Raw genomic sequence first — 72,089 nt, 5'->3', positions numbered from 1 at the left:
CATGTACTAAAATATTTATGGCTGTTCTTTTTGTGAAGGTAAAGAAGTGGAAATTGAGCTAATGTGCATCAATTGGGGAATAGCTAAACAAATTGTGCTATATTAATACAATGGGATACTGTTGTGCTGTAAGAAATAAGTAGGGGGCAGGTGGATGGTGCAGTGGATAAAGCATTTGCCCTGGATTCAGGAGGACCTGAATTCAAATCTGGCATCAGACACTTGACAGTTACTAGCTGTGTGACCTTTGGCAAGTCACTTAACCCTCATTGCCCCCCCCCTCCAAAAAAAAGAAAGAAAAAGAAATGGTAAGCAGGCAGATGTCAGAAAAACTTGGAAAGACTTACATGAATCAATGCTGAGTGAAAGAAGCAGAATGAAGAGAACATTGTACACAGCAACATTGTGTGATGATCAACTTTGACAGACTTAGTTCTTCTCAGCAATACAATGATCTAAAACAATGCCAAAAAACTCATGATGGAAAATGCTCTTCACATCCAGTAAAAGAACTATGGAGTCTTAATGCAGGTTGAGGTATACTATTTTCACTTTTGTTCTTGCTTTTTTGCTCTTGTTTATTATTTCTTGCATCTTTTTTTCTTTTTGTTCTGTTTATTCTCTATTTTTTAATTAATAAAGTATTGTATTTTTTTCCTGTTACATGTAAAGATAGTTCTCAACTTTTGTTTATACAAGCTTTCCAATTTCAGATTTTTCTCCCTCCCTCCCCTCCCTCCTCCCTCCCCTAGACAGCAGGTAATATGATATACGTTATATATATATATATATATATATATATATATATATATATATATATATATATATATATATATAAAAATATATAAATATATATATATATACACATAATAATATTAAACATATTTCTGCCTTAGTCATGTTATAAGAGAAAAATCAGAGCAATGACGAAAAACCTCAGCAACAAAATCAAAAGAAATAGTATGGTTCATTCAGCATCTATTCCACAGTTCTTTTTTTTTTTCTGGATTTGGAGATCCTCTTCTATCATGAGTTCCCTGGAACTCTTCTGTACCATTGCACTGGTGAGAAGAATATAGTCCATCACAGTAGATCAACACTCAATGTTGATGATACTGTGTACAGTGTTCTTCTGGTTCTGCTCATCTCACTCATCATCAGCCCACACAAGACCCTCCAGGTTTCTCTGAACTCCTCCTGCTCATCATTTCTTACAGCACAATAGTATTCCATTGTATTCATATACCACAACTTGTCCAGCCATTCCCCTATTGATGGGCATCCACTCAACTTCCAATTCCTTGCCACCACGTAAAGAGCAGCTATAAATATTTTTGTATATGTGGGTCCCTTTCCCCTTTCCATGATTTTTTGGGCAAGAGACCCAAAAGTGGTATTGCTGGGTCAAAGGATATGCAAAGCTTTAATGCCCTTTGGGCATAATTCCAAATCCAACATTTATTATTTTCCTTTTTCGTAATTTTAGCCAATCTGATAGGTGTCAGGTGGTACCTCAGAGTTGTTTTAATTTGCATCTCTCTAATCATTAGAGATTTAGAGCATTTTTTCATATGGGAATAGATAGCTTTGGTTTCTTCATCAGAAAACTGCCTGTTCATATCCTTTGACCATTTCTCAATTGGGGAATGACTTGGATTCTTATAAATTTGATTTATTTCCCTATATATTTTAGAAATGAGGCCTTTATCAGAAGTAATGGCCATAAAAATTGTGTCCCAGCTTTCTGCCTCCCTTATAATTTTGGATGCATTGTTTCTGTTTGTACAAAATTTTTTAATTTAATGTAATCAAAATCATCCACTTTACATTTTGTAATATACTATATCTCTTGTTTGGTCATAAACTGTTTTCCTTTCCAAAGATCTGATAGGTAGACTATTCCTTTCTCTCCTAATTTAACTATGGTATCACCTCTTATGTCTAAATCATGTATCCATTTTGACCTTATTTTAGTATAAGGTATAAGATGTTGGTCTATGCATAATTTCTGCCATACTATCTTCCAATTTTCCCAGCAGTTTTTGTAAAATACTGAGTTCCTATCCCAGAAGCTGGAGTCTTTGGGTTTATCAAACACTACATTACTAGTGTCATTTACTACTGCATTTCCTGTGCCTAGCCTATTCCATTGATCTACCACTCTATTTTTTAGCCAGTACCAGATAGTTTTGATGACTGCCACTTTATACTAAAGCTCCAGGTTTGGTACCACTAACCCACCTTCCTGTGTATTTTTTTTTCATCATTTCCCTGCATATTCTTGATTTTTGTTTTTCCAGATGAATTTTGTTATTATTTTTTCTAGCTCTATAAAATAATTTTTAGGTAGTCTGATTGGTATGGCACTGAATAAGTAAATTAATTTAGGCAGTATTATTATTTTTACTATATTAGCTCTGCCTATCCATGAGCAATTGATATCTTTCCAATTATTTAGATCTGATTTGATTTGTGTGAAGAGTGTTTGGTAGTTGTGTTCATAGAGTTCCTGGGTTTGTCTTGGCAAGTAGACTCCCAAGTATTTTATATTATCTACCATTACTTTAAATGGAATTTCTCTTTCTATATCTTGCTGCTAGACTTTGTTGGACATGTATAGAAATGCTGATGATTTATGTGGATTTATTTTATATCCTGCTACTTTGCTAAAGTTGTTAATTGTTTCAAGTAATTTTTGAGTTGATTCTCTAGGATTCTTTAAGTATTCCATCGTATCATCTGCAAAGAGTGAGTTTTGTTTCCTCCATGCCTATTCTAATTCCTTTTTATTCTCTGATTGCTAAAGCTAACATTTCTAGGACAATATTAAATAATAGGGGTGATAATGGACATCCCTGTTTCACCCCTGATCTTATTGGGAAGGCCTCTAATTTGTCTCCATTGCATATAATACTTGCTAATGGCTTTAGGTAGATACTGTTTATTATTTTAAGGAAAGTTCCACCTATTCCTAAACTCTCTAGTGCTTTCATTAGGAATGGGTGTTGTATTTTGTCAAAAGCTTTCTCTGCATCTATTGAGGTAATCATATGATTTTGGTTGGTTTTCTTATTGGTGTGGTTGATTATGTTAATGGTTTTCCTAATGTTGAACCAGCCCTGCATTCCTGGTATAAATCCCACCTGGTCATAGTATATTATCATGGTGATCACTTGCTGTAATCTCCTTGCTAATATCTTATTTTAGCATCAATATTCATTAGGTGAATTGGTCTATAATTTTCTTTCTCTGTTTTTGCTTTGCCTGGTTTTGGTATTACCAGCATATTTGTGTCATAAAACGAATTTGGTAGAACTCCTTCTTCACCTATTTTTCCAAATAATTTGTACAATATTGGAATTAATTATTCTTTAAATGTTTGTTAGAATTCACCCATAAACTCATCTGGCCCTGGGGATTTTTTCTCAGGGAGTTCATTAATGGCTTGTTCAATTTCTTTTTCTAATATGGGTTTATTTAAGGATTTTATTTCCTCTTCAGTTAACCTGGGCAGTTTATATTTTTGTAAGTATTCATCTATTTCATTTAGATAGTCAAATTTATTGGCATAAAATTGGGCAAAATAATTCTTAATTATTGTTTTAATTTCCACTTCATTGGTGGTAACATCACCCTTTTCATTTTTGATACAGGTAACTTGGTTTTCTTCTTTTTTTAATCAAATTAACAAATATTTTATCTATTTTATTATTTTTTCACAAAACCAGCTCTTAGTTTTATTGATTAATTCCATAGTTTTTTGCTTTCAATTTTATTAATTTCTCCTTCAATTTTCAGGATCTCTAGTTTAGTATCTAATTGGGGATTTCTAATTTGTTCTTTTTCTAGCTTTTTAAGTTGCATGCCCAATTCATTAATCTTCTCTTTCTCTTTTTTATTCATGTAAGCATTTAGAGTTATAAATTTTCCCCTAAGCACTGCTTTGGCTGCATCCCATAGATTTTGGTATGTTGTCTCATTATGTCATTCTCTTGGATATAGTTATTGATTGTTTCTATGATTTCTTGTTTGGCCCATTCATTCTTTAGTTTCCAATTGATTTTCATTCTACTTTTCCTTGGCTCTTTCTTACATGTAATTTTTATTGCATCATGATCTGAAAAGGATGCATTTACTATTTCTGCCTTTCTACATTTGACTATGATGTTTTTGTGCCCTAATACGTGGTCAATTTTTGAAAATGTGCCATGTCCTGCTGAGAAAAAGGTATATTCCTTTCTATCCCCATTCAATTTTCTCCAGACATCTATCATGTCTAACTTTTCTAGTAATCTATTCACCTCGTTCACCTCTTTCTTATTTTTTTTATTAGATTTATCTAATTCTGAGAGGGGAAGATTCATATCCCGCACTAGTATAGTATTACTGTCTAATTCCTCTTGTAACTCATTTAACTTCTCCTCTAAGAACTTGGATGCTATACCACTTGGCGCATACATATTTAAAATTGATATTACTTCATTATCTATGGTACCTTTTAGCAAGATGTAATTTCCTTCCTTATCTCTTTTTATGAGATCTATTTTTGCCTGCGCTTTGTCTGAGATAAGGATTGCTACCCCTGCTTTTTTTTACTTTAGCTGAAGCATAATATATTCTGCTCCAGCCTTTTACCTTTACTCTGTGTGTATCTCTCTGCTTCAAATGTGTTTCTTGTAAACAGCATATTGTAGGATTCTGGTTTTTAATCCACTCTGCACTTTGCTTCCATTTTATAGCAGAGTTCATCCCATTCACATTCACAGTTATTATTACTGACTGTCTATTCCCCTCCATTCTATTTACCCCCTTTGTACTATTGCCCCCTTCTTTCACCCTATTCCTCCTCACAGATGTTTTACTTCTTACCCCTGCCTCCCCCAATCTGCCCTCCCTTTTTATCACCCCCCCTCTCTTTTCTTTGCCTTTTTCTCTTTTGCTTTTGTCCTCCCTTATATCAGTCCCCCCTTTCCCTTCCCCTTTTGCTTCCCTACACAATGAGCTAAGTTTCTTTATCCCAATGAACGTATATGTTATTCCCTCTTTGAATCAAATCTAATTGAAACAATATTCACCCCTCCTTTCTTTCCCTCTATTGTAATATTTTTTCACCTTTTCATATGATATAATTCATTCCATTCCACCTCCCCTTTCCTCTCCTCCCCATAGACTCTCTTTTTAACCCCTTAATTTTTTTTTGTATCATCACATCAAAGACAATTTATATTTATACCCTCTGTGTAAAGTCCTTCTCTCTGCCCAAATACATTTATAGTTCTTAAGAGTTATGAGTATTATCTTCCCGTGTAGGGATATAAACAGTTTAACCTAATTGAGTAACCTTTTTTTCCCCTCTGTTTACCTTTTTAAACTTCTCTTGAGTCTTGTATGTTAAGATCAAATTTTCTATTCAGTTCTGGTCTTTTTATAAGGAAAGATTGAAAGTCTCCAATGTCATTAAATGTCCGTCTTTTCCCCTGAAAGAGAATGCTCAGTTTTGCTGGGTAATAGATTCTTGGCTACAATCCAAGCTCCTTTGCCTTCCAGAATATCATATTCCAAGCCTTGTGATCCTTGAATGTTGAAGCTGCCAGATCCTGAGCAATCCTGACTGTGGCTCCATGATATTTAAATTGCTTCTTTCTGGCTGCTTGGAGTATTTTCTCCTTCACCTGATAATTCTGGAATTTGGCTACAATATTCCTTGGAGTTTTCTTTTGGGGTCTCTTTCAGGAGCTGATCCGTGGATTCTTTCAATGATGATTTTATCCTCTGATTCTATGATATCAGGGCAGTTCTCCTTAATAATTTCCTGGAATATGGTGTCTAGATTCTTTTTCTGGTCATGGCTTTCATGCAGTCCAATGATTCTCAAATTGTCTCTTCTGGATCTGTTTTCCAGATGAGTTGTCTTTACACTGAGGTATTTCACATTTTCTTCTATTTTTTCATTCTTTTGATTCTGCTTGACTGATTCTTGGTGTCTCATGGATTCCTTATCTTCCAACTGTCCAAGTTTAATTTTTAAGGCATTGTTTCCTTCAGTGAGATTATGCACCTTTTTTTCCATTTGGCCAGTCAATCTCTGTGCTTCCTTTTCCAAGCTGCTGATTCTTTTTTCATAGTTTTCTTGTTTTGCTTTCATTTCTCTCCCCATTTTTCTTCTACCTCTCTCAATTAGTTTTTTAAATCCTTTTTGAGCTCTTCCAGGAAGGCTTTTTGTTCTTGAGACCAATTCACCTTCACTTGTGAGGCTTCACATGTAGGCAATTTGAGGGTATTGTCCTCTTCTGAGTTTGCATTGGCTTCTTCCCTATTGATACAGAAGCTCTCAATGGAGAGGGCTCTTTTTTGCTTCTTACTCATTATTGCAGCTTATTTATTTATTTTTAAAGTTGAGGTCTGCTCTGGGGGCCCCAGGGTCCATGTTTTGGGCTTCTTGTGCAGGGTTATAGGTGCTGTGTGACCGGCTTTTTACTCTGAGGCCTTTATAGTGTATGCAGTTTGCCCCCCTGCACTTCCTGTCTGGGCGTGCTCGACCAGGCACCCCATCCCACCTGTCCTGTTCGTGGCCCTACAGCTGGCTACCTGCCCTCCTGGCTGGTGCAGGTAGGTTTTTCCACTGTCCTTCTTGGCCATCAGATTTTTAAGCCAGGTTCCAGGGGCCTCAGTTGTTCGGCTGTGGCCCGCAGCTTCTGCTGACTTGTCCTGACCCCCTTGGTGCTGGGCTACTGCTCTGTGCTGGACCTCCCTTTTGCCTGAGTCAGACCGACCTTTTCCTGAAGTCTTCTAAATTATCTCTGGTTGGAAGACTGTGTCTCTCTGTCTCTTTGCAGGTTCTGTAGTTTCAGAATCTGTCCAGAAGCTTGATTTAATGTTCCTTTTGAGGGAACAGAAGGAGAGCTCAGGCAGCTTGCTGCTTCCTCTCCGCCATCTTGGTTCCGCCCCTGTTTATTCTCTTAAAACATGATTAATTTGGAAATATGTTTAACATGGTTATAATGTATATCCTATATTGGATTGCTTGCTGGCTTTGGGAAGGGGAGAAAAGCAAGGTTAGGAGAAAAAATAGAACTCAAAATCTTATAAAGTGAATTTTGAAAACTATCTTTCCATATAATTGGAAAAAATAAAGGTATTCAAATATTTTAAAAATTAAGCATGAAAGATAAAGAATGAAAAATTAAGAAAATAAAATTATTATGCTTCAGTCTGTAATCAATATTAGTTCTTTCTCTGAGGTGGATAGTATAATTCATCTCTTTAGTTCTTTGATATTGTCATGGATCATTATATTGCTGAGAAAAGTTGTCATTCACACTTCTGCATTGAAAAACATTGTTGCTACTGTGTGCAACATTCTCCTGGTTTTCTTCACTTTACTCTGCATCAATTCATATATTTGTCCAGATTTTTCTGAAATTATTCTGTTTGTCATTTCTTATGGCACAATAATATTCCATTACAATTATATAACACAGCTTGTTTAGCCATTCCCTAGTTAATGGGCTTGTTGGGATGCTTGGACAATTAACATTTCATTAGCCTTAGTCTCTGCCCCTAGTGACTTCTGAGGAAGACAGAACTGGCCACAGAGAAATGTCTGTTTCCTTTGCTTCAGTCATGGTAGAGTAACATACATGTTGGCATTGTCTCATAGTTCCTTCTGTTTCTCAGTTCTCTGGCTATGGTTTGTTGGTATGTAGAGTTTTGCCATATTATAGTCCTAGCCAAAGCAATCTCTTGCTTTTGGTTTTACATGGTATGGAGCAAGATAGTAGGTGTGGAGGGGGAAAGTTGAGTTATGTTTCAAGCATGCTAATTTTGAATTAGGAATTAGACTTTTCTTCTGATAGCCATCAGATTGTTACCTTGTTTGGATTCTTGATGTCTCATACCATGAAAATACATGAAATTGCTTAATATTATGTACACAACTCCTATTTTGGAGAGGCTTGAAAGCCTGTGAAGATTGGAGAAAGTTTCTAGTCTTCCATCTTATTGGTCACAAGACCACTAAGCCACTCTTCCAAATGGGAAGATATTTACTTTCTTTTCTTTTCTTTTCTTTTTCTTTTTTTCAGGGCAATTGGGGTTAAGTGACTTGCCCAGGTTCACACAGCTAGTAAGTGTTAAATGTCTGATGTCGGATTTGAACTCAGGTGCTCCTGAATCTAGGGCCGGTGCTCTATCCACTGCACCATCTAGCTGCCCTGATATTTACTTTCTAAAGCAGAAAGCTTGTATGGGTGGTTTGGTGGTCTCACAAACTTGCAGAATTCTTTTTTTTTTTTAATTTATTTTTTACATTTAAATTTTATTTTTCCAAATACACATCAAACAATTTTAACCTTCTCATTCTTAATCTTCTTCTTTTTACAATTTTAAGTTCCAAATTCTTTCACCCTCCCACTCCTCATCCTTCATTGAGAAAACAAGCAATACACTTACAGAATTCTTGACATGTTATTGTTTACATATTACTTAACTATTCACTTTATTGAGTCTAAATCATGCCAATTTATTTATAGCTGCTCTTTTTGTGGTGGAAAAGAATTGGAAATTGAGAGCATGCCCATCAATTGGGGCTAGTGGTTTTTACTTTTCCAAGTACCTCAAATATTTAATTCATTTTAATTTGCATAAAGAAAAAAGTCGCGTAGTGGATAAAGAGGAAGCCATAAAGCTAGCAAGACATTGGTTCCAATTCTGATGTGTGACTCTGAGCTAGTCATTTAACCTTTCAGTGACCAAGTTAAATAAAAGTATGAGTTGTAGACAAGGTGATATCCTGCATTGGTAACAGAAGCGTCCTCCTCCTTGAAGTCCCTCTAATATTAGAATCTCAGGTCCATTCCTCATTCCTTAATTTAGATAACTTTAGGAGATAGGTAGTTTGTTTTCATAGGTATAAATACAATATAAATGACCTTTTCATTGCAATGGTGCCTCAAAACAAGTGACCTCAGTATGCTAGAAAGCTGTTAACCTCATAGTTGGCAAATGTGAAGGGAAGTAGTTGGGATTTACAAATATAGCCCTATTTTTTTTTATAAGGTGAAAAATGTAGCAACTTAAAAAAACAAAACCTCTTCAATATACCTCATCCCAACCAACAAAAAAAAGCAACCCCCTTTAAATCACAGATTTTGACAGATATATGTAACTGTCCAAGAAGCCCTGGCAGTACTTAAAGAGTCATAAAAGAAGTTCCTTTGGGGAAGAAAGAGTGAATCTGAGCTGATGAAGGGACAACTTCAAAAATTTGGCATGAAGCACCGAGCATTTCATCTTATATGAATTTGTACCGAAGTAGCATCAGGTAGTAATTGCTATTGAATTATATGCTAGTAAATAACAGACTGGCTATGTAGTCCTTTGAGGTGCATTGTGATGCACATTTATTTAATGAAGGCTTGATATCTTATTAAGGAGTTTGGCTACCATATACAACTGTTTCTTTTCAAAAGGTCAAAGAATTGCAGCATTAGAAGGGAATTCAGGATGTTGTTTTGGGGTCTACATTCATTAAGATTAGCATTTTATTGAGCACCCATTAGAAATATTGTATTAGGTTTTATAGTAGATACAAGGATATTTAAGACAGGTTCTTTCCTTAAACAGCTTAAACCCTAATTTTATTTTAATTGTATTTTTTTTTGAGGCAATGAGGTTTAAGTGACTTGCCCAGCTAGTAATGTCAAATGTCTGAGGCTGGATTTGAACTCAGGTCCTCCTGAATCCAGGGTTGGTGCTTTATCCACTGCACCACCTCTCTGCTCCCCTAAAAGAGCTTAAACCCTAATTATAGGGTGTAACAGAAATAACTATACTTCAAATTGTTGTTGTTGTTGTTGTTGTTGGTCCTTCCTTCTTGTAGACATCAAATGGTGATGTTATGACTGGCAGGGAATTGGATTTAAGTGAGGGAGGGCTGATACTGTAAATTAGGATTTGATAAATTCTATATAAGAGATAGAAGGCAAATGTGATGCAGGTACAGAGGTCAACAGTGATTGGCAGAAATAGGAAACATATCCTGGAACTGAGGACATGTAAATTAATTGATTGTTTTTCTGGTAAGCTTTGGTCAGAGCTTCAACCAATACAGGGTAAATGGGGATTTATTTCAAGGAATCAATCCAGAAATTATGTTGTATGTCCTCCCTGCAGTAATATTGCCCTCATCTCTACAGTTGTCACATGGAACAAATGTCCCTAAGCTCCATCCCTACCCTTAGTTGTCTTTCATGGGACATCCTTTACCTTTTGCCATTGTTTTTCGAGGCAAAGGTGAGAGTTCCCTCTCTCTTTGTACTTGTGATAGGACTCTCTTCCAAGCAACTACCACCCACTGCCTTTTCCCCCTATTCCAATTGGTATTTTTTGTTTTTGAAAATAATCCTAGGGGCAGCTAGGTGGAGCAGTGTATAAAACACTGGTCCTGGCATCAGAAGGACATGAGTTCAAATCCGACATCAGACACTTGACATTTACCAGCTGTGTGACCCTGGGCAAGTCACGTAACCCCAATTGCCTCACCAAAAATAATAATCCTAATTAGGACTTTGATTTTGATAGTAATATAAGGTATTTTAAATGCTGTCATTTTATTCTAGAAGCTGAGAGGAAGTGATTCTTATGATATCTTCTTTTGCTGTTTCCTGAGAGAGCTATCTTCCATTTCTGCTTCCTAATACTAGGAACATAATTTTAATTTTATTCAATAAAAATAAAATTTTGTATATTCTTTAAAACCAAATAACTTAAAAATGGGCAATACATTTTGGGTAGAAATAGTGTTATAGATTACTAATTTTTTAAATGACAATATTTTGTTCTGTTCCAAAATTTTTCTACCAATTTGATGTTTTACTTTACTAGAGCAGATTGTATCAGAGGAGCTGATATACCCCAAGAGCGAAACCAAAGAAAAACATTGTCAAAGAGAAATGGGTACACTGTACTTTCTGCATCAGGGAAAGAAGATTATTCCAGGAGAAAGTATACAAAGTCTAATCCCCTCCCATTGGGAATTTAAAATTTGATGGTGAAGTAAATTGATTTTTTATTAGCTTCCATATTATAACAGCATACTTTCTAAAGAATTTAATTCTGAAAATTATCTCTGGGTCCTACTTTTAAAAGAAAAAGAAAGAACAGATATAATTTGTGGTAAATTGGGAATTTCCATTGTGCAAGTATTCTTTCTTACCATAAATATGGGATTGCTCAGTTCTTAGAAATTAATATTTAAATGTTTCTATTTCTATATTATCTTACTCCTAGACATATGCTAAATCTTCCCTGGCCTGAATAAAATTATTGTCCTTTTATTTTTATAGCAACTCTTTCCCTCCCCCCCCTCCCTTTATGTTTTCCCCACAGAGGCATCCTTTGAAATAGGATATTCATTCTCAGCTTCTAGGTAAAATATGGATATAGGTTCTCTTAAGGACCTGCCCACCCATTTGATGGCAGGCTAAGTGAATGCCTATGAAATCAACAGTATATAAGTGCTACAAGTCCCAAGGCTCCAAAGTGTTAAGCTAGTTTTGCAGTCATTCCTGAAAACAGTAGGCAAATACAAAGATTAAGGTTAAATCTGCAACCTTGTACACTTGAAGGAAAAAAAAGGATCAAAAAAGTAAAATGAATAATTGCCCTTTGGGGTAATGGAATTTAGATGGGGCAGGTCCTTTAAGTTTACCCCAAAAATCTATTTTACAGATTGACTGATATTATTAAAATGGGGGATGTGAGAGTGTAGAAATTGGTTGAATGATTTTGAAAGGAGGCTAGCATAAGATTTTGTGGTTTCTACTAATTTTTTCCCTGGTGTGAGCCATCACAGTAGTTTAACTGGCAGGGTTGTAGATCCCACTTCACTTAAAAGACTATGGTTTGATTCTGATTGGGTTAGGAATGACAAAGAAAAATTGTAGGCACATTTCCAGAAAGCAGGGGGGGGGCATAGGATTTAAGTGACTTTGCATGATACATGCTCTCTGGTGGATGTCTACTGAGAGGGGGTACTGAAAAAATTTCATAGTTTTTTTTTTCCATTCTCTGTAATTGAAAATGCTATGCAAAAAGTAAAATATGTCAACAGTTCTCGCTGCCTGCCTAGCATCATGAAAGGGCATGTATCATTATAGGTTATCCCTGCAACTTTAAAGAATTACTACCACAGTGCTTGTTGGAAGAGCAGCTGGTTTGCAAAGCTGCTCTGGGTAAACCTGTCAGAGCTCATGAGTAAACAGACTATGAGCACAGACGTTGTACTGTGGGGGAAACCAATTGCTTTTTCTCCAAAATAAAAGGAAGAGTTTTGCTCAGGGCAATGTAGAATATAACTTGCAACTGTTCTGCATTAGCTGCAACATTCTTCTTCCTTACCACCCAATTTTCCTTTATTCTGCAATGAGCAGTTGAGGCTCCATGTTGCACATTGGGAATATCCAAACTGGAAATAATTAAAATATATATTTCATTTATAGTAGACCTTATGTGAGTCGAAGTAAAGATTGCCACAGCTTCCTGAGTATATGATTTAATGATGTGTTCTGCATTTTCTTAATTTTCCACATTTTAACTGCCTCTGTTCCTTATTTGGAGAGAGGGAACTCAGTGAGGCACAGAGTGGAGATTGGACTCAGCAGGAATTTAAAGTCCCAAATATATGTGGAACTATAGTTAGAATTTTTGGTTAAGTATGTGGTCCCTTGATTCTACTTTTCTCAGGTTGCTTCCTGAGATGCTCAGTGCCAATAGAGCAAGAAGGATCCTTGAAATTTGTCCAAATCAGCATTTGGACAGAAATAGATTTCAGATTATGGTAAACTAAAATGTTCTAAAATACCATAAAGGACTTAAAAATTAAAAATCAGCCTATGCTTGCTAGAGTGAAATCTATGTTGTGTTTTGTGTCTGTTACACATCTATTAAATGGATATCCATGGAAGAATGAAATCATCACTAAAGTAAAGGCAAATGGCCATTCTTCAGATTTAATTAAGACATCATTTTGATGGAGACTAAGCTAACATAAACAAACCCAGAAAGGGGATAGAAAGGATGAATTGATTATAAATCCTGGAGCTCATTTGTATGCCTGTGTTGCATGACTGAAGGTTTTTTTAAAGTGTCTTACACTGAGCTACAAGTGTGTTTTTGGTCATGGTTAAATATAAAGGGGAAGAAATATGAATGTTGTTCTTTATGATATTTAGTAATATAAACTCCACAGTTAAAAGGCCAGAAGGGTGGAAATGTATCTTTCTTTCTTGTCACATTTTTTAAAGGGAGAAAAGTAGCACACACACAAAAATTTCAGACTAGAGAACATGATTAAATATAGAGAGCTAAAAATGAAGTGTGAGGAAGGTAAGCCATTTTATCTAACATAATTTATATAAAAGATAAGGAAAGACTAAAAAATAAAGTATTTCATAGCAATCAATAAGAAGTCATCCTATTTTTTCATGGAGTATGAGTCTAGGTATCAAAAAATGACTTGCATTTCTCACTCTTTTTCTTGAGGTCTAGGAATTCTGTGAACCCCTCTCTTTGTAACTAAAAAGGGAGAATAACTGTGTTGGATTGTCTTTTCAGATGTTGCATAGATTTACTAGTGATCTAAGAGAGTCCAGAAATATTTGAATGTCATTTCTATACTGGGAAATACAAGAAAGATAAGCAACCTACTACTTTTTCCTACTTTCACATGATTTATTTTGTACAATAGTATGATATAGATTTTTTATTTAGTTCATTAAATAGTTCATGGTTTATTTACATATTTTAATTTAGTTTATTAAATATTTTTGATTTAAATGTAAAAATTTTAATATTAATTTAAAATTACACATTACACATTTTCTTCTTCCCCCACCCTGCCACTCTCCTTGAGAAGACAAGCAATTTGAAAGCAATTATACTTGTGAAAGCATGCAAAACATTTCCATATGAGCTACATTAAAAGAAAAAAACACAACCCCCCCAAGAAAATAACATTTAAAAAATGTATATTTCAATCTTTACTCAGTGTTCATCAGTTCTCTCTCTGGAGGTATGTAGAAATTTTCATCATGAGTACTTTGGAAGTGTCCTGGATCATTGCCTTGATAAGACTATAAGTCTTTCAAAGGTTATCATGCTTATAATATTGCTGATTCTGTCTACAATATTCTCCTGGTTCTTTGCATTTCAGTTTGCATTAGTTCACATAACTCTTCCCAAGTTTTTCTGAAACGAACCTGCTCATCATTCTTAGAGCACAATAGTATTACATCACAACCATGTAATATAACTTTTCTAGCCTTTCTCTAATTAGTAGACATCCCCTTGTTTTCCATCCTTAGCCATCACAAAAAGAAATGCTACAAATATTTATGTGCAAATAGGTACTTTTCCCTTTTCTTTGACCTCTTTGGAATACAGACCTAGTAGTAGTATTGCTGAGAATACATGGTTTTATAGCATTTTAGATGTAATTCAAATTAATCTCCAGAATAGTTAGACTAGTTCATAACTCCATGAACAGTGCTTGAGTGTTTCTTTTTTCCCACATACATTCCAGTATTTTTCATTTTCTTTTTCTATCATGTTAGCCATATTTTCTTCAGTAACAGTAAGTGTGTGAAGTCAGTTTTGAACTTGGGTCTTCCTGATTACAGATTCAGTGCTCTGTCCACTACTTCACCTAGCTGTCCCTTTAACATGAACATTCTTTTCTTTTCTTTTCCATATATATTTATATATGTGTGTGTGTATGTATATATATGCATATACCTATATACACACACCTATATATATACATATACATTTATTTATTTGTGCAGTCATTCATTTATTTGTTTAGATAAGCATTTTTATTTAAGATTTTGAGTTTCAAATTATATCTTTCCCTCCTTCCTTCCCCTCCCCACTCCCTCAGAAGGTAAGCAATCAGATATAGGCTACACATGTGCCACCATGACATCAGTCATATTGTATAAGAACACTGAAATAAAAGGAAAATAAGAAAGTGAAAAAAACAGCATGCTTCAGTCAATATTACTTTTTTTTCTGGTGGTAGATAGTATGCTTCATCATTAGTCTCTTGGGATTATCTTGGATAATTGTATTGCTAAGAATAGCTAAGTTATTCATAATTCTCCATCAAACAATAAACATTTTCTAATGTAAAATATTGGTCTATGCCCAGTTTCTTCCAAAATGTTTTCCACTTTCCCCAGAAATTTTTGTCAAATTGTTAGTTCTAGGTGGCTTTCAGACAAAGAAATCAAAGCTATTTCTAATCATATGAAAAAAAAAATGCTCCAGATCACTATTGATCAGAGAAATGCAAATTAAAGCAACTCTGAGGTATCACCTCACACCTATCAGAGTTCCAAATATAACAAAAAGGGAAAATATTGGATGTTGGAGGCGATATGGGAAAACTGTTATGCTAATCTACTGTTTATGGAGTCATGAAAAGTTCCAGCCATTCTGGAGAACAACTTGGAACTGTGCTCAAAGTGCTATACAAGTGTATATATCCTTTAATCCAGAAATACCACTCTAGGTCTATATCCAAAAGACATACCCCAAAGAGAAAAATACCTATTTATACAAAAATATAGCAGTTCTTTTTGTGGTGACTAAGACTTGGAAAACAAAGAAAGGTCCATCAATTGGGGAATAGCTAAACAAATTGTGGTGTATAATGTTGATGAAATACCATTGTGCTATAAGAAATGACAACAGGATGATTTCAGAAAGATCTAGAAAGACTTGTGTGAACTGATGTATAGTGAAGTGAGCAAAAGGAAGAGAATGTTGCAACCAGAGACTGCAGTATTGTTTGATGAAGAACTGTGAATTACTTAACTTTTCTCAGCAATACGATGATCCAAGACAATTCCAAAGGACTAATGATGAAGCATAGAACCCACCTCCAAAGAAAGAACTGATATTGATGGAACACAGAGTGAGGCATGCTATTTTTCAATTTATTTCATTTTTTCTTTTATTCAAGTTTTCTTATACAAAATGATTAATATGGTAATGTTTTACATAATAATACATATATAACCTATATCTGATTGCTTACAATCTCAGGGAGGGGACAGGAAGAGAGGGAAGGAAAGATAAAATTCGAGAGTGTAAAGTATAAATAAAAATTTTATTATTACAAAACCCAGTGATTTCTAGTCCCCAAAGTTTTGATCTTTGGGTTTAACAAACATGACAATAGAAACATCATTTATTACTGTGTGTTTTGTATCTAATCTCTTCCAATGATCTATCACTCTTAGCCATTACTACATTGTGTTCATGTTTAATACTTGGTGATATAGTTTGAAATCTGGTACTGCCAGGCTACCATATTTCATATTTTTTTCAATGATTCCCTTGTAATCTTAAACTTTTATTTTTCCAGGTGACTTTTATAATATTTTCTTTTTTTCCCCCAACAAACATTTATTTTATTTTCCATTTACATGTAAGGGTAGTTTTCAGCATTCATTTTCATAAGATTTAGAGTTCCAAATTTTTCTCTCTCCCTTTCCTACCCCCTCCACAAGATCGCAATCAGGTTATATATGTACAATCCACAAATGTTCTTTTTATATCAGTTCTTTCTATAGGGGTGCATAGTATGCTTCCTCATTAGTTCCTTGGGATTGTCTTGGATCATTGTACTGCTGAGAGTAGTTAAGTCATTCACAATTACTCATTGAACAATACTGCTGAACTCTCAGCTCTGCTCACTCCACTATACATCGATGTTCATTAGTCTTTCAAGGTTTTTTGGAGATCATCCTGTTTGTCATTTCCTGTAGCACAAGTCCATTCCACTACAATCATATAACACAGCTTTTTTCCATCATTCTTCAATTCATGAACATTCCCTTGATTCTCAATTCTTAGCCTCCACCAAGAGTTGCTATAAATATTTTTTGTACAATTTTTCCCCCTTTTCTCTTTTTCATGATTACTGTTGTTAACTGTTTCCCTTCCATCCTATTCCCTTCCACATGATATCTATTCTATTATCCGTCTTCTTTCATCCTATCACACTTCAAAAGGGATTTGCTTCTGTCTGTCCCCTCCCCGACTCTGTCCTTCCTTCTTTTGCCCCTCTCTCTTTATCCCTTTCCCCTCCTATTTTCCTGCAAGGTTATAGAGATTACTCTACCCAATTGAGTGTGTACATTATTCCCTCCTTGAGCCAATTCTAATGAGATTGAGGTCTTTGAGCCAATTTTGATGAGTGTTAGGCTCATTTACTGCCCAGATTAAATAGATTACTCCACCCAGTTAGGTGTGTCTATTAGTCCCTCCTTGAGGCAGCTCTGGTGAGTTTAAGATCTTTGAGACTTTTCTGATAAGTATAAAATTAATTTACTGCCCTGCTCCTCTCCCATCTCTTCCCCCACTCCATAAGCCTTTTCCTCTTACTTTCATGTAGGATTTCACTTCTGCCCTTCCCCCTCCCCCAATATTTTCTAATTCTATAAAAATACTTTGGTAATTTGATTGGTATGTCAACGAATAAGTAGATTAATTGAGGTAGAATTTTTTTTTATAGATTGGCTTATCCTACCCATGAGCAATTAATATTTCTGCAGTTGTTTAGATCTGACTTTATTTATGTAAAAGGTACTTTTAATTGTGTTCATATAGAAACTGGGTTCATCTTTACAGATATGTATTTTAGATTGTCTATGGTTATATTGAATGGAAGTTCCCTTTCTATCTCTTCCTACTGAATTTTGCTTATAATATATAGAAATGCTAATGATTTATGTGAGTTTATTTTACATTCTGAAACTTTACTAACATTGTTAATTGTTTCAAGTATTTTAAATTAATTCTCTAGGGTATTCTATGTATACCATCATATTATTTTCTTTTTTCCCCCATATAAATATTTTATTATTTTCCAGTTACATTTAGAGATAATTTTCAACATTTGTTTTCATAAGGTTTCTAGTTTCAAATTTTTCTCCATCCCTCCCCTTTCTCTCCTCCCCAAGGCAGCAAGTAATCTGATATAGGTTATATATGTACAATCTCATTAAACATGCTTCTGCATGTAATGAGAGAAGAATCAGAGCAAAAAGGAAAAAGCTCAAAAAAGGAAAACAACAACAAAAACAATAGAAATAGTATGGTTCTATCTGCATCCAAATTCTTTTTTTTTTCTTTTCTTTCTTTCTTTCTTTTTTTTTTTAGTGAGGCAATTGGGGGTTAAGTGACTTGCCCAGGGTCACACAGCTAGTAAGTGTTAAGTGTCTGAGGCCGGATTTGAACTCAGGTACTCCTGACTCCAGGGCCGGTGCTCTATCCACTGTGCCACCTAGCTGCCCCCTGCATCCAAATTCAACAGTTCTTTTTTTTTTTTTTAATTTGGAGAGCTTTTTCCACCATGAGTCCTTTGGAACTATCTTGGACCATTGTATTGCTGAGAAGAATCATGTCTATCACAGTTGATCAACATATAATGTTCTTGATATGGTGTATAATGTTTCCCTGGTTCTGCTCATCTCACTCATCATCAGTTCATGCAAATCCTTCCAGGTTTCTCTGAAATCCACCTGCTCATCATTTCTTACAGCACAATAGTATTCCATTACATTGATATACCACAACTTATTTAGCCATTCCCAAATTGATGGGCATCCCCTCAATTTGCAATTCCTTGCCACCACAAAAAGAGCAGCTATAAATATTTTTTGTGAGTGTGGGTCCTTTACCCTTTTTTATGATCTCTTTGGGAAAAAGTCCTAATAGTGGTATTGTTGGGCCAAAGGGTATGCAAAGATTTATAGCCCTTTGAGCGTAGTTCCAAACTGCTCTCCAGAATGGTTGGATCAGTTCACAGCTCCACCAACAATATATTTGTGTTACAATTTTTCCACAGCTTCTCCAACATTTATTTTTTTCCTGTTTTGTCATATTATACAATCTGATAGGTGTGAGGTGGTACCTCAGCATTGTTTTAATTTGCATCTCTCTAAGCAATAGTGATTTAGAGCATTTTTTCATATGACAATAGATAGCTTTGACTTCATCAGAAAACTGCCTGTTCATATGCTTTGACCATTTCTCAATTGGGGAATGACTTGGATTCTCATAAATTTGATTTAGTTTCTGATATATTTTAGAAATGAAACCTTTATCAGAAGTACTGGCTATAAAAATTGTTTCCCAGTTTTCTGTCTCCCTTCTAATTTTGGATGTATTGCTTTTGTTTGCACAAAACCTTTTTAATTTAATGTAATCAAAATCATCCATTTTGCATTTCATAATATTCTCTCATCATATTATTTTCAGAGTGGTAGTTCTGTTCCCTTACTAATTTTATACCTCCAATTTATTTTTATTAACTTTCTGTTATATTTATAATTTCTAATACACTACTGAATAACAGTATTGATAATGAACATGCTTACTTCATCCCTAATCCTATTGGTAAGACTTCAAGACTACCCCATTACAGAGTACATGCTTTATACATAAAAGGTGATACCATAGGTAAATTAGGAGAGGAAGGAATAGTTTAACTCTCAGATTTATGGAAAGGAGAACAGTTTATGACCAAATAAGAGAGAGAGAATATTATGAAATACAAAATGGAAGATTTTGATTACATTATATTAAAAAGTTTTTGTACAAAGAGAAGCCATGCATCCAAGATTAGAAGGGAGGCAGAAATCTGGGAAGCAATTTTTATAGCCAATATTTCTGATGAAGGCCTCATTTCTAAAATATATCAGGAACTAAATCAAATTTATAAGAATCCAAGTCATTCCCCAATTTAGAAATGGCCAAAGGATATGAACAGGCAGTTTTCTGATGAAGAAGAAAAAGCTATCTATTGTCATATAAAAAATGCTGCTCTTTTTTGTGGTGGCAAGGAATTGGAAATTGAGGGGTTGCCCATCAATTGTGGAATGACTGAACAAGTTGTGGTATATGACTGTAATGCAATACTATAGTGCTTTAAGAAATGATCACCAACCCCTCTTAACTTTATGTATGACAAGTATTTGTGTGTGTATGTATGTATATTTCCCCCTCTTTGAACCAATTTAGATGAGAGTAAGGATTGTGTTGCCTATTGTCTCCAACATTTGCCTTCCACTCTAAGAGCTTTGCCTTGTGCATCTCTTTATGTGTAAAAATTTCCCCATTCTTCCTATTCCTGCCCCTTTCTCCCAAGGCATCCCTTGTTCTTACTCATATTTTTTTACATTATACCAGAATTTTTGTCTCATTTCCACATCATCCGTCTATGTAGAATCCTTCTATTTGACCGAACAATGATAAAGTTCTTATAAGTTATATGCATCATATTCTTGTATAGGAATGTAAGCAGTTTAAACTTTTTGAGTCTTCTTCAAGTTTACCTTTCTATGCTTTTCTTGGGTCTTTTTTTCCCTTGAAAGACTATGCTCATTTTTTTTTTTTTTTGCAAGATAAGTTATTCTGGTTTTTGATTTTAGCCCTGTTGTCTTCTGGAATATGATATTCCAAGCCCTCTGCTTTTTTAACATGGTAGCTGCTAATTCTTTCATACTGCAGATGGTGACTTTACAATATATGAATGGTTTCTTTCTGACTGCTGTATTTTATCTTTGACTAGGGAGCTGTTAGTATTGTCTGCCACATTTCTGGTAGTTTTCATTTTGGGATCTCTTTCAGGTGGTGATTGGTGTATTCTTTCAATTTCTATTTTACCAACTGGTTTTAGGATACTGGGGTAGTTTTCCCTTACAACCACTGAAAATATAATATCTAAGCTCTTTCTTTGATTGTGGGTTTTGTGTAGTCCATAATTATTAAATCATCCCTCCTAAATCTACTTTCCAGGTTAGTTTCCCCAATTAGATATTTTAAATTTCTTTCTTTTTTTCATTCTGTTGATTTTGTTTTATTATTTCTTGATGTCTCATAGAGTTATTATTACCTTTTACTTGTCCCACTCTAGTTTTTAAATTATTATTTTATTCAGTGAGCTTTTGTACCTTTTTCATCATTTGGCCAATTCTGCTTTTTAAGAATTTAGTCATATGATCAGTGCTAGCACAGGCATTCCCTGTAATCTCTTTCTGACTGTTACCAATCCTCTTTTCATCTCTGGTTTGACAGCTCCCAAAGCTGCTGCTGTTTCTATTTTCATCACCACAGGTATTTTATCCATGTCAGCTCTGGGCCAGCCTCTGCACCTGTGTCATAAATATCTCCTTTTGACCTCCTAAGTTGTGTTGGACTGGGTAAATATATCACTCTGACCATTGGCTCTGTCACCCCAAAATTTGACTTGAGTTGTTATTTTAAAGTTGCTTGGAGGGGAATGTTGAAAGAGCTTGGGGGCAGCTAGGTGGCACAGTGGATAGAGCACTGGCCCTGGAGTCAGGAGTACCTGAGTTCAAATCCGGCCTCAGACACATAACACACACTTACTGGCTGTGTGACCCTGGGCAAGTCACTTAACCCCAATTGCCTCACTAAAAAAAACAAAAACAAAAGAAAGAGCTTGGTTGAGTACTTCCTCTCCTCCACAATCTTAGAACCACACTATTTTTGTTTTTTAAGTAAAATTTTATTGCTATTTTCTTTTTTATATCACCAAAGTTTTCACTCTTACTCCCTTTCCTCCCCATCCCCAACATCCACTCCAGATTTTAAATAATATTTTTTAAAAGACAAAAAACAACAAAAATGATGCTTTGTCTAATGGATAAAAGTTTTACAGTGTAGATATTGTCCATTTTATCTATTTATATTAAATTGTTGTTTTAATTTTATACCATATCTTTTCTCGTTATTCCTTTTCTCTATCCACTGCGCCACCTAGCTGCCCCATTATTCTTTCTTAATTCTTATAATACTCAATGATCTGACTATAAACAGCTCACTCAGACATAACTACCACATCAATTATTTTTTCTTTTTTTTGTATGTTAAAATTCAAACTATTTTGTTCCTCAGTGAGCAAACATTCCTTAGGCACTTAAGACTAAATAACAAACAATATGGTATACAATTGGAACAATTTAACTCTAAACTGATTAATACTTAATATAAAAGTACAAATAAACAATGCTAACACTACACAATTTTTATGCATAAAATTAACAAATGTCAATTAACTATTATAACATTGTGAGCAAAAGAGCCCTAAAAGCACAAGTTAACAAATCATGACTTTTTTAAACTGAAAGAAGTGGCTGCTAAAGGAAACACTGGGTAAGAATATCCATGTGTCTAAAATATTACAAGGGTTGAAGGGCAATTATGAACAATATCATCTATGGGATAGAAGCATCACTTCTTTTATATGACCTGGGTTGATCTTTGAAAAGACCAAGGAAGTAATTTCCTTCCTGCCTCCCTGAGCTATAAAAGCCCCATTTCAAAGTTGCTTAGTGTTAGAAGATTTAATTTTGTAGCTTTCTATAGAATGCTTTCTTAGCTATGCTATTTTTGTAAAAGTGAATTAATATTGTTTTAACCTTATATCCTTTTAAGATAATTGTTTTAATCTCTTAGGAAAGAGTAATTAATTTTTGTGTTAATATTTTGTGAGGACTGATTATATTATTAACCCTTTAGTCTTCTTAAGGCTTGGCTTCTAACTGGCTCATAAAGCAGAGAAAATCAATGAAGTATAACAAATATATATTTTTTAAATCTTGAAATGATATCTATGTAAGTAAAATGATCCCGGGAGCATTCAGGGATGAAACTGGAAAAATACCTGAGAGAAGAAAAAAATTAAAAAAAGATTTGGCAAAATCACTTTAACAAGTGATTTTTCTTCTTCAAGAAAAGGAAAATTGTCTCATTTGGACTTTGCTATCACAGTCCCAGATGTGTTTATTTAAGAGGAAAAATATCACTAAAGATAATAAAGATGGGGAAAAGTAACCACATTCAATTAGAAAGATATAGTAGAGACCATAATGAAGGCAACAAAATTTTGAGATCATTGATGTTTCTTAATGAAATAAAAATATGAAAGATGCAGAAGACAATCTAGGACCTTTAATACAAAAAGTTGAGGATACCAGTAAGCAACAATTTTATATATGCATACATATATTTTACTGTCTATCCAAAGATTTTCTGAGAGTTGCATGTATACATATTGAGGACATTAGTTATGAATAAGCAAACATTCATAAGTGATGTTCAACAATTTATAACATCTTTACTATTTCACAATTAACAAAAGGCATATAGACCATATTATCCCTTTGTACTTATAGTTTCTTGATTATGAAAAGCATTTCATTAAGTAAATCATTCACTTTCTATAAGACTCTTATAACTAGGTATCTTCTATCTGTAGATCAAAATCACTCAAGATTTCTTGAAAAAATATAACAAGTGAAATAACTATGCAATGATCCTCTGATAATAAACATTAGAAATGGAAAAACCAAGGAGTTGTATGCTTGTAAAATATATTCACCATCATAATGGAAGAAATCCCAAATGGAATTCAGGTTGAACCAATATTTTCTATGGATGGGCAAGTCCTTTAGATTTTTTTTTCATATGATTGTGTGCTGATCCTATAAACCCCCCGAAAATGTGCAGAGTCTCCTGGAAGAAACTTGTCATAACTCAAAGGATTTTGTCCTGTCTATGAACACAGGAAAAAAGAAACAGCCACTATGTCTTAGGGAAGAAGACGCTTTCTATCCAATGAAGGGTTTGACACCCTGAAGGGAGCAGAAACAGGACACAACTTGTACCTCTGTCACTTAAACCCTAATGCTGGGTCAGAGATCAGTCAGTATTTTGTGTGTGTGTGTGTGAGGCAGTGAGGGTTAATTGGGGTTAAGTGACTTGCCCAGGGTCATACAGCTAGTAAGTGTCAAGTGTCTGAGGCCAGACTTGAACATAGGTCCTCCTGAATCCAGGGCCAGTGCTTTATCCACTGCACCACCTAGCTGCCTTGATCAGTCAGTATTTAAAAAGGAACATGAACCCAGGAGTAATGGGCAAGGGGAAAGAAAGTTTGGGACCAAAGGTAAGGTTCTGAGCAAGTAGTAGAAAAGAGAGTCAAAGATGTATGGATAACTAAAAGATTTGGATGTAGGAACCATCCTCAAAATATAGCAGAATAATGAGGTCATGGAGCTCAAAACAAAGAGGAGCTTGCTTGTATGTAATTTTCAACTTGCAGAGACTTCCAGTTAGGTGACTCAGGTCTGGATAAGTTTACTTGAGTTTTAACCTGAGGTAATCCCACTATTGTGTTGCTAAAATACAAATTAAGTTCAGGATATGCCCAAAGTCAGGCAACAAAAACAGTGATTAGACTTCTCCCTGAATCAAACCATTTCATTTTCACTGAAAACTTGAAAATCTCCAGCTTGAGCTATCCTTTATATTCTTGAAAAACATGATAATTAGGACCTGGAGAAAATAACAGCAACCCCACCAAAAAATACAAAATAGCACCACTCAAAGGCCAGACATACCCTCTCAAAATGCACAATCTTGGACCTAACATGAAATCTGCTGACAGGACATAAAACTGGAAGAATGAAAAAAAAAATATTCTACCATAAAGAGATATTTTGATGTCATGGATATTTTGAAGTCATGGATAGCTAGGTTGCACAGTGGATAGAGTGCTGGGCCTGGAGTTAGAAAGACCTAAGTTTAAATCTGGCCTCAAACACTTACTAGCATATCACTTAATGATTTTGCCTCAGTTTCCTCACATGTAAAATTAATTAGAGAAGGAAATGACAAACAACTCCAGTATCTTTGCCAAGAAAACCCCCAAAAAAGCTACAAAAAGTTGGACATGAATAAAAAATGACTGAACAACAATATACAAAAGACAGAAATATATCAGAAAATAATGAAAATACATCTACATAGAAAGCCTCAAAAAATACAGTATAGACGTATTCCATTGCAATTCTTGGAAGAAGTGAAACAAAAGTTTTTGTTTGTTTGTTTTTAGATTTTGAATTACTTAATAAATGTAATGAGGGTGTTAAAAGCAAGAATGGGAAAATAAATAAAACTATATAAAAGTAGAAGAAAAATAAGATATCTGATATAAAAATCAGTTGTCTTAGATGAAGGAAAGATAATGTAAAAATCACTGGACTCTGAAAGCCATGACCAATAGAAAGAACCTAGACATAACAGTAACAAGAAACATAAAAGAAAATTACCCAGATATTTTAGAAACAGATGGCAAGGTAAAAATATAAAAAATAATCTATTCTCATTTGGAATTTTCTTGGAGAATTTCTTGTGTAACGATTGGAATGATGCCACCTGCTGGATACTTACTGTAGAAGAGTTCTGCCCATGAAGCGAAGGTCTTTGAGGGCAAGACCAGGAGTCTTTTCTTTGGCGGGAGGAAGTGACGTGGACTAGTGGGAGGAGGAAGGAAGAGACTGGCGCTGACTCTGGCGCTCTTTCCTGAGGACGCTGGTGGAGAGCGGAGCTAGAAATGTGCTCTCCCTTTAATAGATAGGAATCTAGGCCTTTCTCTCTCTTTACCAAATTCTTATTCTCCTTAATAAATGCTTAAAAGTCTAACTCTTGCTAAAGCTTATAGTTTATTGGCGACCACTCATTAGATATTTTAGACAGTTTAGCTAGAATTTTATCCCTTAACACTTGGAGTGGTCTGCCTTTTCTTACTCCAGTTCATTTTCACAAGGTAGAGAAATTGAGGCAAATAAGGCTTAAATGACTTGACCAGGGTTACACAACTCACAAGTGTCTTAGGCCAGATTTGAACTATTGAAGATGAGTTTTCCTGGTTCCAAGGCCAGTGTGCCACCCAGCTGCCATTTTCATGATTACCATTTTATAATATAGTTTGTAATCTTATACTGCTAAGCTACCTATTTTCACAATTTTTTTTCATTCATTCCCATGTAATTCTTAAGTTTTTCTTCCAGATGAATTTGTGATTTTTTGGTCTCTATGAAGCATTTTTAGTAGTTTAATTGGTATGATACTAAATAGTCAAATTATGTAAAATTGTCATTTTTATTATATTAACTTACCCTACCCCTGAGTAATTAATATTTCTCCACTTCTTTAGATTTGTCTTTATTTGCATGAAACTTTCTACCTTTTTTAAAATTGTATTCGCCTGTTTAATATACTTCTTATTTATTTGTGAATACATAATATATACACATACATATGTTATATGTGTGTATATATGTGTATACATATACCTCTACCCCCAAATATGTATGTGTATATATATGCATATGTATATATGTATATGTATATATGTATATATATATATATACATATGTATGCATGTATATCTTCCTCCAAGAGGGTAAAGTTGCAGTCTTATACTAGTATAGTTTTACTATCTCCTCCTATAATTAATTTAATTTTCCTCTAAGAATTTGGATATTGTACTCTTTGGTGAATCTATTTTTAGTATTGATATTATTTAATTTTTATGTGGCATTTTAGTAAGATGTAGTTTTCCCACTCCTATCTTTTAATTAGACCTATTGTTGCTTTTTCTTTTTCTTTTATTTCAGCTGAAGCATAATATATTCTACTCCAGCTCCTTATATTAACTCTGCACTTGTCTCTATTTTCAAGTGCTTTTTGTAAACAACACGTTGTTGGATTCTGAATTCTAATAAATTTTGGTATACATTTCTATTTTTATGGAAGAATTAAACTCATTCACATTCATGGTTAAGATTACTAACTCTGTTTCCATCCATCCTATTTTCTTCTGTTTGTTCTTCTCTCTTTTTCTTCTGTCTCTCCACTTGTCTGATTTTCTCCTGACCTCTGTATTCTTTATTCACCTTATTTAAATCACACTCCCCTTTTTCTTGTCCCCTTCCCCTCATACTTTTCCATTGGGTAAAACAAATATCTGCACTCAATTGACCAGATCTTTCTCTCTCTCCCCCTCCCTCTCCCTCTCTCTCCCTCTGTCTCCTTCTCTCCCATTCTCCATCATTCTTCCGCTTTGAAATAATTTAGATGACAGTGAGATTTAAGCATTGTCCCCTCCAACATTTCCCCCTCCACTATAAAAGCTCTTCCTTCCATTCCTCTTTTATATGCAGTAATTTCCCCTATTCTTTCTATCCCTTCCCCATTTTCCAAGGCATCCTTTTTTTTCACCCATACTTTTAAAAAAATGATCCCAGCATAATCAACTTACTCCAATGTCTTCTTTCAATGTAGAATTCTTCTTCCTGTCTTAATAATGATACAGATCTTGAAGTGACATACATCATCTTTCTATGTGGGAATGTAAAGAGTATAAAAGTTTTGAGTTCCTTAGGATTTCTTTTTCATGTTTACCCTTTTCTGCTTCTCTTGAGTCTTACATTTGAAGGCAAAATTTTCTATTCAACTCTATTCTTTTCTTCAGAAATGCTTGAAAGTCTTCTATTTCATGGAACATTCATTTTTCCCTCAAAGAGTTATAGTAGTTTGGCTGGGCAGATTATTCTTGATTTCAGTCCTAACTCTTTTGCTCTCTGGAATATCATATTTCAAGCCCTCTGTTCTTTAATATATCAGCTGCTAAATCTTTCATATTTCTGACAGTGGGTGTACAATATTTGAATGTTTTTATTTTTATTTTTTGTTGCTTGAAGTATGGAAGCTGCTAGATTTGGCTATAATATTCCTGAAAGTTATTGTTTTGACATATCCTTCAGGTGGTTATTGGTAGATTTTTTACAATTTCTTCAGTGACCTTTTGTATGTCTTTTTCAATTTTACCAATTCTGCTTTGTAAGGAGTCATTTTCAACAGTGAAATTTTGTACCTCTTTTTCAATTTGGCCAATTTTGTTTTTTGAGGTATTATTTTCTTCAATATTTTGTGCCCTTTAAAAACAAAGTTGTACATTGTCTTTTCATGGTTTTCTTCCTTTGCTCTCATTTCTTTACCTAATTTCTCCTTTACCACTCTGATTTGATTTTGAAAATAATTTTTTTCATTCTTCCAGGAATTCTTATTGGGCTTGTGTCCAATTCACTTTTTTTTTCTTTTAGGCTTTGCTTTTAGTTGTTGACTTCATTATCTTCTTCTCATTTTGTGTCTTGGTCTTCCCTGTTACCACAGTAGTTTTTTATGGTCAGATTGGTAGATGTTTTCAGAATAGTGTTTTGTCCTGAGTTTTTATATTGAGTTTTCCTGTTGCCATAGTAGTTCTTTTACTTTTTAGCTTGTTTCTTCTTTTTTTTGCTACTTGTTCTAGCCTTTTTCATGATGTTGGACTTGATGTTATTAATCTGGTAGAATATATAATTTGAACTTCTGTATTTAAGTCCTTCTGCTTTCATAGCTTAATGTGGGGGTCTGTAGGTTTTGGATGTTTTAAATATGTTGTAATCTATGGAGAAGTCTGGTCTCTATTCTCCTGTCTAGTGCTCTGATCCTTACCCAATTATGGTCCTTATTCCTTCATGAGTGAGACTGCCCTTCTCTGTGCCATGCAACTGAGATGTGGAACTAGGTAATACATGACCAATCACCCTGGACCTGCAACCTTAAAGTGAGTAATGGGCAACAGCACTGACAACTGTTCCCTAATTTTGACATCACTGTTAATACAGAGTTTACCTGGGATTTTTTTCTGACTGAGTTGTTCATTTTCCTTACCACTTCTGGATACTATTCCTGCCCACAGTAGCAGACCATTTCCACTGTGCACAGCTTCATATGCATAGCATTCCAGGAGCTAGCCCATTGTTCACAATAGTTTGCAAAATGTTCTACCTCATTCTTTTCAAACCTCTTTTTCTGTCTTCCTAAGCTGCTCTGGCCTGGAAAAAATATTTACTATGAATTTATTATGTCTTTTCGATTCAGAATTTTATTTATTATTTTAGGTTGTGTGGCAGATGTGACAGTTGTGACCTTTCACTCCACCACCTAGGCTGTGTTTCTAGGTCAATGATAATTGATCTTTTTCATTTGAACTGGTCAAAGGAGGCAAAAATTATTACATATATACACAATGAAGCAAGAGAGAAAATCAAGAAGGGAGGACTCTGGAAAAGTTACTTCTATGTATAACAAACTCTAACCACAGAAAGCAGATTATGAAGAGGCATTTTAAAGGAAACAAGGGATAAGTAGCTACAATTGCACTCTAGGAAAGAAAGGGAAAGAGAGAAAGAAAAGGCACTGGAGGAGACAAAGCAGATGCACCAAACATAGGAAACGTGTATGGTGTATATTTCCTGCTCAAAGAGAAGGCATAGAGGAGGTAGAGCCAAGACAGTGGGTTAGATGCAACACAGCTAAATTCTCTCAATATCCCCCTCCAAACAACTTTAAAAGAATGCCTCATATAAAATTTTGGATTAGTGGAGTCAACAAAAAGTCAGGGTGAGACATTATTCCCATCCTTAGAAAACTTAAGAGGTCAGCCGGAAATATTTATGACAGCAAAGGGGAAGCTACTGTACAGACCACACACCCAGTGGAAGCAACAGTGGAAGAAGCAGGAACAACAGCTTTAGGAATTCTCAACCCAAAGAAAGTAAGAGGGTTGAACTAGACAGAAAGAAATTACAGAAGTTCCTTGTGGGCACTGTGTATAAATAACCCTGATTGTCAACCCTATTCCCCATATGCAATTCTGACTCAAAATTCTAGGATATAAGGGGAGTCGCAAGGGAGTAAGGGAACTAGTCACAGTTCCAAGGCAAAGAGAATTCTAGTACTTGTGGCTACAGGGAACTAGTCCCTTTTCCTTCCTGGATAAAGACCAGAGTGCAGCCCGGGGGAGCAGGGTCCATACTTCTCCCTGGATCACACCACCATAGAAGCACCAAAAACTTGCAGATCCCCAGAACTAGCTCTGAAAACAACATCACTAAAAAGCGTGAAGCTTGGGACAGTCCCTTCCTACCCGCTGGTGGGAAGATCCCAACTTTATTATAAAGGTCAAAGTCAAGAAAAGACTGGAAAATGAGTAAAGAAGAAAAAAGACCTAATTAAAAGGTATAGTCAGGGAAGCTACATTTGCGAAAAGGTATCATAGACAATGAAGTAATAATTTTTAAAACTATAGGAATTTTCTTTGAAAAAAACCTAATTTTTCAAATATATTCTGAGTATAGAACTGATTCAAATGTATAAAAATAACAGTCATTTCCCAATTGAAATATGATCAGATGATATAAAGAGGCAGTTCTCAAAAGGATAAATCAAAGCTCTCTATAGTCATATGAAAAATCAATATTGATTAGAAAATGGCAAATTAAAACAACTCTGAGGTATCACCGCACACATCAGAAATTACAAATGATTATTGATTTATTTGTTATTGAAAGGATAACATAACATCTGGCTCTGTGAATCCTGTGAAATGCAAATGGGTTATCAGATGTAGAGTGAAGTTATCAGTAAGGGGCCCTACAAATGCAAGCTTTCCTTTAACTTTCACTCTAACAGATATCATGGAATATTGCATTCCAAAAATAAGAAACACAGTCAGGTTTTTATAAGCAGCACCAAAAAGTAAACAAACATTTTTGTTATTTGTTTCCGTAGAAATTCCTCTTCCAAATGGAAAGGGCCAACTTCTCACAGCATGGCTGCTACTGGGGGAGTAGTATCATTTTTGTTTGAAGCATTGGTGATCATTTCAGACAAATTGTCTTCCTTTTTCTGGCTGGAAATACACCTTAGAACATTCTTGTAGAACTTAAAGGCTACTTGGATAGATGAACAGGTGGGACGTTTGACAGTGAGCAGGTTTAGCAGTCAGCTGCTTCAGGGACACTTAGTTGGCTGATCCTAATGCAGTCAGACGTGTTTTAGCCCTGTCATCATTGTTCTAGTCAATGGTCAGAGTATGCATCTAACTTCAGCCAGTTATGCTGCAAATGCATGCCCTTGGCCTCAGGAGGGAACTAGTAAGTATGAATCATATTGCCATTTAAGAAACAACTAAAAGCATATGCTTTACTTGTAATGGGTTAGTGGTATCATCTTCCTGTGGGGAAAAATGCATACAAGAGCACCATGAGTCTATGTTAAGTAGTTTAAGCCTAGAACTTCAATACATTACTATTTTCATGGTCTCATCAGTGTAAGGACATACTACATTGGTACAAATTGAAACACATCTATGTCTAATCCTGAAAAGTTCTTATAATTCCCTCTAATAAATCATACAAAGATAATTTTCTCAACATGCTGAAGGCTTCCTCTTGGGTTTTTTAGCATCTTATAGTACATGTAGAGGATATCAGATGTCCATTTTTTATCCCTCACTCTCATTGCATCAGGACCACCACTTTTTCCAATGATATATATTTCAATATCTCATCTATCTCTTGTGTCACTTTTCATGCACAATTCTTAGTTCATGATATGCTCCAGCCTACTTATGCCTCTTATGCATCTGTATATTGTCTTTTAGGTTACTTGCCATTTGTATTTCTTCTAAAATTGTGAAAATCCATGGTTTGTAGCTATACAATACTTTCAGAAGAATACTCGTTGTTTTTTTAAAGTATGGTTTGAATTAAGAGCTTCCTGTAATCATGTATTTGAAAGACAGACTAACTAGTTCTATAGTGAACTCAATGCCTATCATATGCATTTTAGCACTATACTGCTTATAATTTTTAAACAATCAATTTAGACAGTGGGGGAATTATCTCTAGACATGCATGCCTTCCCCCTTCTGCCACCCTTAATCCTGGTTGAATGACTGGGGTTTACCCTTTCTACTTTCATCAGCTGATTCCCTAAGAAGGATATTCCATATGAGTGAACCTGGCTCAACCAATGAGTAAACACAAGTATTTGAAATGACCAACTGTGGATTGTTATGGCCCCCTATGAGATCATGCTCTGTTCCACTGTGGTCTGTTATAGTTGTTCAGGCAGTTATAATGAACGTGTGTGATGTTTGACATTCAATTCCAATGAGTCTGAAGCTTACTGCATCTCCAGAGACAGGCAAGATGCAGGGTTGGATAGCTATTCAGGAATTATTTAGCTAAGAACTGACCAAGAGAGAAATATCAGCCAGGGTATTGGATTTAGAATAAAAGGATCTGGGTTCCAGTCCCTTTCTCTGCTAGTTATTTCTTGTGTTCTCTGTGTAATTAAACCTTCTGGGCCTTTAATTTTATCCTCTCTAAAATAAGAGGGATAAAATAGGTGAAGGTATTTCACATGTATAAATCTATAATCAGATGACAAAATACTTATAAAGCACTGTGCCTGACACATATTAATTACTTAATAAATGCTTATTCTCTTGCATTCCGTGATCCTATGAATATAAATTCCCCATGTTGATACTTTTTTTTTCCAGGAAAATATAATGGGGGAAGGGGAGGAAAAGGAAGGAGAATATCTGATTTTTGACCAAATAAGCTTGTACCATATAACACATGTACAAACTGAGATGGTTTACTTTCTGATTTTCCACCTGATGCAACGATGTTTGGCAAGGTTTTTGTTGATAGAATTTAGAATTGTTTGAGTTTTCCTGTTCAACACTGAATTAACATACATACATCTTGGTTTGTCTTTTTTGTGAGGGTCTCTGCTTTTGTGTTTGTATGTATGTATGTTAGGCAGGGCTTGTGGGCATTATGAAAATGTCTCTTCTTTTTGCAAAGCTCTGATTTTTCTTCTTGACTTTGTATGACAAATGGGAACAAAGTTTACATCTTTCAAAAAACAACCAATGTGGTGGAACCTTGGAAAGTATGCAGTCTGGTTGGGGTGTGGATCCTCTCAAACTTGAAGATATTTTGGATTGCTAATGGTGATTTGGTGACCTTTCTGTTAGCTGAGGGTGCATAAACTGTTGAAATATTCATTCATCACCCTGCTGATCTGGCCTCTGATGTGGTTGGGTATATTCAATATTTGATGAATAATCTTTTCCTCCTGACACCGCCTTTAATTCAGTGATTTTTGAGTAGGAGATTGTATGTTAGGAGTGGGAAGTGCTTCTCAAGCCCCTTCCCATTATTTCTCTTTTTGAGATATATTGGAGGCAAGTCCAGATGTTTGGCATAGGGTATGAAATGAATTGCTTTTTTTCAAGCAAGAATGCCTGCAGAAAAACTGCATCGTTACTCCATCATGATAAGTTCTTATTTCTGCTGCTTATTAGAGAATTTCTTTTCAGCTAAAATGATTTATGTAGATAAATATGCATTCTATCAATGCTTTTCTGTGGAGTTGTAGTGGCATCTAGTGAATACAAAGGCCAGAAGATAAAAGACTTGCTGTGGAAATACAGCTAGGTGGATAAAGCACCAGGAGAATCTGAGTTCAAATCTGGCCTCAGACACTTGATACTTACTAGCTGTGTGACTCTGGGCAAGTCACTTAACCCCCATTGCCCTGCAAAAACAACTACAACAGCAACAGCAGCAACAACAACAACAACAACAAACATATAGTGTCAGGATTGTAAGGTACCTCCTAGTTTGTTTTATGTTTTTTTTTTCCTATTCCAACTCCATATCTGATGCAAAGAGTCATAGAGACTGGTTTCCAAGAGGGTTCAAAAAGGAATCAATTTACAGCTCTAGAAAGCTGCTTCCAACAGCTTAAGTGTTAGTCAGTAAACTAGATATTTGTGTTATCAAAGTCATTTTCTAGAGGTCAGATGATATAGGGGCTAGTATTAAATAGCTAATGAACTATTATAATTGTATAATATACTTACAGTTGCATATGTAATTAATACATTATATATGCATATATATATATAACACATATATAATAGTTGTAAAATTATATAACTGTGTAATTATAAGGACTGAGAAGGTTGACCAGTAGCTCTTCTTTGCAGAAGCATGGAACTATATTGTGAAATACTGCATAGACTATCAGATTTGATTAATATGTTGGTTGTGTAACGATTGGAATAACGCCACCTGCTGGATACTAACTGTAGAAGAGTTCTGCCCATGAAGCGAAGGTCTTTGAGGGCAAGACCAGGAGTCTTTTCTTCAGGAGTCAGGAAGTGACGCGGACTAGTGGGAGGAGGAAGGAAGAGACTGGCGCTCAGTCTCGCGCTCTTCCCTTTGGACTCTGGTGGAGAGCGGAGCTAGAAATGTGCTCTCCCTTTAATAGCTAGGAATTTAGGCCTTTTTCTCTCTCTTTACCAAATTCTTATTCTCCTTAATAAATGCTTAAAAGTCTAACTCTTGCTAAAGCTTATAATTTATTGGCGACCACTCATTAGATATTTTAGACAGTTTAGCTAGAATTTTAACCCTTAACAGATGGCTGACCACGAAGAGGAAAGCTAACCCTCAGTCTTCTTCTGATCTGCTGGTTGGGTAAGAAATTTCCCCTCCCTCTCCCTTTAACTGCTAAGTACTGGTGTACTGGCTGTGTTTTCCTTTAAATTTTTTCGAATGGACCTTTTAAACTCCCTAATTACCCTATTTTTTATTTTAGTCTGTTTAACCAGACAAATGGGAGATAAGATCATGTTAATACTTTGTTTTTGTGGATTTTCTATTTTTCTTTTTATTTTGTTAAAAGAGCCAGCAACTTACTCACACAAGGAAATATCTCTCCCTCTCCCAACCATGCTTTTTCAGAGAAACCTGAAGAGATTCCTGCAGCTTTTCCCAGTTCTAACACTAATTGTTGCTCTAATTTTGCATGCCTGGAGGCAATGACCCACCCTCTAGAAGCTTTTAATCCCCTAGCACCTGGAGGCAAAGTGGGGGAAGAGGAATCCAGGCCTGAGTTCAAAATCAAGTCTGATTCAAATTGCGCTGGTCCCTCCCCTCCTCTCCAAACCCCACCCTCTACTCCTCCCATGGCCAAGCCCATTGCTTCCCCTGCCTGGGAAGTCCAGAGAACTGATGCGCATGCTCAACTTTCTCTAACTACATTTGCAGCTTCAGGCTCAGCCCTTCCCCAGCCTGGCTGTGCTTCTGAGACAACCTTAGAAAGCCCTTTAAATTCTAGATATGCTCGTTTTGTTCATAATTTTGCTAACCTGCTTTTGTCTTTAATTAGTAATATCATAAAGCATTTGTATGGTGAAAAGACTGACAGACAATATAGAGGGGTTAAAGAAGAAAAATTTAAGCTGTATAAGAATGACAATCATCAACATAGTTCAAGACTCTGCTTCTTTTGCCATGGAAGGGTATATATTGTACAGAAATGTAGAAGTAAGGGGCAAGGTATTGATATGAGTGTTGGGGATTTTAGATATCGGAATCAAGAGTGTTCTGAATTCACTCAGATTATTAATAGTATCAGTTCAGAGGTTACATAGGATTTCTATGCTATTACATATACATTTTGAAATTAATGGTATGGGTTTATTTTCATAGAGATTTTCATGCTTTTGAGATTGTGTCTTATACTTAGTTTCTAAAACAAGGAGAATATTTGTAAAAGCTTTTTATAGTCATGTGATCAAGTTTATATTTTATAGTACTCTTATTAATATTAAATTCATATTCATTTAGATTTCCCTAGTTTGAATTTCATTGTCTTTTATTATTCCACGTGTATTTTCTTCTATTCATTCATCTATCTAATTTTGAAACATGGTTTTGATTTCATAATACAATGTTAATTCTAGGAGTATTGTGGTCCCATATTCTGAGTTGTTTGTTTTTGTTTTTCTCAACTGATTATTTGATCAAACTCTTTAAAGCATTTGCTTGGCAAATTGGTTGCCATGGCAAGTGTAAATTGATTCTAGAAGTATTATTTTTGATAAGCACATTCCAAAAAAAAAAAAAGAGGGGAACATTTGTAAAAGTTTTCTTTTTTCAAAAAAAAGTTTTCTTTGAGATTCTGTTGTGCTTTAACTTGTATTTAAATATGTTCAGATTTTTCAAAAAAGTAATTGTATACTAAGTAAAAAAAAAGAGATATTATTTGAAATTGTTGCATAATTATATATTGTGTTCTGAGTCAAGATGTATTCACATTTTTTGCAATCATTTATTATCCTCAATTTTTAAATCCATATGAGACTTGGATTATGGGAACTTATCATTTAAGACACTAATTACCTTTATTCTGAGTTATCAGATGCCAGTTGGCCAAGGTGCCATCCAATCACAAGAGGAATACATATTGCTCAAGGAGCAGACACTGAACTGTCACATGAGGGGAGACATGCATGAAGTCAAGGTATGGCCGAGGGAACGGCTTTTGACAAATGTTGAGGTTGGATTCTCTTGGTTTAATATTTTATACTCTTTTTCCCCACAATATTGTACAGATGGCTGGAAGTATTGATCCCACCCATCTCACTTCTACACCTGGCTTCCATGCTCCCTCCTATATGCCTGATGCCATGGACATCTCAGTCCCATGCATCTGATTAAGTCTGACTCAGTTTCTTCCAATATGTTCGGTGGCATGGACATATATTCCATCCACCTATTTTAAGCCTGGCATACTGTATGGGCAGTACATATTGCTCAAGTGTGGGAATGCTCATATCCCATCATTTCTCTGTTCTTTTATGGTAACCCCCATAATTATCTCAGGTGTCATGATAAATACAGTGTTGAATTTGGCCTTGACACCTGTTACCAATTATATTAGATTTTTTAATTTCTCATAATGGCATGAGGATAATTAGGCAGATGATGCAAAAAGTGATAAAACAAAGATAAAAATTATTTTTATTAATTAATATTGCAGCAATTGTCTTCTCAATTACCCTCCATAAGGGGGGACTATAGTAATATTATAATTTTAAAGAATGGTTCAATTTTTGTTTTATTATATGTTTCATGTGTAACAACTAAGATTCTGAATTCCCTTAGACATGTTTTTGAGAACTTTCATTGTTGGATTTGATTATTGACAAAGCTATTTTAAAGTTGTGTTAAGCTCAATTTTGTAGGAAATTTTCCTGGCTGATTACCAGCATCCACACATCAACCCCTGAAAAGACTTCCATTCCACGACTACACCTAGAGGACATCTAAGAAAAGACTTTCAGAGACTTTAAATGAACAGTTTTGATTTGTTGTTTTTGTTGTTTTTTTTCTCTTTCTGTTATAATATACACCATCTGTAACATGTACTCTCTGCAGAGGCCCTCCCTTTGCAAGACTAATGTCAAAGCGTCGGTTCATGAGGACAAAAAAAAAATCGCCCCTCTGGACAAAACTTTCCTCTCTTCCTTTTCTATATTGTTGTTCACATATTATTAGCTAGCAATAGTTATTATATTCTTTTTACTGTTCCGTCAAGGAAACATTTTGTTTCTTGAGGAACAACAGGGGGGACTGTAACGATTGGAATAACGCCACCTGCTGGATACTAACTGTAGAAGAGTTCTGCCCATGAAGCGAAGGTCTTTGAGGGCAAGACCAGGAGTCTTTTCTTCAGGAGTCAGGAAGTGACGCGGACTAGTGGGAGGAGGAAGGAAGAGACTGGCGCTCAGTCTCGCGCTCTTCCCTTTGGACTCTGGTGGAGAGCGGAGCTAGAAATGTGCTCTCCCTTTAATAGCTAGGAATTTAGGCCTTTTTCTCTCTCTTTACCAAATTCTTATTCTCCTTAATAAATGCTTAAAAGTCTAACTCTTGCTAAAGCTTATAATTTATTGGCGACCACTCATTAGATATTTTAGACAGTTTAGCTAGAATTTTAACCCTTAACAGTTGGTTTTATGGAACTGATTTTTTTCAAAATTCTTTTCTTTTGTTATAAGAGATTAACTAATAATAATAAAAATGACAATAATAATAATAATGAATTGTCACCACTGAAAGAAAAGGGACCAAACTTAAGAAGTATTCCTGACTACAAATACAGTGACTATTAGTAATCATTTATCCTTCATAGTGAGACACATTTGATGATTTCTATCCATCGCCACAAGATTCTCTTCGGCATAGGCTGATTCAGTGGAACCAGCTGCTGTGAAGGTACCCTCATCCCCTCTGCCATTGACACAACACTTTTTGCCCTATTCTTTTATATGGAAAGCTGCACCCTACATTTGCACAGATGTTTCTGTGGATAAATTGGATTCTAGGCCATTGCAGCCACTGCCCCATTTTCCTCTTGCCCCCAATAACTTAACTTTACCCACGTTTAGTCATTCCTAGTTAGAGTTCTTACTGGGGGAATGTTTTATATTCATGAAATTAGGAAGACAGATTTAATTACCTTTAAATAACCAATCCATGAATTTTTCTCTCCAGCTCAATCCTCTCCCTTTCTTTCCCTCATTCTCAGTTTATCAATTTAGGAATACTTCTAAGGATAAATTAAAAAGATTATAGTTGGTAAACAGCACTGTATCTTTTTCACATTAGGTACATATTCATAATTTGTTTTGTCCTGAAGTTAACCAGAAAAGTCAAAATCACATCATCCAGTCTCTGAGGACATCATATCCAAATAATCTCATGAATTTTGTGCTTTTAAAGCATTTCATCAAATGGCATGAAAAAACATGTCCCATACTTCTTTCTCATATTTAAAATTCTCTCCTGAGAGGATTTTTCCTGAAGAAGAAAGGTGGTTTTAATATGGTAGTAAATGGTCACATTCATGAATTTGAACTATTTTCCCCTTGGAAATGGATTACCTTGTTTAGACCAACATAGACTTGTCCTGGCAGGATTTTACAATAAGCCTCTCTATAAATAAGATTTTTTTTCTTCTGAGTTTATAATTTTTGACTTTAAAAGCGAGAAAAAATGTTATTTCAGATGCACAGAGTATTTATCCCATAGGAGATTTCAGGAATCTGATTTGTTGGATTCATAGTGATAACTCATCTGCTTTGGGGAAAGAAATATGGGTATAAATAGCTGAAGAACTGTGAAATGTGAAATGTGACTATGTGTTGGAATAAAATGACTTTATTTTTTAACACGTGTAATGTTTAATCATCAAACACCAGATTTTCCTTTTAAGACCTTTTAGTGAGTATTATATTTTGTAATCTTCATGAAATGCCCAAGTCCAACTATTAAAAATTAATTGCCCGGGGAACCTAGGTGGCGCAGTGGATAGAGCACCGGCCCTGGATTCAGGAGTACTCAAGTTCAAATCCGACCTCAGACACTTAACACTTACTAGCTGTGTGACCCTGGGCAAGTCACTTAACCCCAATTACCTCACTAAAAAAAAAAATAAAATAAAATAATTGCCCAATTAAAGGTTTCATTGGTACTATAAGAGAATCATAATTTCTATTCCTCATGTTCTCTTTAATAAATAGTATGCAATGAGAGGAGAACCTCTGAAGAAAAGCGAGAACTAGGTTGGGGCCAACATTACCTAAAATTTCAAAGCAATTTCTTTTATGTGAGAGAAACAGAGAGTACTTTTTGATGTCCCTCTTCCCTCATTGTAGTTTTTTGAACTCAGAGGCTTTACATCATCCTTAATCTTCCCTGGAAATTAACTAAATGTGGTCCAGCTCATATGCCAGTTTATTACTGTCATACCATGTTCTCTCTACATAACAAAATAAATAACGTACTTAGAGCACAAAGTGTGAACTAGTTAATCAGATAAATTGGTCCATGTTAATAAGAAAATTTATAGAATTCTCAGGTCAAAATGAACTTTAATGGTAAGTCTCTGGGAATCCCACCATTATTGTCTAAGCCATTGTGGAATTTAATGTTTGGAATTTTAAAAAAAGGTAAGAGATGTCATATCATATTTGCCAATAAAGGAGCCATTCTTGTGCAGATGTCATGTTATTGGACCTCAAATAAAATAATATAAGTTACTGTATAACAGGCCTTTCTTGCCTATAATTCCATAAGAATAATGTATTGTGGTTCTAACTCCAAAGCCTGATAGCCTTTTACTTTTTAAAAGCAATAAGTTTTAAACAAAATATATTGAAAACAGGTTGGAAACATCACTCTCAATTTGAGGAACAGAATAAAACAGTTTGAATGTTAGAAAGAGGACTGGACTTAAAGTCCAAATGACCTAGGTTCAGGTCAATTTCAAACTATGACCTAGGCAAATATCACTTTACCAGGATAAGATTTAATTTCCTCACCCATAAAATGGGAATGTTAGACTATATGGTTTTGGAATCTCCTTCTAGCTCTAAACATTTGCAAAGTCAAAAGTTTTTTCAAGTCATAAATCTTAAAATTTGAGATTAATCCCTAATTCAACCTCAAACATGGGTCTTCCAAAAGCTATGCCAGTTTGAAAGTATGTTTAGGGTGAGCATCTATCTATTCAAATGTTGTGGCTTATGAGTCTGTGATAATGGTCCTCCTTTGTCAGACCATTGACAAGTTAGATTAGATTGTCAGTGTGGTATAAAAAAATAAGAGCATTCATGCAAATCAAACCACCAAAGAAATATTTTATAGAGCTAACAATAATAGCAAAATTTATTTAGAAAAACAAAAGATCAAGAATAAAAAGGGAATCAATGATAAATATGAAGAAAGGTGGCCTAGTTCATACTATATGACGAGGCAATAATGTACCTTGTAATATAGTATGAACTAGGCCACCTTTCTTCATATTTTTAATCAAAACAATGTGATACTGGATAAGAGATAGAGTGGAAGATCAGTGGAATAGATTTGGTAAACAATATACAGAAGTAAATGACCATAGTAATTTAGTGTTTGATAAATCTAAAGAATCATGCTTTGAGGGCAAGAACTTAATATTTGAAAAAGTTGCTAAAAAAAACTGGAAAACAGGCTTACAGAAACAAGGTTTTCTAATATCTCAAAGCATATATCAAGAAAAGGTCAAAATAGGCATATGATTTAGGCATAAAATATGAAATCATCAGAAAATTAATGGAGCATAGAAAAATACACATCAGATTTATGTTTGAAAGATTTTATAATCAAAGAAGGTATAGAGAAGATCACAGGAAACAAAATGGCTAATTTTTAATTGTGCAAAATTTAAAATTTTTTTTTCAGAATCAAAACAAAGGCAGCCAAAATAAGAACAAAGCAGAAACTGGGAAGAAATTTTTACAGCAAGGTTCTCTTATAAAGACCTTATTTCTCACATATGTAGATCAATGGGCTAAATTTATTTTGTTTTTGAATTAAGAACCATTCCCTGATTGGTATATGATCATTCTATATGAACAGGCAATTTTCAGAAGAAGAAATCAAAGCTATCAATAGTCAGATTTAAAAATGTTCAAAATTTCTACTGATTAGTGAAATGCAAAGTAAAATAATTCTGAGGTGCCACCTCACAACTATCAGATTGACTAACATGACTAGAAAATGAAAATGTAAAATGGCGGGGATTTGGAAATATAGGTACACTAACGCTAATGTACTGTTCATGGAGTTGTCAACTGACCCAACCATTCCAGAGGAAAATTTGGAATGATGCCCAAAGTATTATAAAACTATGTATTCCTTTTGACCCATCAATACCATTATAAGGTCTATATACCGTGGAGATAAAAGAAAAAGGAAAACAAAACTCATTTGCCTGTACAAATTTATTTATAGCAATTCCCTATGTGGTGAAAAAAGAATTAGAAATTTATGGGATGCTCATCAGGTGAGGAATAGCTGAACAAGTTGGGGTATATGATTGTATTGGATTGCTATTGTTCTATAAGAAGTGAGGAGGGAAATGGATTCAGAACTGATAAGCTTTACATGAACTGATGCAAAACGAAGGAAGCAAACCATTGTGCAGAATAACAATGTTGTAATGTTGCTCAACTGTTAAAGAATTGGCTACTCTGATCAATATAATGATTCAAAACAATTCCAAAGGACTCATAAGAAAAAAAAATTTATACTTCTATAAAGAGAGAACTGATATGCTTTTTTTGTGAGGCAATTGGGGTTAAGTGACTTGCCTTGGGTCACACAGCTAGTATTAAGTGTCTGAGGCTGGATTTGAACTCAGGTCCTCCTGACTCCAGGGCCAGTGCTCTATCCACTGTGCCACCTAGCTGCCCCAAACTGATATACTTTGAGTGAAGTTTGAACCATATTTTTTTACTTATTTTCTTGCTTTTTTGCAACATGGCTAATAGGAAAAAATTTGTTTTGTATGATTTTGCATGTATGATGAATATCATATTACTTTTCTGCTCAGTGAATGTTGGAGGGCCTGGTATGCAGAAGATGATTTGGAACTCAAAATTTTAAAATGATGTAAAAAACTATTTTTTTAAAAAAATATATCAGAAATCTTAAAAAGAAGCCAAGCACATTTGACTTCAAGGATATATGTACAGGGATTGGCCTTGGTGCAAGAATGGATACCCATCCTTCAGAGATTTGAATAAAGAAGCAGAGAGTTGGGGATAATGTTGAGGGATTTTAAGTTGAGAAAAGGGAGTTAATGGTGAATGGCTTCTACTTTTTCAGTAAAGTGCAAAATGAGGTCTTTATCTAAAAGAGTGGGTGAGGAAGATACATGAAGTTTAGGATACTCTTCATGGAGTGTAAAACAGAGAATCAGCTAGGGAGGAGTAAAATGATTGCTGCAATTGAGATGAAATAACATGAATTGATAGTAAACCTAGTTATCTTGATTTTGTGACTTCTATTAGTTCTATTCAGTAGCACAGGAGTAGCAGATGGTGGTAGTAATACAGGATTGTGAATCAACAAAACTTGAGAGGTAATAGGATTAAGATACATTCAAAGTATTTGAGGGTAGAGAAAATCTGAAATGGAGTTAAACAGCATCCAGAATGGGAAGAGTGAAAAATTAAGTTTTAAAATGGGTCATAGTCAGAGAAGGCATTAAAGATTAGAAAAATTAGAAGTCACTTTGAGGAAAAAGAAAGTTAATGACATCTTTGGCTATAGCATCAGTAAATCATATTAGAGTTGGAAGGGACTTTAATAATGAGTGTCTAGGGCCTTTTTAATCCTAGGTTGTCTTGCCTCCAAGTCCAGAGCCTGAAGACACAATGCAAAGGTAAAGAGGTTTTAGTCCCATTGCTATCTGTCCCATTATCTGAAGCAATGTATTTGGTTCTAAGTATCATAATTCAGGAAGGACATTGATGTGCTACTGTGTATAGAGGAGAACAACAAAAATAGTAAAAGATATTCGGATGTCACATGAGGATCGGTTGAAGGAAATTAGTTTGTTTAATTGAGAGTAGAAAAACTTAGATAAGGAATGTTTGATGTCCTCAAGAACACAAATGGCTATTATGTAGATGGATTGGTCTTGATTTATTTTAGTAAACAATAAAAACATATACATTTATTAAATTCCTACCATGTACCCAGCAAGGCTACCTACCCCTTGAGTGTACAAGGTTTTAGGCATTCTTCACACACATATATACACATACACACACATACATATTCATACATATATATAATTTATTTTTTATTCTATATGTATATATATTTTAAATGATTAAAATATATTGCAAAACTCATGGACACATGCCAATTATAATGATTTATCATTACAATGTAATACAACTTAAAGTATATATGAAAAGTTTAAAATTTTTATTTTTATATATTTTCAAAAAATTATCTCTTTTAAAGTATTCGAAATTCTCATTCATATCCTTGAGTGATCTCAGTAAATAAGATCCATGGTAGATTTAGAGGCCTAAACATACAAATTTTCATAATGTTAGCACTTAACTTCTGATTAACTACAATGAACTAAACAAATTGGGTTAACTTTAGAATTCTCAAGAAAAATATAATCAAACATGATTTTATTCATATTTTGTACCTTTATCATCTCAGCAATAACTATTCATGCAGAGAGCAGTGTATCAGAAGGATAGACAGGAAAATCCATAAGGCAGCTCAATATTATATGACCTAAGTTATATTACCATGAAATTGGTGATTAGTATGTTTACTGGGGTTTCCATAAATTTTCATGAAAATATCATCTTGAAGAATGATTGATTCCAAATAGGTTTAAAGTTTTTCTTGAAAAGGCCTGGAATTTTGATTTTTGCCAATAATAGCACTCATATTTTCAGTGACCTTTCAAAGTAATTTGGCACAAAATAGCACTTTAAATAATGGTCTAATGAGGAATTATAATAATAATAAACATAATCATAATCCCAATTTTTTTGTCTAGAAATTTCTTAGCACTTTACTCCTTCTGGTGTTTGAATATGAGCTCAACACCAATCATTTTCTATTCTTTGTGGATAAGTTGCACAGCTTTAAAATATGAAACAATTTGATGTCCCAAAACAAACATTTTTTATCAGCTAAACACCATCTTGAGATGATATCATAAAATACAGCATACTGAACACTATTTTTTTTGTTTGTTTGTTTTTGTTGTTTTTGTTTTGGTTTTTTTGGGTTTTTTTGACGGGGCAATGGGGGTTAAGTGACTTGCCCAGGGTCACACAGCTAGTAAGTGTCAAATGTCTGAGGCCGGATTTGAACTCAGGTACTCCTGAATCCAGGGCCGGTGCTTTATCCACTGGATACTGAACACTATTAACCCTTCAGTGTTTGTACATTTATGTTGTTGTTATAAAGAAAGTTATTTGCTTTAACTGAACAGTATCTTTCCTAGAACTTTTCTCCTATGCAAAAAATATTGGATTAGTATAAATTCATGTTAAATGAATCTATAATAAATAGTCAAACCTTTATAGGTTTGACTTTATAGGTTATAACACACCCAAACACTCTTGTTACAATTCTGTCAGTCAGTTAATAAGCATTTATTAAGTGCCTATTATGTTCCAGGCATTGTGCCAAGGGCAGGAGATGCAAAGAGGGCAAAAAAAGTACCTGACTTCAAGAAGCTTACAGTCTAATAAGGGAAGAGGACAACAAGCAAACAAATATACAGAAACTAGCCATATACAGGATACATAAGAAATCATTAGAAGACACTAAGATTAAGAAGATTTAGGAAAGATTTCTTATAGAAGAAGAGCATTTAGTTAGGACTTAAAGGAAGCTCAGGAAGTTACTAGGCAGAAATGAAGAGGGAGAACATTTCAGGCATGGAGAACAGCTGGAGAAAATGCCCAGAGTCAAAAGATAGAATTTCTGTTTGTGGAACATGAAAGAGGTCAGTGTCACTGGATCAATGTATACATGACAGGGAATAAAGTTTAAGAAGATTGGAAAAGTTGAAGAGGACAGGAGGATGATGTTATTTTATGAAGGGTTTTAGATGCCAGAGGAATTTGTAGTTGATCATGGAGGTAGTGGGGAGACACTAGATTTTAAGGACTAGGACAGTAACATGTAATTCTGTGCAGCATGGGTGAAAACTGACAGTAAAAGAATAAATCCCCATATTTATCCTTTTAGCTATTCAAAACACAATTGATCATAAATTCCAAGATAATGGTTTATACCATGAGAGCTCACTGGACAGTTTTTCTTTTTCTGTTTTTCTCCCTATAATTAATGTGGATCCTCCAAAGCTCAGGGACCTTTTAGGCTTGTCTTCTAGGGCCTAAGGCCAGAACTGGTATCTAGCACTGTTGTGAATTGACATTAAAGGGAAGATATAAGAATGATATGTGTAATTTACAGAGATAAAGTAAGTTTTAATTCAATATTTAAAAAAATTTTATTCAGAATTTTTATTTTACCAAATTACATATAAAAATTAATTTTGTTATCAATTTTTTAAAAAACTTCGTGTTCCAAATTCTCTTCCTCCCCCAAAGAATTCAAACAATTCCATATGTTATACATTAGTAATCATACAAAACATTTCCACATTAGCCAGATTGTGAAAGAAAACAGAAAAAAAAACAACAAAACTTCAGATAAAGGAACTAAGAAAAAAATTATAATCCAATCTGTATTCAGATTACCATTGGTTCTTTCTCTGTGGATGGATTTTATTTTTCTCAAGTCCTTCAGAGTTGTCTTGGATCATGGCATTGCTAAAAATAACCTAGTCATTCACAACAGATCTTACAATATTGTTTTATTGTAGCATTTTGAAGAGAGATTTCCTTACAATAAACCCATGAAGTTGATTATTGCAACAATAGTAATATAGTAGTACCTTATACCTGACAAAGAATTTTCTTCACAATAGCCCAGAAAAGTAAATACCATATATTTCATCATTATTAACCAATCCTCATCTTCATCCAATCATCATCAATCCATCAATAATTCAATCATCATCCTCTTCATCATCTTACATTGCTCTTGCCTCTCTTTCAATTTTTTTTGCACTTAATATTGCTTACTGTGTTTCCCTCCATCCTATTCACTCCCCATGATATTTACTCTATTTTCTATCTTCTTTCACCCTTCTCCCCTTCTCCCCTTCCCATCCTCCTTTCCTGCATGGTTAGATATATTAATCTACCCAATTGAGTGTGTATGTCATTGCCTCTGTGAGCCAATTATGATGAATAAAGCTCACTTACTCCCCTGTACCTCCCCCATCTTCCCCTCCATCCCATAAGCTTTCTCTTGCTTCGTTTATAGGAGATACTTCACCCCATTCTACCTCTCTCTTTCCCTTTTTTCCAGTGCATTCCTCTCTCACCCCTTAATTTTATTTTTTAAAGATAATTTTCCTTCATATTCAACTCACACCTGTGCCCTCTGTCTAAATTTATTCCATCCACCTGCTCTACTAATGAGAAAGTTCTTATGTGTTACAAGTATCATCTTCTCATGTAGGAATGTAAAAAGTTTAACATCTTAATATCCTTTATGATTTCTTTTTCCTGTTTACTTTTTTATGCTACTCTAGGGTCTTATATTTGAAAGTCAAATTTTCTATTCAGCTCAGATCTTTTCATCATGTATATCTGAAAGTATTTTTTTGCACTGAATCCCCATTTTTTCCCCTGAAAGATTATATTCTGTTTTTCTAGGTATGTGATTTGTGGCTGTAATTCCAATTCTTTTGCCCTCCAGAATATCATATTCCAAGGCCTCTGATCCTTTAATGTAGAACCTGCTAGATCCTGTGCTATCCTTACCATGGCTCCACAGTATTTGAATTGCTTCTTCCTTGCTGCTTGAAGTATTTTCTCCTTGACCTGGAAGCTCAGGAATTTGGCTATAACATTCCTGGAAGTTATCATTTTGGGATCTCTTTCAGGAGATGATCAGTGGATTCTTTCAATTTCTAATGTTCAATCCTAATTTTTAGGCAATTATTTTCTTCAGAGAGCTTTTGTATCTCCTTTTCCATTTGGCTTTTCAAGCTGTTGACTTTTTTCTCATGACTTTCCTGAATCACCCTCATTTCTCTTTCCATTTTTTCCTCTATCACTCTAACTTTATCTTCAGCATCCTTTTTGAGCGCCTCTGTGGCCTGAGATCAATCCATGTTTTTCTTGGAAGCTTTATACGTAGGGACCCTGACATTGCTATCATCTTCAGAGGGCACCTCAATCTTCCTTGTCACTAAAGAAGTTTCTATGGTTCACAACTTTCTCTACCTGCTCATCTTGCCTATCTTTTACTTGACCTTTAACTCCTTCTTCGTGTGGGGTCTCGCTTCCAGGTTATATTATCCCAAGGTTCAGGGGGTCCAGATTTTATGATTTAATGAGGGGAAGTTTCTTCACTTGCCTGGCCTTGTCTCTGGTCTGTATATAACCTCAGGACAACCTGCTAATTAACCAGACAAAAAAACTTTGTGTGCTGTTGGTTGTTAGCTCTGAGAAGCCTGCACCCCTTCCCCACCTTAGCTGCCACCACTCAAGGTTTCTTCCTGGTTCCCTCCTGGGGTACATCATCCAAATCTCCCCTTAGCTCCTGCATATACCCCCATAGACTCCCCCTGGGCAGCCATTCAGCCCTCTTACCAGGCCATGACCTTAATTACAGAATGTTCCCACATTGCAGCTGATATGGAGGCTATGGGGTAAGTTTCTCTGGCACAGCCTGCCTGGTGCTGGATCTCTGTTGGCACCATCATGAGGCTGGACTCCACTCCAACCTGGCTCCCCCTCCTGCTGAACTTCCAAGCTATCTTTGGGTGGAAAATAATCTCAGCAGTCTTTTTGTTGGTTCTGCTGCCCCAAGAGTTGTTTTCTGGCTGAGTTTGGAGGTGTTTTTTTGGAGTAATTGTGTCAGAAATTCTGCGCATTTACTGCTTTCCTCTGCCATCTTGGCTCTGCCCTCTATAGCTTCTCTCTCATTCTTTTAAAAAATTTTATATTATGACATAATTAGGTTGTGTATCCAATTGAAATTTATTATGGTGTATGTAAGGGATAATCCGGTGATCTAAACCATTTTTTTCCCATACATCTTCCCAGTTGTCCTAAATGCCTTGTTGAAGATTTTTAACCAACCATTTGCTTTAAAACCAGATCGTTGCATGTATTTGCTTTTAGATTTTGTTTATTTATATTATCTATTCCAGTGATATACTCTTTTTTCTTTTTTTATCTTATTTTCTAATTGTACTAAGAAAATTGAGACATTTTGTCACAAATTGCATTTTAATCTTCAAAGGTTTTCCTGATTGAATGGCAAGAAAGAAAATAGTTAAGTTTATATCTGAAAAATCCTAAAAAAGCAGCCCACAGAAACTAGGCAATTAAGGGCAAAAATCTGTCTCAATATCTCATTTCACAGCTGTTCATTTGCATATTACTCATTTGAAATTTTTTCTGTTAATAACTAAAGAACCTTGAACCCCAAAACTGTCCTGTGATTATTTGGCACTTGTGTATTGCCTTGTTATGACTCTGGACAAATGAATTTTTTTGGAAGGGGATCAAATGCCAGAATGGCGGAGTGAAGCCATCAGTTTTCACAAACTCCCCAATATATGACATATACAACAACTAAAAAGATTTTTTAAAAAACACCTCAAACTGAATTTTGTGTGAAAACAAAGAGAAAAAAAAATAGAGTGAAATCATGTTCCAACTCAGTACAGTTTAGGAAAACATCAATGGATGTCTTTGGACACTGGGGTGAGGAATGGAATACAGCAAAAAACAGTGGAAGTAGTTTTGGCTGTGGGCTATGTGGTGAAAGGAATGCCCAGGGATTGTAAGAGGCTTGAAAAACTGGTCAGAAATAGATTCCAGTAGTCACTTTACTAGCACTGGGTGCAGGGCTGAATGCTATTTTGTTGCTATGATAACCATTCACCCTTTCTAATCACAATCCAATGGTAGAGAGGAGTGGTTGCAATCATGAAGGAGTGGGTACCATATCTGTCAAGTAAGGATCAGACCACAAACTGAGGGGAAAATGAAGAAGCCCTCCCCACATCACATCATGTTGGAATCTCCAAGAACTTACATGCACCTCCTGAGCTATGAAAGTAGCAGAGGGACATTAAAGACAAAAATTCACGTCAAACATCCCCTCTCTCAGTCCCAGAAGTGAGCAGATGCCAACTTAATCATGAAGTACAAAGTCAAGAAATATACTAGAAAAAGGAGCAAACAAGAACAAAACACAAATACCAATAACAACAATAAACAAACAAAAATTCAACCATAAAAAAGCTTCTATGGTAACAAGTGTCAACCTGAAAATTAATGAAAATTGTTTCTATATAGGAGAAATAAGGCTTTTAATCAGGGCAGAGGAACTATAACTCAGAGTATCACAAAGCAGGATTCAGAATACCCAAAGATGGGGACTGAGGACAGGGTTTATATGGAGTAACAGAATAAAGGGAGCTATGAGACTGACCTTGGGTTAAGTGAGTCTCACAAATAGAAACTACTTAACTCTAAATGAACTTTTTGCATAATAATCTAAAGTTCAGGAAATGTCTAGAAATCTTTGGGAGAGGGATAGTTTGTTTGAGAGATCCATAAAATAATGAAGAGTCTGGAATTGACAAAGATTGGTTAGCCCCAGGCAATTCATTGGCCTAGGAATGGGGAATAGATGAGGATCAGTCAGTTCTCAGTAAATTGTGGCTATCACCTGGAAGCTCAAGGCACATATTCATAACACAGTAAACTAAAAAAATAACTACAAACAGATTTTTAAAATGCAGATTGGACAGAAGCTCAACAATAATTCATAAAAGAGTTTTAAAAACAGAGCAAAAATAATTTTTAAAATGCAAAAAGAGCAGTAGAGGGAAATTGGGAAAAAGAAATGAGGGGAATGCAAGAAACTTAAGAAAAGAGAATTAACCATTTGGTAAAAGTAGCACACAAAAAAGATACTAAAGAAAACAATGCATTTAAAAAAAAAAAACAACAGAATTGGCCAAATTGGGAAAGAAAGGTACAAAAACTCACTGAAGGGAATAATTCCTTAAAATTGCAAGCTAATCACTCCATGTCAAATCAAGAAACAATAAAACAAATTTAAAAGAATTTTTAAAAATAGGGAAAAATCCAACATATCTCATTGAAAACACAACTGACATGGAAAATAGATCATAGAGAGATAAGTTAAGACTTATTCAAAGACCCAAAAGCCATGAGCAAAGAAATAACCATCATATATTGTACCTATGTAAACTGCCCCAATATCCTAGACCCAGAGGGCAAAATAGGAATTGAAAAAATTGACTGATCACTTCCTAAAAGAATTCTCAAATTTGGGGCAGCTATATGGCACAGTGGATAAAGCACCAGCCCTGGATTCAGGAGGACCTGAGTTCAAATCCAGACTCAGACACTTGACACTTAACTAGCTGTGTGACCTTGGGCAAGTCACTTAACCCCAAATGCCTTACCAAAAAAAAAATCTCAAAATTAAAACCCCCAGGAATATTATAACCAAATTCTGTCACTCAAAGAGAAAATACTTACACAGCCAGAAGGATGCTATTCAAATGCCATGGAGGTATAGTTAGGACCATACAAAATTTGGCAAATACTGTATTAAAAGAGGAGAGAACTTGGTATATGATACTGGAAGGCAAAAGAGCTAGGATTACAACAAAGAATAACTTACTCAGCACAAAGTTAGTATAATCCTTCAAGGGAAAAAAATCAACATTTAGCTGAATGTTTTTAAAAAAATGATTTTCAAATATAACTCAAGAGAAACACAAAAAGGTAAACATGAAAAAGAAATCATAATGGATTCAATAAAGTTAAATTGTTTACTTTTCTATATGGGAAGATGATACATGTATTTCTGAAGACCTTTATCACTATTAGGGAAATTAAAAGAGTTCTACATAGAAAGATTTGCCGGAGTGAGCCTATTATGTTGGAATGATGTAAAAATGGATAGGAAAATTATCCCACAAAGAAACACACAATGAAGAGCTTTTACAATGGAGGAGAGAAAGGTGGGGGTGGGCAGTGCTTGAAGCTCACTCTCATCTAAATTGGTTCAAAGAGGGGAAATCTATATTTAAAGAGAATAAAAAGGAGTGTACCTTTTACTGTTTTCTCAACTGTACCTGGAACCTTCACAAAAATTCATCATGCATGAGGGCATAAAAACCTCATGTCTAAATTCAGAAAACCAGAAATATTCAATGCACACTTTTCACACAATAATATAATAAAAATTACATTTACTAAAGGACTATGGAAAAATAGATTAAAAGTTAATTGGAGGGGCAGCTAGGTGGTGCAGTGGATAGAGCACTGGCCCTGGAGTTAGGAGTACCTGAATTCAAATCTGGCCTCAGACACTTAACACTTACTAGCTGTGTGACCCTGGGCAAGTCACTTAACCCCAATTGCCTCCCTTAAAAAAATAAAACAGAAAAAAAAAGTTAATTGGAAACTAAGCAACCTAATTCTAGAGAATGAGTCAAAGAAAAATTCATAGAAATAATAAATAATTTTATTCAAGAGAATGAAAACAATGAGATGACATTCCAATATTTCTGGGATGCTGACAAAGAAAGAATACATCAATGAATTGGGCAAGCAACTAAAAAAAACCTAGAAAAAGTTTTTAAAAGTACAAAAAAGTACAAATTAAAAATCCCAAACAAATCACCAAAATAGAAATGTTGAAAAATTCAATGTTAAAAATATTGAACTAATAAATAAAAGCAGGGACAGCTAGGTGGTGCAGTGAATAGAGCACCAGCCCTGGATTCAGGAAGACCTGAGTTCAAATCGGACTCAGACACTTGACACTTGCTAGCTGTGTGACCCTGGGCAAGTCACTTAGCCCCCATTGCCTCACAAAAATAGATAGATAGATAGATAGATAGATAGATAGATAGATAGATAGATAGATAGATAGATAAATACCAGTTAGTTTTATGCAAAACCTATACATACCATAAGTTAATTTGATATTTAAAAAAGAAAGAAGAAAAGCAAATTACTAATATAAAAAATGAAAAAGGTGAATGTACCACCAATGAAGATATAATTAAAGCAATTATTAAGAGCTATTTTGCTTAATTCTATACAATAAAACTGAAAAATTAAATAAAATGAACATATATTTATAAAAATATAAAATGCCCAGAATAAGAGAAGAGGAAATAGAACACTGTTTAATTAATATAGATGCAAATATTTTAAATAAAATACTATCAAGGAGATTACAGCAATAAAAATGGTCGGGCCTGGATTTGGAGGATGTATCAGTTGCAGCAACAAAGTGGCACAGTAGAAAGATTGCCAGAGTGAAACATCTGGCACCTGATAGATACAGTGTGCTCTCACTAAGTAGGACAGCATGGTTCCAATTTAGGAATTCTAAATCTGATGGAAATCAAGAGTCTTTACAATCTGGAGCAAAACTCTCAATTATTTTTATCTCTCTCCTTCATATACTCTATATTCCATCTCATCTGATGGATTCTCCACTTATATCCTCGACCAGATCTCTCCTTGCTTCATAACTTTTCTTTACTCATACCAGCCCTTTGTGAATGGATTTTTCCACTTTCTCCTTCTTTTAATAATCAACTTGGGGGGCATCTAGGTGCTGCAGTGGATAGAGTACCGGCCCTGGAGTCAGGAGTACCTGAGTTCAAATCTGGCCTCAAACATTTAACCCTTACTAGCTGTGTGACCCTGGGCAAGTCACTTAACCCCAATTGCCTCACTAAAAAAAAATAAATAATAATCATAATAATAATCAACTTGGATGATACCTCTTACATAGAACCTTCCTTTGATCTCTTCCTCCTGCAACTCCACTACTGATATAAGCTATGCATCCTAAAATAAAAGTCACAAAAGACCACCTTACTTAGACCTATCTTTGGTACTTAATACAGTCTCTTTTTAAAAAAAACTATATCATGGTTATTTCTATAAACATTTCCCTTCTATTAGATAAAAGCTCCTGAGTCCAATTCTATGTCATAAATATTGTCAATTAATGATGTACCATACACATAACAGGTGTTAGCTAAATGTTTTTCAGGTGAATGGATAAAATAACAGAAAAAGGAATACTGTATTTGAAATGAGGAGGCTTTAGTTTGAATCTTGGATATGACACTTATAAGCTCCATGAACTTGGTCCACTGACCTTCTCTAGTCCTCATTTTCTGCATCTGCAAAGTAAGAAGTTGGACTAGATGATCTTGACCATTCTATAAATAAAATATGGGCCTTAAATGAATGAACTAAACAGGTCTACAGAATTTAAATCATGGAGTACTTGAATTTCTTCATTTCTTTTATATGCTCGAGTAATTTCCTTGGCATGACATTGGTGATAATTAATTTTGTCTTAGAAACAATCAGCCTATTAGGGATCTGATTCATTCATTTCAAGTCACTGGTTTTCAGTGAACTGGTTTGTTTATGTACCAGAAACTTAGAGTGGTGTAAAAACAACAGAAGCTGTGGCTGTGCTTTTAGATTGAGCATTAGATGTTGTTCTAACTGATATTCCCTGGGATACATTTTTTAAAAAAAAAATGATCTGTGTGTATCATCAAACAACTCCAATTGGCAAAGTGTTTAAAGAAAAATAAACATATTGAGCAAGACAATTTCACAGGATCCCTTTTAAAAGTGATATACTAAGTCAATTACTGGAATGGGCACCCTATCTCAAGCAGGTCAAACATCTATCCAACTTTGCCATGAGTGTTCTGAAATATTTCCTTAATGGTTTTTTAGTTTATCTTTTAACAACTTGGAAAACAAATCCTTCCCAATAACAGATGTGATGGTTTGAGGCATAGAGAAGAGGAGGTTAGAGATTCAGATGTGAAAACTGAAAAAGTAGTAGTAACTTTTCCTCCATTAAGCCAAGCTTTTCCTGTTAAATACTTTAGCACATAATTTTAGGAAAGTTCTATCTTTGAAGAATAAAAAAGAAGTATTGACCTGTTGACCCCTAGCTTGGAAATGAATTGAGATGGAAATTGAAATTTTCCATGTCACATTTCTTTTCAGAAACCTGGAAGTAAAAGCCTCTGGACGTAACCTCTTTTTCAAAAAAGTAGTCCCTTTATTTGGATTGAACTCCATTTCATTCTAAGTCAGTGTCTTTATGATACCTAAAATGGCAATTAGAAACATTTTGCAAACATGTCACCAGATATCAATGAAAGGGGATTTTAAATTTGATTTTTAATCATAAAAGTATTTTATTATTTTCTAGTTGAACGTAGAGATAGTTTTCAACATTTGTTTTTGTATGAATTCTAGTTCCAAATTTTTCTCCCTTTCTCCCCGCCCTCCCCTCTGCTGAAGACAGCAAGCAATCTCATATAGGTTATATATTTACAATCACATTAAACATATTTCTGCATTAGTCATCATGTGAAAGAAGAATCAAAATAAAATGGGAAAACCTCAAAAAAGTAAAGCAAACAAAGCAACAAACAAAAAGTAGAAACAGAATGGTTCAATCTGCATCTAGATTCTATTTTTTCTGGATGTGAAGAGAATTTTCCATCATTAGACTTTTGGAATTATCTTGGACTATTGGATTACTGAGAAGAGTTAAGTCTATCACAGTTTATCATCCCACAATGTTGTTTATACAGTGTACAATGTTCTCCTAGTTCTGATCATTTCATTCAGCATAAGTTCATATAAGTCTTTCCAGGTTTTTCTGAAAACCACCTGCTCATCATTTCATACAGCACAGTAGTATTCCATTATATTCATATACCAAAATTTGTTTAGCCATTCCCCAATTGATGGATATCCCTTCAATTTGCAATTCTTTGCCACCACAAAAAGAGCAGCTATAAATATTTTTGTACATGTGGGTCCTTTTCCCTGTTTTAAGATCTTTTTGGGATAAAGACCTAATAGTGGCATTGCTGGGTCAAAGGATATGCACAGCTTTATAACCCTTTGGGCATCATTCCAAATTGCTCTCCAGAATGGTTGGATCAGTTCACAGCTCCACCAATAATGCATTAGTGTTCCAATTTTTCCACAGCTTCTCTAACATTTATTATTTTCCTTTTTTGTCATATTAGCCAATCTGATAGATGCCAGGTGGTACCTCAGAGTTGTTTTAATTTGCATTTCTCTAATCAATAGTGATTTAGAGCATTTTTTCATATGGGAATAGATAGCTTTGATTTCTTCCTCAGAAAACTTCCTGTTTATATCCTTTGACCATTTCTCAATAGGGGAATGACTTACATTGTTATAAATTTGATTTAATTTCCTATAAATTTAAAAAATACTAGCTGTAAAAATTGTTTCCCAGCTTTCTGCCTCCCTTCTACTTTTGGCTGCATAACTTCTGTTTGTGCAAAACCATTTTAATTTAAGGCAATGAAAATCATCCATTTTGCATTTTATATTATTCTCTATATCTTGTTTGGTCATAAATTGTTCTCTTCTCCATAGATCTAAGAGGTAAACTACTTCTTCCTCTCCTAATTTACCTAGGGTACCATCTTTTATGTCTAAATCAAGTACCCATTTTGAACTTATTTTAGTATATGGTGTAAGATATTGGTCTATGCCTAGTTTCTGCCATACTATATTCCAGTTTTCCAAGCAGTTTTTGTCAAATACTGAGTTCCTGTCCCAGAAGCTGGAGTCTTTGGGTTTATCAAACAGTACATTACAAAAGTCACTTAATACTGTGTCTCCTTTGCCTAACCTATTCCATTGATCCACCACTCTATTTCTTAGCCAGTACCAAATAGTTTGATTGACTGCTGCTTTATAGTATAGCTCCAGATTTGGTGTGGCTAGCTATGAATTTTTTTCATTGGTTCCCTTGATGTTCTTGACTTTTCATTCTCCTAGATGAATTTTGTTATTAATTCTCTAGTTCTATAAAATAATTTTATGTAGTCTGATTTGTATGGCACTGAGTAAATAAATTAATTTAGTTAGAATTATCATTTTCATTATATTAGGCCTATCTATGAGTAATTAATATTTTCCCAATTATTTAGATCTGATTTTATTTGTGTGAAAAGTGTTTTGTAATTGTGTTCATAGATGTCCTGGGTTTTTCTTGGCAGGTAGACTCCCAAGTATTTTATATTATCTACCATTACTTTAAATGGCATTTCTCTTTCAATCTCTTACCACTGAGCTGTTTTTATCATGTATAGAAATGCTGATGAATTATCTGGATTTATTTTATATCCTGCAACTTTGCTAAAGCTGTTAATTGTTTCAAGTTTGGTTGATTCTCTAGGATTCCCTAAGTATGCCATCATATCTTCTGAAAAGAGTGATAGTTTTGTTTTCTCCTTGCCTATTCTAATTCCCTTAATTCCTTTTTCTTCTCTGATTGCTAAAGCTAACATTTCTAGTACAATATTAAGTAATAGAGGTGATAATGCACATCCCTATTTTGCCCCTGATCTTATTGGGAATGCCTGTAACTTATCCCATTTCATATAATGTTTGCTGATGTTTTTAGGTAGATACTGCTAATTATTTCATGAAAACTCTACTTATTCTTTTGCTCTCTGGTGTTTTTATTAGGAATGAGTGATGGATTTTGTCAAAGTCTTTCTCTATTGAGAAAATTATATGATTTTAGTTAGTTTTGTTATTGATGTAGTTGATTATCTTGATAGTTTTCCTAATGTTGAACCAGCCCTGCATAATGAGTATAAATCCCACCTGGTCATGGTGTATTATCCTGGTAGTAAATTGCTGTAATCTCCTTGCTAATTGTTTATTTAAGATTTTTGAATCAATATTCATTAGGGAAATTGGTCTATAATTTCCTTTCTCTGTTCTGGCTTTGCCTGGTTTAGGTATTAACATCATATTTCTGTCATAAAAGGAATTTGATAGAACTCTATCTTCACCTATTTCTCCAAATAATTTGTATAGTATTGGAATTAATTGTTCTTCAAATGTTTGGTAGAATTCATTTGTAACCCATCTTGCCTTGGAGATTTTTTTCTTAGGGAGTTTGTTGATAGCTTTTTCAATTTTTTTTTCTAAAATAGGCTTTTATTTCCTCTTCAGTTAACCTGGGCAATTTGTATCTTTGTAAATATTCATCCATTTCATTTAGATCGTCAAATTTATTGGCATACAGTTGGACAAAATGGTTCCTAATTATTTCTTTAATTTCCACTTCATTGGTGATAAATTCACCCAGCTCTTAGTTTGATTGATTAATTCCATAGTTTTTTGTTTACTTTCAGTTTTATTAATCTTTCCTTTGGTTTTCATGATTTCTAATTTAGTATTCAATTAGGGATTTTTAATTTGTTCTTTTTCTAGCTTTTTTAGTTGCATTCCCAATTCATTGATCTTCTCTTTCTTTATTTTATTCATGCAAGAATTTAGAGATATAACGTATCCTCTAAGAACTGCTTTGTCTGCATCCCATAAGTTTTGCTATGTTGCCTCATTATTGTTATTCTCTTGGATGAAGTTATTGATTGTTTCTATAATTGGTTCTTTGAACTACTCATTTTTTTAAGGTGAGATTATTTAGGTTCCAACTAATTTTTGTTTATCTTTCAATGGCTTTTTATTACATGTAATTTTTGTTGCATCATGATCTGAAAAGGATGCAGTTACTGTTTTTGCCTTTCAATATTTGACTGTGAGATTTTTGTGCCCTTGACATGGTAAGTTTTTGTGTATGTGTCATGTATCACTGAGAAAAAGGCATAATCCTTTCAATCCCCATTCAATTTTCTCAAGATGTCTATCATATCTAAATTTTCTAAAATTCTGTTCAACTCTTTATCTTCTTTCTTATTTATTTTGTGGTTAGATTTATCTAGTTCTGAGAGGGGAAGATTAAGATCCCCCACTAGTATAGTTTTGCTGTCTACTCCTTCTTCCAACTCATTTGACTTCTCCTCTAAGAATTCAGGTGCTGGGGGGCAGAGCCAAGATGCCAGAGGAAAAGCAGTAACTTTCTGGACCTCTAACCACAAACCCTCCAAATAGCTCCAAAAATGTCATAAGACAACTTCTGGAGCAGCAGAATCTACAAAAAGTCAGGGTAGGATCATTTCCAGCAAAAGATGGCTTAGAAGGTCAGCAGGAAATGTCTGTTGTAGCAGGATGAGAGTGGAGCCCAGATACTCTTGGGGGCAGATCTAAGATGGCAGAGAGGAGTCAGCAAGCTGCCTGAGCTCTCCTTCTGTTCCCTCAAAAAGAACATTAAATCAAGCCTCTGGACAGATTCTGAAACTACAGAACCAGCAAAGAGACAGAGAGACACAGTCTTCCAACCAGAGATAATTTAGACGACTTCAGGAAAGGGCAGTCTGACTTGGGCAAAAGGGAGGTGCACCACAGGGTGGTAGTACAGTGCCAAGGGGGTCAGGGCAAGTCAGCAGGAAGCTGTGGGCCACAGCTGAGCAACTGAGGCCCCTGGATCCTGGCTCAAAAATCTGGTGACACAGCAGGACAGTGGTAAAACCCACCTGCACCAGCCAAGAGGGCAGGTTACCAGCTGGAGGGCCACACACACTACAGGTACAACCAGGCCTACTGATCCCAGCATGCTCTGTCTGATAGGAAGTCCAGGGTGAGGAGAAATCCACAAGCCATAGAGGCCTCAGAGTAGAAAGCCAGTGACACAGCCCCTATACCCCAGTACAAGAAGCTTGAAACAGGTACCCTGGTGCCCCCAGAGCAGACCTCAACTTTAAAAAATAAATAAATAGATAAATAAATAAGCTGCAGTATGAGTAAGAAACAAAAAAGAGCCCTCACCATTGAGAGCTTCTGTATCAACAGGGAAGAGGCAAACACAAAATAAGATGAGGACAATACTCCCAAATTAACTACATGTGAAGCTTCAAGAGGGAATGTGAATTGGTCTCAAGAACAAAAAGCCTTCTTGGAAGAGCTCAAAAATGATTTTAAAACTCAATTTAGAAAGGTAAGAGAAAAATGGGAATAGAGCTCAAATAGGATTTCCAAAGTCAATTGAGAGAGGTAGGAGAAAAAAATCGAGAAAGAAATGAAAGTAAAACAAGAAAATTATGAAAAAAAGAATCAGCAGCTTGGAAAAGGAAGCACAAAGATTGACTGCAGAAAACAATTCCTTAAAAAATTCATTTGGCCAAATGGAAAAAAAGGTGCATAATCTCATTGAAGAAAACAATGCCATAAAAATGAAAATTGGACAGTTGGAAGATAATGAATCCATGAGACACCAGAAATCAGTCAAACAATCAAAAGAATGAAAAAATAGAAGAAAATGTGAAATACCTCACTGGAAAGACAAGTGATCTGGAAAACACATCCAGGAGAGACAATTTGAAAATCATTGGACTGCCTAAAAGCTATGATCAGAAAAAGAGTCTAGACATCATATTCCAGGAAATTGTTAAGGAGAACTGCCCTGATATTATAGAATCAGAGGATAAAATCATCATTGAAAGAATCCACGGATCAGCTCCTGAAAGAGACCCCAAAAGGAAAACTCCAAGGAATATTGTAGCCAAATTCCAGAATTATCAGGTGAAGGAGAAAATACTCCAAGCAGCCAGAAAGAAGCAATTTAAATATGGAGCCACAGTCAGGATTGCTCAGGATCTGGCAGCTTCAACATTAAAGGATCACAAGGCTCGGAAATGATATTCTGGAAGGCAAAGGAGCTTGGATTACAACCAATAATCCATTACCCAGCAAACCTGATCATTCTCTTTCAGGGGAAAATATAGATATTCAATCACATTGGGGACTTTCAAGTCAAGTCTGATGAAAAGCCCAGAACTGAATAGAAAATTTGATCTTAACATACAAGACTCAAGAGAAGTTTTAAAAGGTAAACAGGGGGGAAAAAGTTACTTAATTGTGTTAAACTGTTTACATCCCTACACAGGAAGATAATACTTATAACTCTTGAGAACTGTAAATGTATTTAGGCAGACAGAAGGATTATACACAAAGGGTATAAATATAAATTGTCTTTAATGTGATGATATAAAGAAAATTAAGGGGTTAAAAAGGGAGTTTATGGGGAGAAGAGGAAAGGGGAGGTGGAATGGGGTGAATTACATCTTATTAAGAGGTGAAAAAAACCTATCACAATAGAGGGAAAGAAGGGAGGGGTGACCATTGTTTCAACCCTTCTCTCACTAGATTTGATTCAAAGAGGGAATAACATATATATTCATTTGCATAAAGAAACTTAGCTTATTCTTTATGGAAGAAAAAGGGGAAGGGGAAAGGGGGGACTGAGAGAAGGGAGGGCAAAAGCAAGGGAGAAAAGGGTAAAGAAAAGGGAGGGGGTGATAAAAAGGGAGGGCAGATTGGGTGAGGCAGGGGTAAAAAGCAAAAGTTGGGTGAGGAGGAATAGGGTGAAAGAAGGGGGAAAAAGTACAAAGGGGGTAAATAGAATGGAGGGGAATAGACAGTTAGTAATAATAACTGTGAATGTGAATGGGGTGAACTCTGCTATGAAATGGAAGCCAATTGAAGAGTGGATTAAAACCAGAATCCTACAATATGCTGTTTACAAGAAACACAGTTGAAGCAGAGAGATACACACAGAGTAAAGGTAAAAGGCTGGAGCAGAATATATTATGCTTCAGCTAAACTAAAAAAAACAGAGGTAGCAATCCTTTTCTCAAACAAAGCACAGGCAAAAATAGATCTCATCAAAAGAGACAAGGAAGGAAACTACATCTTGCTAAAAGGTACTACAGATTATGAAGCAATATCAATATTAAATATGTATATGCCAAGTGGTATAGTATCCAAATTCTTAGAGGAGAAGTTAAATGAGTTACAAGAGGAATTAGACAGTAATACCATACTAGTGGGGGATCTGTATCTTCCCCTCTCAGAATTAGATAAACCTAGCTCAAAAATAAATAAGAAAGAAGTGAAAGAGGTGACTAGAATACTAGAAAAGTTAGACATGAGAGATATCTGAAGAAAATTGAATGGGGTTAGAAAGGAATATACTCTTTTCTCAGCAGGACATGGCACATTTTCAAAAATTGACCATGTATTAGGGCACAAAAGCATCATAGTCAAATGTAGAAAGGCAGAAATAGCAAATGAATTCTTCTCAGATCATGATGCAATAAAAATTGCATGTAATAAAGAGCCATGGAAAAGTAGATTGAAAATCAATTGGAAACTAAATAATTTCATTCTAAAGAATGAATGGGTCAAATAACAAATCATATAACAATCAATAACTTTATCCAAGAGAATGACAACATTGAGACAACATACCAAAACCTGTGGTATGCAGCCAAAGCAATGCTTAGGGGAAAATTTATAGCTCTAATTGCTTACATGAATAAAAAAGAGAAAGAAGAAATTAATGAATTGGGCATGCAACCTAAAAAGCTAGAAAAAGAACAAATTAGAAATCCCCAATTAGAGACTAAACTAGAAGTCCTGAAAATTAAAGGAGAAATTAATAAGATCGAAAGTAAGAAAACTATGGAATTAATCAATAAAACTAAGAGCTGGTTTTATAAAAAAAATAAAATAGATAAAATATTGGTTAATTTTATAAAAAAAAAGAAAAAAGAAAACCAAATTACCAGTGTCAAAAATGAAAGGCGTGATGTTACCACCAATGAAGTGGCAATTAAATCAATAATTAGGAATTATTTTGTCCAACTGTATGCCAGTAAATTTGACAATCTAAATGAAATGGATAAATATTTACAAAAATACAAACTGCCCAGGTTAACTGAAGAGGAAATAAAATCCTTAAATAAGCCCATATTAGAAAAAGAAAATGAACAAGCCATTAATGAACTCCCTAAGAAAAAATCACCAGGGCCAGATGGGTTTATGGGTGAATTCTAACAAACATTTAAAGAATAATTAATTCCAATATTATATAAATTATTTGGAAAAATAGGTGAAGAAGTAGTTCTACCAGATTCGTTTTATGGCACAAATATAATGGTGATACCCAAGCTAGGTAGAGAAAAAACAGAAAAAGAAAATTATAGACCAATTTACCTAATGAATATTGATGTTAAAATCTTAAATAAGATATTAGCAAGGAGATTACAAAAAGTGATCACCAGGATAATACACTATGACCAGGTGGGATTTATACCAGGAATGCAGGGCTGGTTCAACATTAGGAAACTATTAACATAATCAACCACATCAATAAGAGTGTGGAGCCCAGATCCAGGCTGCACAAACACAGATCCAGCCCAAGGCCACAACATATAGATCCAGCCCCAGGAAGACCATGCCAAAGGGAGTTTCTGAATATGCTACAGAAGTGGCTACTTCTGGAACTCAGTTCATGGTACAGTGAGGGGGTTGAGTGGTTGGCTGGAGAAGATTGCAGGGCTCTCTGCTAGCACTGAGGTGGAACTCTGTTGTATTTCCCATGCTCAGAACTAGGAAGATGTCTTGAGTGGTGTCCTAGGTGGGGGAGGTGCACAAGCATACATAAGCTTGTAGCCACAGTGAAACAGAAATCTGTTCCCAGGTTAAAGAGCAAGCCAACCTGCGGTTACTTACAGACCAGAGCACAGGCCAGGGAACTGCAGAACATGCCTTCCTTAAATCCTACCATGTGGGTTCCCCTGAAGGCTGGCACAGTGTGCCCTGGAAGCAATGACCCATTTTAATCAGGAGTTAAATGTCAAGAAATAGGTTGGCAAAATGAGCAGACAGAAAAAGATGCTGACCCAAGAAGGTTTCTTTGCTGACAAGGAAAATCAAAATACACCCTCAGAAGAAGATAACAGAGTCAAAGCTCCTACATCCAAAGTTTCCAAGAAACAAATGAATTGGTCACAAGCCATAGAAGCACTCAAAAAGGACTTTGAAGATAACTTAAGAGAGATAGAGGAAAAAGTGGAAAGAGAAATAAGAGTGATGCAGGAAAGTCATGAAAAAAGTCAGAAGCTTGAAAAGCCAAATGGAAAAGGAGATAAAAAAGCTCTCTGAAGAAAATAATTGTTCAGTAATTAGGATTGAGCAAATGGAAGCTAGTGACTATGAGAAATCAAGACACAATAAAGCAAATCCAAATGAGTGGAAAAATAGAGGGCAATGTGAATATCTCCTTGGAAAAACAACTGACCTGGAAAATTGATCCAGGAGAGATAATTTAAAAATTATTAAACTACCTGCAAACCATGATCAAAAAGCTTAGATGAAAGAGCTTAGACATCATCTTCTAAGAAATTCTCAGGGAAAATTCCCCAGATATTCTAGAAACAGAAGGTAAAGCAGAAATTGAACCAATCCACCTATCACCTCCTGAAAGAGATCCCAAAATGAAAGCCTACAGGAATGTTATAGACAAATTCCAGAGCTCCCAGATCAAGGAGAAAATATTGCAAGCAGCCAAAAATAAATAATTCAAGTACTGTGGAGCCACATTCAGGATAACACAAGATCTAACAGCTTCTACATTAGAGGATCAGTGGTCATGGAATATGATATTCTGGAGGTCAAAGTAACTGGGATTACAACCAAGAATCACATACCCAGCAAAACTGAATATTATCTTTCAGGGGAAAAATGGGGATTTAAAGAAAGAGTGGACTTTCAGGCATTTGTAATGAAAAGACCTGAACTTAATAGAAAATTTGACTTTCAAATATAAGACCCTAGAGAAGCATAAAAAGGTAAACAGGAAAAAGGGATATTAAAAGGCTAAGCTGTTTACATTCCTACAAGGGAATATGATACTTCTAATTCATAAGAACTTTCCCATTATTAGTGCAGCTGAATGGAGTATACTTAGACAGAGGGCACAGGTGTGAGTTGAATATAAAGGAATGATATCTTTAAAGAATTTTATTTTATTTTATTTTGTGTGATGGATGGGGTTGTGTGGCTTGCCTAGGGTTGCATAGCTGGTGAGTGTCAGGTGTCTAACACTGGATTTGGGGCTGGGTCCTCATAGATCCAGGGGTGATGCATTGTCCACCGTGTCACCTAATTACACCATGTTGATATCTTTGATATAAAACAAAATTAAGGGGGGAGAGGAATGCACTGGGAGAAAGGGAAAGGTTAAGGTAGAATGGGGTAAAGTATCTCACATAAAGAAGCAAGAAAAAGCATATGTAGTGGAGGGGAAGAAGAGGAAGCTATGGAGGAGTGAGTGAGCCTTATTCTCATCAGAATTGGCTCTAAGAGGGAATAACATACACACTCAATTGGGTATAGTAATATATCTTGCCCTGCAGGGAAGTGGGGGGGGGAAAGAGTATAAGGGTAGAGGGGTTAAGGAAGATAGAAAATAGAGTAAATATCAAAGGGAGGGTAGGAGAGTTAGCAATAGTAACTGTGAAAAAAAAACTTGAAGCAAGTTTGTCTGATAAGTCTCAATTCTCAAATACATAGAGAACTGAGTCACATTTGTTAAAATGAGAGCCATTCCCCAATTGATAGATTATCAAAACACATGAAGTTTTGAGATGAAATAATCAAAGCCACCTTTAGCCATATGAAAAATTGCTTTAAGTCTCTACTGATTGGAGAGATTCAAGTCAAAACAATCCTGGGTACTACCTCATACCTGTTGCATTGGATAATAAGACAGCAGAGGAAAATGACAAATGTTGTGGGTAACTTGGAAAATGAGACATTAATACACTCTTGGAAAAGTGTGTAAATGGATTCAACCATTCTGTAGAGATATTTGGAACTATGGCCAAGGAGCTAATAAATCCATGCATACTCTTTGACCTAGCAATACCACTATGAGGTTGGTATCTTATAAGAGATAAAAAAGGTTAATTCAGAATTGGGGTGATGCCCATCCCTTGGTAAATGTCTGGAAAAATTGTGTGATGAGATTAGGATGGAACATACTTGTGGTGTAAGAAATGATGAGCAGGGGGGCAGCTAGGTGGCAAAGTGGATAAAGCACCAGCCCTGGATTCAGGAAGACCTGAGTTCAAATCTGACCTCAGACACTTGACACTTACTAGTGTGACCCTGGGCAAGTCACTTAACCCCCATTACCCTGAAAAAAAAGAAATGATGAGCAGGATGCTATCAGAAGGACTTCTGAAAAATGCAATCCAACTACAGAGAAAGAACTGATGGTAGGTGAATACAGATTGAAGTATATATTTTTTTGTTCTTTCTAAAGTTTTTTGTCTGTTTTCTTTCACAACTTAACTAATGTGGAAATGTTTCACATGACTGCACATGCATAACTTATATTGAATTGCTTGAATTCTTAAGGGGGTGGGGAAGGAAGGGGAAATAGAATTTGGAAGACAAAGTTTTAAAAATTCTTCTGAAAATTTCTTTATAAATGTAACTTGGGAAAAATTCTAAATAAATAATTTTTAAAAAGTTAAAATGGGTACATGATTTAGACATAAAAGGTGACACCACAGGTAAATTAGGAGAGGAAGGAATGGTTTACCTCCCAGATTTATGGAAAGGATAATGGTTTATGACCAAGCAAGAGATAGAGAATATTATGAAATGCAAAATGCATGATTTTGATTACATTAAATTAAAAAGGTTTTGTACAAACAGAAACAATGCATCCAAAATTAGAAGGGAGGCAGAAATCAGGGAAACAATTTTTATAGCCAGTTTTTCTGACAATAGCCTCATTTCTAAAATATATTGGTAACTAAATCAAATTTATAAGAATCCAAGTCATTCCCCAATTGAGAAATGGTCAAAGGATTTGAATAGGCAGTTTTCTGATGACAAAATCAAAACTATCTATTGTCATATGAAAAAATGCTCTAAATCACTATTGATTAGAGAAATGAAAATTAAAATAACTCTAAGGTACCACTTGACACCTATCAGATTGGCTAATATGAGAAGAAAAGGAAAATAATAAATGTTGGAGAAGCTGTGTAAAAATTGGAACATTAATGCGTTGTTGGTGGAGCTTTGAACTCATCCAACCATTCTGGAGAACAATTTGGAAATATGGCCAAAGGGCTATAAAGCTGTGCATACCCTTTGGCCCAGCCATATGTGAGAGCCAAAATTTGATATGCGGAGCATTATTTGGGTGACTTGCCAGAATATTGGGGTCCCAGAAATATGAGGGGCCTCTTAGGTTCCCCCTCCCCTCATCAACACCTAGACAGTCTACAGTTGCTCGCTCCACCAAGGAAAACAGCTGCCTGAGACAGAGCGAACATGTGCCACCACTGCAATGGCAAAAGACCAAGAGACCTCGTTCCTGAAGATGCCTAGCATTCTGGAAGAACCCTCCACCTCCCTTCAGGGAGCATTCAATCTTTTCTCCCCCAAAAGGGGAAGTCCTTCAAAAACTGCCTGGAAGGAGTTATATGAACTGATGCTGAATGAAGTGAGCAAAACTAGGAGAACATCATACACAGTGTCAACAACACTGTGTGCTGATCAACTGTGATGGACTTGACTCTTCTCAGCAATACAATTGTACAAGACAGTTCCAAAGGACTCATAATGGAAAATAATCTCCAAATGCAGAAGGAAAAAAAAGAACTATGGAATCTAGATGCAGATTGAACCATACTATCTCATTTTTTTTCTTTTTTGAGGTTTTTCCTTTTTTCTCTGCTTCTTCTTGCACAGTATGTCTAATGCAGAAATATGTTTAATGTGATTGTACATATATAACCTATATCAGATTGCTAGCTTTCTTGAGGAGGGGGGAGGGAGAGGAGGGAGGGAGAAAAAAATTGAAACTAGAAATCTTATAAAAAATGTTGCAAACTATCTCTACATGTAACTGGAAAATAATAAAATACTTTTATGGAAAAAATGTCTGATGCAGACATCTCAAGGGATCCTTCCTTAAGGAAACTTCACCTCAAAAAAAAAAAGAATTTGGATGCTATACCACTTGTTGCATATATATTTAGTATTGATATTGTTTCATTTTCTATGGTACCTCTTAGCAAGTTGTAGTTTTCTCCCTGATATCTTTTAATTAGATCTATTTTTGCTTTGTCAAGATATGGATTGGTACCCCTGCTTTTTTAACTTGAGCTGAAGGATATTATATTCTGCTCCAACATTTTACCTTTACTCTGTGTGTATTTCTCTCCTTCAAATGTTTTTCTTGTAAACAACATATTGTAGGATTCTGGTTTTTAATCTACTCTGATATTCACTTTCATTTTATGGAAGAGTTCATCCCATTCATATTCACAGTCATAATTATTGTCTGTGTCCCTCCATCCTATTTCCCATTTCTACTCCTTTTTTTCTTCTTTCACCCTGTTCTTCTTTACCAGTGTTTTGCTTCTGACCCCTGCTTCCCCCAATCTTCCCTCCCTTTTATCAGCCCCCCCTTTTCTTTACTCTTTCCTCCCCTGTTTCTGCTCTCCCTTCTATAAGTGCCCTCCCTTTCCTCCTTACCCTTTTATTTCCCTAAAGAGTAAGCTACATTTCTTTATCTAAATGAGTGTATGTTATTCCCTCTTTGAACCAAATCTGATGAGAGTAAGGTTAAAACAATACTCACCCCTCCCTCTTTCCCTCTATTTAATAGGTTTCTTGTGCCTTTTCATATGATGTAATTAACCCCATTCCACATCCCCTTTCCTCTTCTCCCCATATACTCCTTTTTTCACTGCTTAATTCTCTTTATATTATTACATCAAAGACAATTTATGCTTATACTCTCTATGTATACTCCTTCTATCTGCCCAAAGAGATATATAGTTCTCAACAGTTATAAGTGCTATCTTCACTCATAGGGATCCAAACAGTTTAACCTTATTGAATAACTTTTTTCCTGTTTACCTTTTTTACCTTCTCTTGAGTCTTGTATTTGAGATCAAATTTTCTGTTCAGTTCTACTCTTTTCATTAGGAAACCTTGAAAGTCCCCTATGTCATTACATGTCCATTTTTTCCTCTGAAAGAGAATGATCAGTTTTGCTGTGTAGTTGATTGTTTGGTTGCAATCCAAGCTCCTTTGTCTTCTAGAATATCATATTCCAAGCCTTTTGATCCTATAATGTTGAAGCTACCAGGTCCTGTGCAATGCTGACTGTAGCTCCATGATATTTAAGTTGTTTCTTGCTGGCCGCTTACTGTATTTTCTCCTTTATCTGATAATTCTGGAACTTGGCTACAATATTCCTTGGAGGTTTCCTTTTGGGGTCTCTTTCAGTAGGTTATTGGTAGATTCTCTCAATGACTATTTTATTCTCTGATTCTTCAATATCAGGTTAGTACTTCTTGATAATCTCCTGTAATATGGTGTCTAGAATCTCTTTTTGGTCATGGCTCTCAGGTAGCCCAATAATTCTCAGATTGTCTCTCCTGGATCTGATTTGCAGGTCAGTTGTCTTTCAATTGAGGTATTTCACATTTTCTTCTATTTTTTCATTCTTTTGATTCTGTTTAACCTATTCCTGTTGTCTCATGGAGTCATTAGCTTCCATTTGCCCAACTTGAATTTTTAAGGTGTTTTTTTCTTCATTAAGCTTTTGTACTTTCTTTGCCATTTGGCCAAATGTATTTTTTGAGGAATTGTTTTCTTCAGTCAATTTTTATGCTTCCTTTTCCAAGCTTTTGGTTCTTTTTTAATAATTTTCTTGTTTAGCTTTCATTTTTCTCATTTCTTTTCTAATTTTTCTTCTACTTCTCTCATTTGATTTTTAAAATCATTTTTGAACTCTTCCAAAAAGGCTTTATTGTCTTTAGACCAATTCATCTTCCCTCTTAAGGCTTTACATGTAGGCATTTTGAGAGTATTGTCCTCATCTAAGTTTGTGTTTTGCTCTTCTCTGTCAACACAGGATCTCTCAATGGTAAGGGACTTTTTCTGTTTCTTACTCATATTGTGGCTTATTATTTTTCTAATTTTTAAAGTTGAGGTCTTCTCTTGGAGCACAGTGGCCATTTTCAAGCTTCTTGTGCTGGGGGATAGGGACTTGGTCACTGGCTCTCTGCACTGAGCCCTCTGTGATTTGTGGATTCCTCACCACCCTGAACTTACTCCCTGTGCTTGCTTCCTGTGCTGGGATGTCTTGGCCAATGCACACCTGTCCTGTAGGTGGATCTCTAGCTGGCAGTTTGCCCTTTAAGCCAGTTCTGATTGATTACACAACTGGCCTGCTGCACCACCAGCTTGCTAAGCCAGGATCAAGGGGCCTCAGTAGCTGTGCTGTGGCCATGAGCCTCCTGCTGACTTGCCCCAAGCCCCTCCACACTGCATTGCTCTTCACTGAACTGTGCTAAGCTTCCCTTTTGCCCAAATGGGACCAACCTTTCCTGAAGTCTTCTAAATTTTCTCAAGTAGGAAGATTACATATCTCTGTCTTTTTGTAGGTTCTGCAGTTTTATCTGTTTAGAGGCTTGATTTAATGTTTTTTTTGAGGGAAACTCATCAACTTTCTAGATTCTCTCCACCATCTTGACTCCACCCCTCCTAAAATTTGTTTTTTTTAAACATTATTTAACTGATTCTGGAAGATTGGATTCTGGGTACTTAAGCATAGTCTGGATCAATTAATCAGCAAAATGAAGAGATGACCAGGTCAGGTTGTTATATTTTAAGAAGTTATTTTTGCTATGAATTTTGTATCATGCAAAGGGTAACAATTTGTCCTTATAGCTGACCATGATAATATATGCTAATTTACTTGATGTGACCAGTCAATAAAAAAAAAATCACACTGGTTATAAGATGGACTTGGCTAGTTTCTTAATTGACTTGAGCAGTCAAATTAAACCTGTCAGTTAACCCCCCTGAAATAAACCTTCATGAATTTGTTTTGGGAAACAGGGAAAACAGTGTCATTTTTCCAGTGACTCAGATTCAAAACTTTAAACTTTAGAGTCTTTCTCTCTCTCTCTCTCTCTCTCTCTCTCTCTCTCTCTCTCTCTCTCTCTCTCTCTCTCTCTCTCTCATTTAATCACTGCTTTTTGTTTTCATGGCATTTCCCCCATTATCATAGGACCATGTGTCAATCACTCAATGTCATTCAACCAGAATTTATTATAAACCTATTATGTGCTGTACTAATTACTAGAGATACTAAGAAAGGCAAAAACAGTCCCTGAACTGAAGAAACTCACATTCTTTTTTGTTTGGTTGTTTGGTTGATTCTTTGTGGTGCAATGATGGTTAAGTGACTTGCCCAGAATCACACAGCTAGTAAATGTCAAGTGTCTGAAGCCACATATGAACTCAGGTCCTCCTGAATCCAGGGCTGGTGCTTTATCCACTGCGCCACCTAGCTGCCCCAGAAACTCACATTCTAATGGTAGAGATAACATGGAAAGAACTATTTATAAAAAAGGCATAAACAAGGTAGATAGAAGTTCATTTCAAAGGGAAGTCATTAGCATTAAGATGTGCCCGTAAAGGCTTCTTGCAGAAATTAGGGTACTGGGCTAAGTGCTAGGGATACAAATACCAAAAAATAGATAGTCTCTGCCCTCAAGTAACTTACTATCTAATGGGGAAAAACAATACACAAAAGGAAGCTGGAAAGGGGTACTATCTTAGGGCCATGGTGGAGAAATAAGTGGGAGAAGTCCCAAAAGTACACAGTAGGTGAGAAAGGAGGTGATGTCTCAGATGACTTTTCTTCTTAAATGGAGGTTTAGAGATCATGGCCCTGCTCTCCATTCAGAAGTAGAGGGTCATGGTGAGGTTTCAAATTCCACATCTAGGGGTCAGCTAGGTGGTGCAGTGGATTAAGCACTGCCTTGGATTCAGGAGGACCTGAGTTCAAATCTGGCCTCAGACACTTGACACTTACTAGCTGTGTGACCCCGGGAAAGTCACTTAACCCTTATTGCCCCACAAAAAATAATAATAATTCTACATCTGTAAGACTCCAACTCTCAACTGAAAAGCAGGAGGTATATTTCATCATCCCTCTCCTAGGATAATAATAGCACCTACTCCCCAGGGTTTTGTGAGAATTGAATGAGATATTTATAAAGTACTTAGCACAGTGTCTGGTCTATAATAGGCACTATATAAATAATAGCTCTAATAATTATAATTAAAATAAAAAAAACAAGTAGGATAACTGTTCAAAGTGGCTAGGATCATGATAACAGAAGACAGGTTGAAGACAGATACTTAACTGATATTCTATCTGTTTCTCTACCAAGAATAGAACAAAAATTACCAGGGAATACAAACATGGAACAAAAGAAAAGGCAACACGAGAGCATTATTCTTCATTCAATGAGTTCCAGTCACTATGTCTACTAACACTGCATGTAAAAGCACTGAGAAGTCCCTTTACCCCCAGCAGCTAACTTGGGTCACCTTTGGACCAAGACCATGAAGAAGGTGGCGCAGGTCATCATCGACAAGTACTACTCCCACCTGGGTAATGACTCCCAGACCAACAAGTACATATTCAAGGAAATTGCAACCATCCCCAGCAAGAAGCTCTGCCACAAGAGTGTGGGATATGTTACTCGTCTGATGAAGTACATCCAGAGAGGCCCTGTGAGAGCGATCTCCATCAAATTGCAGGAAGAACAAAGAGAAAGGAGGGCTAATTATGACCCTGAGGTCTCTGCTTTGGATCAGGAGATCATTGATGTGGACCCTGATACCAAAGAAATCTTGACACTCCCGGACTTTGGCAGTTTGTCCAACCTGCAAGTTAACTAGCCCACAGTTGGGATGAACTTCAAAACACCAAGAGGAGCTATTTAATATTTACTTTTATCTGCTTTCCAATAAACTTGGGAACCCCCAAGAAAAAAAAATAAAAGTACCTGAGAAAATTTTAGGATATTATTGCAAAGGTACTATCAGCAGTCCTTAAAATATGTTAGAGAAGACAAAGTAGCCTTAGAAATAGAAAATGTGATTATTTTCTAAAAGAGAAAGAAAGTGCTTTTTTTCAATCTATAGGCTATTGAACTTGACTTCACCTTCGGAAAAAGTAAAAGAACGGAAAAATAAATTATTTTTAAAATACCTAGAGATAAATGATTATTAA

General features: G+C 35.3%; 1 protein-coding gene across 1 annotated transcript; it reads left to right on the top strand.

Moving 5' to 3' along the window:
* The first annotated feature begins 21,068 nt into the window (after positions 1 to 21,068).
* LOC122739299 (40S ribosomal protein S17-like) lies at positions 21,069 to 71,755 on the top strand. Its single transcript, XM_043981099.1, has 2 exons — positions 21,069 to 21,186; positions 71,388 to 71,755. Exons 1-2 carry the CDS (start codon positions 21,069 to 21,071, stop codon positions 71,753 to 71,755), a joined length of 486 nt encoding a protein of 161 aa, XP_043837034.1.
* Positions 71,756 to 72,089: the final 334 nt, after the last annotated feature.

This window comes from Dromiciops gliroides, chromosome 2, assembly GCF_019393635.1.
Source record: "Dromiciops gliroides isolate mDroGli1 chromosome 2, mDroGli1.pri, whole genome shotgun sequence".
NCBI classification, from domain to species: domain Eukaryota; kingdom Metazoa; phylum Chordata; class Mammalia; order Microbiotheria; family Microbiotheriidae; genus Dromiciops; species Dromiciops gliroides.
The sequence above is the reverse complement of the archived record's forward strand: the minus strand, read 5'-3'. Positions and strand labels throughout refer to the sequence as shown.

Excerpts from the sequence above, each read along its gene's own strand:
- LOC122739299 (XM_043981099.1), top strand. The coding sequence starts at position 21,069 with ATGATCAGTGCTAGCACAGGCATTCCCTGTAATCTCTTTCTGACTGTT. Across the intron at positions 21,187-71,387 it reads TTCTATTTTCATCACCACAG|CTAACTTGGGTCACCTTTGG; the intron begins GTATTTTATCCA and ends TACCCCCAGCAG.